The sequence below is a fragment of the Polyodon spathula genome, chromosome 3 (assembly GCF_017654505.1).
Source record: "Polyodon spathula isolate WHYD16114869_AA chromosome 3, ASM1765450v1, whole genome shotgun sequence".
In the NCBI taxonomy this organism is placed as follows: domain Eukaryota; kingdom Metazoa; phylum Chordata; class Actinopteri; order Acipenseriformes; family Polyodontidae; genus Polyodon; species Polyodon spathula.
Genome location: NC_054536.1, coordinates 460,874 through 517,500, shown reverse-complemented (window position 1 = coordinate 517,500; position 56,627 = coordinate 460,874). Strand labels below are relative to the sequence as shown.

The following is a 56,627-nucleotide window of genomic DNA, read 5'->3' as shown; positions in this document are numbered from 1 at the left end:
CTTTTAAGCCCGGAATAATTCTGGTCGCTCTTCTTTGCACTCTTTCTACAGCAGCAATATCTTTTTTGTAGCGAGGTGTCCAGAACTGAACACAATATTCTAGATGAGGTCTTACTAATGCATTGTACAGTTTTAACATTACTTCCCTTGATTTAAATTCAACACTTTTCACAATACATCCGAGCATCTTGTTGGCCTTTTTTATAGCTTTTATAGCTTGGTAAACTTGTCCATGGTTAAAGCTGAGTGCAATATTTCAATGGTGACATGGTGCACTGCAGAACAGCTCTGATTGACTCTTGTTAGTGGAGATTCAGTTATTATCTCTGCTGCTGCTGTTTCCTCCCTGTCTGTTTCACTAGCTCTGCAGTGCTTTAAGGGAGATTTGTATTTTAAATGGCAGCTTTAAAAGGCTGATTCAGTGCTACTCCAGCAATTGATGTAGCTGATAACTTTATTGACCATTGACAACAAATTATTACCTTGTTTTCATTTCATGACACATGTTCGCCTGCTATCTGACCACGACTGCACTCAGGGACTACAAATGCACAATCAAATTACTTTGGGACTTTGGATCAAAGATATTTGAAAAGCTTCTTGAAGAAGGACATCTGTCATAGATGATTCATCTTATTATGCTGAAATCTGACAATCTCCTGACTGTTTCCATCTGCTGTGCCTTTCCAATACTGCAGCATTGCTGTAAACAAAACAAGCAGACTCGAACTCAGCTCCTTCTGGGCTCTGACACACAAGCTGGCACTCCACTGGGTGAGCAGAAGGAGCGGCACGAAGCCCAGAGGTAAATATAAACCAGCCTGTCCTGTAGCAGGCAGAGATACTGCCATGCAGTTTACTTTTGCAGACAGATCATTAAACAATGCTTGTAGAGTCTAACGAACCTGCTTGACTTTTTTGAGGATGCAACATTGACAGTGGATAACTGCAAAGCATATGACATGGTTTATTTAGATTTCCAGAAAGCTTTTGACAAAGTCCCACGATTAATTGTCAAACTGAACTCAGTAGGGATTCAAGGAAATGCATGCACATGAATTAGGGAGTGGTGATTAGAGGAGACACCTCAGAATGGAGTGAGGTAACCAGTGGAGTACCACAGGGATCAGTATTAGTTCCTCTGCTATTCCTAATCTACATTAACGACTTAGATTCTGGTATAGTAAGAAAACTTGTTAAATTTGCAGACGACACAAAAATAGGAGGCGTGGCAAACACTGTTGCAGCAGCAAAGGTCATTCAAAATGATCTAGACAAGATTCAGAACTGGGCAGACACATGGCAAATGACATTTAATAGAGAAAAGTGTAAGGTACTGCACGCAGGAAATAAAAATGTGGATTATATGTAGAGTCACTTACAATAGAACATTGATTTAAGATCTCATCCACAGGATGGAGCGCAAGGAGGTTAAGTGAGTCAGTGTCAGAGGTGGGACACAGAACTGGAACCTCAAAGAGTGTATGCACTTCTGTTCTGTATTATGAGAGTGTATACACTTCTGTTCTGTATTATGAGAGTGTATGCACTTCTGTATTATGAGAGTGTATGCACTTCTGTTCTGTATTATGAGTGTATGCACTTCTGTATTATGAGAGTGTATGCACTTCTGTTCTGTATTATGAGAGTGTATGCACTTCTGTTCTGTATTATGAGAGTGTATGCACTTCTGTTCTGTATTATGAGAGTGTATGCACTTCTGTTCTGTATTATGAGAGTGTATGCACTTCTGTTCTGTATTATGAGAGTGTATGCACTTCTGTATTATGAGAGTGTATGCACTTCTGTTCTGTATTATGAGAGTGTATGCACTTCTGTTCTGTATTATGAGAGTGTATGCACTTCTGTTCTGTATTATGAGAGTGTATGCACTTCTGTTCTGTATTATGAGAGTGTATGCACTTCTGTACTTATGAGAGTGTATGCACTTCTGTTCTGTATTATGAGAGTGTATGCACTTCTGTTCTGTATTATGAGAGTGTATGCACTTCTGTTCTGTATTATGAGAGTGTATGCACTTCTGTATTATGAGAGTGTATGCACTTCTGTATTATGAGAGTGTATGCACTTCTGTTCTGTATTATGAGAGTGTATGCACTTCTGTATTATGAGAGTGTATGCACTTCTGTTCTGTATTATGAGAGTGTATGCACTTCTGTTCTGTATTATGAGAGTGTATACACTTCTGTTCTGTATTATGAGAGTGTATGCACTTCTGTTCTGTATTATGAGAGTGTATGCACTTCTGTTCTGTATTATGAGAGTGTATGCACTTCTGTTCTGTATTATGAGAGTGTATACACTTCTGTTCTGTATTATGAGAGTGTATGCACTTCTGTTCTGTATTATGAGAGTGTATGCACTTCTGTTCTGTATTATGAGAGTGTATGCACTTCTGTTCTGTATTATGAGAGTGTATGCACTTCTGTTCTGTATTATGAGAGTGTATGCACTTCTGTTCTGTATTATGAGAGTGTATGCACTTCTGTTCTGTATTATGAGAGTGTATGCACTTCTGTTCTGTATTATGAGAGTGTATGCACTTCTGTTCTGTATTATGAGAGTGTATGCACTTCTGTTCTGTATTATGAGAGTGTATGCACTTCTGTTCTGTATTATGAGAGTGTATGCACTTCTGTTCTGTATTATGAGAGTGTATGCACTTCTGTTCTGTATTATGAGAGTGTATGCACTTCTGTTCTGTATTATGAGAGTGTATGCACTTCTGTTCTGTATTATGAGAGTGTATGCACTTCTGTTCTGTATTATGAGAGTGTATGCACTTCTGTTCTGTATTATGAGAGTGTATGCACTTCTGTTCTGTATTATGAGAGTGTATGCACTTCTGTTCTGTATTATGAGAGTGTATGCACTTCTGTTCTGTATTATGAGAGTGTATGCACTTCTGTATTATGAGAGTGTATGCACTTCTGTTCTGTATTATGAGAGTGTATGCACTTCTGTTCTGTATTATGAGAGTGTATGCACTTCTGTTCTGTATTATGAGAGTGTATGCACTTCTGTTCTGTATTATGAGAGTGTATGCACTTCTGTTCTGTATTATGAGAGTGTATGCACTTCTGTTCTGTATTATGAGAGTGTATGCACTTCTGTTCTGTATTATGAGAGTGTATGCACTTCTGTTCTGTATTATGAGAGTGTATGCACTTCTGTTCTGTATTATGAGAGTGTATGCACTTCTGTTCTGTATTATGAGAGTGTATGCACTTCTGTTCTGTATTATGAGAGTGTATGCACTTCTGTTCTGTATTATGAGAGTGTATGCACTTCTGTTCTGTATTATGAGAGTGTATGCACTTCTGTTCTGTATTATGAGAGTGTATGCACTTCTGTTCTGTATTATGAGAGTGTATGCACTTCTGTTCTGTATTATGAGAGTGTATGCACTTCTGTTCTGTATTATGAGAGTGTATGCACTTCTGTTCTGTATTATGAGAGTGTATGCACTTCTGTTCTGTATTATGAGAGTGTATGCACTTCTGTTCTGTATTATGAGAGTGTATGCACTTCTGTTCTGTATTATGAGAGTGTATGCACTTCTGTTCTGTATTATGAGAGTGTATGCACTTCTGTTCTGTATTATGAGAGTGTATGCATGCACTTCTGTTCTGTATGCACTTCTGTTCTGTATTATGAGAGTGTATGCACTTCTGTATTATGAGAGTGTATGCACTTCTGTTCTGTATTATGAGAGTGTATGCACTTCTTCTGTATTATGAGAGTGTATGCACTTCTGTTCTGTATTATGAGAGTGTATGCACTTCTGTTCTGTATTATGAGAGTGTATGCACTTCTGTTCTGTATTATGAGAGTGTATGCACTTCTGTTCTGTATTATGAGAGTGTATGCACTTCTGTTCTGTATTATGAGAGTGTATGCACTTCTGTTCTGTATTATGAGAGTGTATGCACTTCTGTTCTGTATTATGAGAGTGTATGCACTTCTGTTCTGTATTATGAGAGTGTATGCACTTCTGTTCTGTATTATGAGAGTGTATGCACTTCTGTTCTGTATTATGAGAGTGTATGCACTTCTGTTCTGTATTATGAGAGTGTATGCACTTCTGTTCTGTATTATGAGAGTGTATGCACTTCTGTTCTGTATTATGAGAGTGTATGCACTTCTGTTCTGTATTATGAGAGTGTATGCACTTCTGTTCTGTATTATGAGAGTGTATGCACTTCTGTTCTGTATTATGAGAGTGTATGCACTTCTGTTCTGTATTATGAGAGTGTATGCACTTCTGTTCTGTATTATGAGAGTGTATGCACTTCTGTTCTGTATTATGAGAGTGTATGCACTTCTGTTCTGTATTATGAGAGTGTATGCACTTCTGTTCTGTATTATGAGAGTGTATGCACTTCTGTTCTGTATTATGAGAGTGTATGCACTTCTGTTCTGTATTATGAGAGTGTATGCACTTCTGTACTATGAGAGTGTATGCACTTCTGTTCTGTATTATGAGAGTGTATGCACTTCTGTATTATGAGAGTGTATGCACTTCTGTTCTGTATTATGAGAGTGTATGCACTTCTGTTCTGTATTATGAGAGTGTATGCACTTCTGTTCTGTATTATGAGTGTATGCACTTCTGTTCTGTATTATGAGAGTGTATGCACTTCTGTTCTGTATTATGAGAGTGTATGCACTTCTGTTCTGTATTATGAGAGTGTATGCACTTCTGTTCTGTATTATGAGAGTGTATGCACTTCTGTTCTGTATTATGAGAGTGTATGCACTTCTGTATTATGAGAGTGTATGCACTTCTGTTCTGTATTATGAGAGTGTATGCACTTCTTTGTTTTTTTCTGTACAATGCTGTACAGTCGTGTTCTGTTGTTTACATGTGCAGAGCACAGTTTAACTGAAGCATTAGCTTCACACTCATGCAATTCAAAGCCACGCACTAATGAACCCGTCAGGGGGGAGGGGGCGCCGTGAAACTGTCTCGCGGTGCGTGGCTGTCTGCAGCCTTTGGAATGCAGCTGAGTGGCACAAAAGGAGGGATCCGTTTTATTTGATGGATAAGTAGGGAAACCAATCGCTGATACAATCGTCTCACCATCAGCAAATCATAACGTCTGGTGGACGGTCGGAGCTGGTCAGTGTGCAGAACAGCAGTTCAGTTCGGGCTGTGTTTTAATATGAAGACATACAGAGGCGGGAGTTTGTAATTACAAGAGCAGTACTCGCTTCAAGCTTCAGAACTGACGTATTTGCGTTTGTTTGGTTTTTGATTGCAAGGCAGCTGTCTACAGAGATAGCAACACGCACTCAGTGTTACAATTTGAATAGCTAAAGATTTATTATTATTATTATTATTATTATTATTATTATTATTATTATTATTAATAATAATAATAATAATAATAGCAGCGTATGAGATGGATTTAGAAAATGGAACCGGTTTGTTTCAATAAATAGTAAAATAAAAAATAAAATACAAAGTAAGAGCGGATGCTTCAGCTGTTCTCACGGCAGTGTATGCTGCGCTATCCCTGTCCACATGGGATCTAGCGGCTTGCATTATAAATACACCGTCGATAAAATAGTGACACACGCTTCTCTCTGAATGGGAGAGTGACCCACTAGATATCTAATGAAAACAGAACGCATAATGTTGTCATACCTGTGTCAGGAACAGAGAGGGAATGTATACCCGTGTACACGGCTTAATTAACTGAGGGACAGGGAATGTATACCCGTGTACACGGCTTAATTAACTGAGGGATAGGGAATGTATACCCGTGTACACGGCTTAATTAACTGAGGGATAGGGAATGTATACCCGTGTACACGGCTTAATTAACTGAGGGATAGGGAATGTATACCCGTGTACACGGCTTAATTAACTGAGGGATAGGGAATGTATACCCGTGTACACGGCTTAATTAACTGAGGGATAGGGAATGTATACCCGTGTGGCGACGGCGGCGGACCCTCGGCAACCCTAGAAAACAAAAAGGAGACACCAGCAGTCCCAGGCGATGTGAAGCAGCAGGCAACCCCAGGCGATCCAAATGTGTCATCCCTGGGCGGAGCGGGCGTGGCATCCCTGGGCGGTGCAAGGCATGCATCCTTGGGCCATAGCTCCTCCCCTCTGGGCTCTGAGAGCGGCGGCTCCTCCATCTCGGGCTCTGGGAGCGACGGCAGCTCCTCACCCCTCTCTGGCTCTGGGGATGACGGCAGCTCCTCACCCCTCTCTGTCTCTGGGGACTGCAGATCGTCCTCCCTCTCTGGCTCTGGGAGCGACGGCAGCTCCTCACCCCTCTCTGGCTCTCGGGAAGGCGGCTCACCCCTCTCTGGCTCTCGGGAAGGCGGCTCACCCCTCTTTATTGGAGTGACCGGGGCATCTCCCATGTCTACCGCCAGGTAATTAACCACCATGAGGGCAACCTCTGGGAAGGAGGCCGGGTGGTGTTGTTCCTCCCACTGTTCCCACCTCTCCCCAACTCGACGCCACAGCGTGTTGATAACTATGGGGAGATCGTGGACGAGGTCTGCCTCAGGGTGCATCAACCAGTCCCAGATCTCCTGGGACGGTGGTGAAGGTGGTGGTGCTGGAGGTAGTGGGGTGGCCCCTGATGCCCGGGGTGAACACGGCACCTCTTCCTGGGCCTGGTTGTAGGGGCATCCTGCCCAGTTGTGGCCGTCCTCCTCACACAGGCCACACCAGTTTGCCGGTGGCACGTCTGGGCAGGACCGCCAACGATGGTCCTCCTTCCCGCACCAGGAACACCAGGGGAAGAGGCTGGCCGGGTCCTCCAGCGGTGGCTGCATCAGCTTACATTTCTTCAGCTGCTGCTGCTTTTCCTGCCTTTGCCGCTGTCTGCTCTTCTTTCCCATTTTTTTTTTTTTTTTTCAAAAAAAAAAAAAAAAAAAATGTATCCCAAAAATTCCACAAAACAAAACAAAAAATACTGCTGTGAGCCTTTTGGTGGCACTATCCCACTTTCTGACACCAAATGTGGCAGGCTGGCGAGTGGATAGAGGCCCAGAGACAGTCTGTAGTTCAAAAAATAACTATTTTATTATAAATAAACACAAAAATGAAAGGGCACAAGGGCCAGAACAAAGCGATTTAAACACAAAAAGAAAGACAAAAAGCAAAACTTACAAAAATAACAATTTCCAGGCTGGGCAATGCCTTCACTGGATGCAAACTTTCCAAACAATCAAAAAAAACCAACCTGCTTCCTCAGCTCCCTCCTCCAAATGAGAAGCAGAGGCCTCCTTTTATGTCAGGTGGCTGGGCGCTAATTGATTGTTAATTAACCTAATCAACTAATCAACCCCAGCCACCTGAACATAATAAACCCAGGCAGGTAGGGGAAGTTAACCCCATCCCTGCCAATTTAAAAAGGGCAGAGCTTTGCTTAATTAACTGAGGGATAGGGAATGTATACCCGTGTACACGGCTTAATTAACTGAGGGATAGGGAATGTATACCCGTGTACACGGCTTAATTAACTGAGGGATAGGGAATGTATACCCATGTACACGGCTTAATTAACTGAGGGACAGGGAATGAATACCCGTGTACACGGCTTAATTAACTGAGGGATAGGGAATGTATACCCGTGTACACGGCTTAATTAACTGAGGGATAGGGAATGTATACCCGTGTACACGGCTTAATTAACTGAGGGATAGGGAATGTATACCCGTGTACACGGCTTAATTAACTGAGGGGATAGGGAATGTATACCGTGTACACGGCTTAATTAACTGAGGGATAGGGAATGTATACCCGTGTACACGGCTTAATTAACTGAGGGATAGGGAATGTATACCCGTGTACACGGCTTAATTAACTGAGGGATAGGGAATGTATACCCGTGTACACGGCTTAATTAATGAGGGATAGGGAATGTATACCCGTGTACACGGCTTAATTAAATGAATAATAGGGAATAATAATAATAACAATATAATTACATAATAATACCTAATAGGAATGTATATAGTAGACGTTCACGAGCGCAGTGCAATAATTCATAAGGATGGAGTTTGGTTACGCGTACTCAGCGGGAGCACTGAATTCAAAAATCTTTTTAGATTTAAAAAACGTGCTCTGAAAATTAACGAATAATATAAATATATATATATAATATATATATAATAATATATATAATAATAATATATAATATATAATAACGTATAGCACCTGCTCGCGCAATGTTATCTCAATAAGTATTTCCAAACCAATAAGACTCGCCCTCGTGACTTAAGTGGATTAGAAAACATCTAAATTTTTTTACGAATTCCTATAAAACACTTTATTTTGATATTCTGATTATAAATATTGCAAGATTATATAATTATATATATATATATATATATATAGCGCGTGAGTTATATATATATATATGATATATAATATATATATATATATATATATATTATATATAATATATATTTATATTATGTGTGTCCTTTCTCTGTGCAGTGTTTGATGTTATCAGTCTAACCAAAAAAAAACAACATTTGGAAATGTAGGGTTGCCACTCCTGTCTGTGTTTCCCTGGATCGTGAGATAATCAGGAGTCAAGATTATTTTTAACAGCCGTCACAGACTCTTCTGGCACGTCCCTATTATGCTATATATATAAGTCATTAGATCCTTTTGCATGGAAGGCCTCGGTTGCAAGGGTGTGCGGTTCTTTGATGGACCCAGATTCAGTTCAAATGCTCACTGACGATGGGAATGAGAATGTAGAGATGGGAGCCCAGCTAACAAGATTGAAGTTTTTGCAGGAGTCAGGCTTTTAAAGACTGTCACCCACACCTGTGAGCAGAAACTGACTCACTGAGAGTCAAGACTGTCACATCTATTGAAAACAGGCTGATCTTTGGGATACAAATTGAACATTTGTGAAACTGCAACAAATATTGTCATGACTGTAATGTGTTTTAAATAATATAAAACCAGTATAAGATATTATTAGCAGAGCCGTGTAAGGCCTGTGAGAAGGAGTTCATTGCACTGAAGGTCAGACTGTCCTGCTGAAAGTTCCAAACCTCCCTGATTAGGCAAAAGCATCTTTTTTAATTGGGCTCAGAGTCTCAAAACATTCTGATCCAGCGAGAGCAGAATGGTAGGATCTATGGAGCACAGTTAATATGCCAGAAGCAATCAAACTAGGTTTGAGTAATTAAAAACAAAAGTGTTTAAATAAATAATAAACCTAATATAATAGCATTAAGTAAATGTATGAGCAGTCCTAAGATTAAATATTCAATTAATATTATTATTACTAATAACTAAAAAATAGCCTCTTGCCTTCTGTGAAATAAAATATAATTGCAGTTTATAAGAGATGGCTGTATTGACACACCTGAATTAGAACTACATGTTATAAAATCATTTCAAGTATAAACTATATCTTTACATATACAGTGCACCGATTTGTAACCTCGTTCTCACCTGCTTGTAGTACAGGCAGTGCTGAAGATGACTCATTGGTTTTGGCTGATGAAGCAGGATTTTTGATGGTCAGCGATTTAACAGCCAAGATCCTCTCTATAATGAGCAACCTCGTTAATATTAACGAACAGAAATACCTTTCGGATAACAAAAGATAGGAGTTTATATTACAATAATTATTTTTCTATATATAACAGAAATGAATTAGAACCTGGCAGGAGGAGATGGGAATGGAAAGTGTAGGACGTGTTAATATGATAAGTTAGATATCGGTTTGAAATAATGAGTATTACAGTGGAGTTTCATATTAATTAAAACACTAACCTTGGCAAGTAAACAGGGTGTCTGAAACCTGCTTGTGCAGGCAACTTTCAGAAACAGAGAGAGGTCAGGCTTGGTCCAAGCATGGTACAAGTTAATATAAAGCTATTATATTTAACATGTTTATTGTAGCCTGAATTTAAATGGAAATAACTGGACTTGCCACTGTATGCTTAGTGATCTTATTCAAAGGCTTATGATTAACCCCTACATGCTTTGTCAAATACTTTAACACACATTTGTATGTGAAGTTAAACTGACCCATTGACAACACACTGAACAGGTAACATAATATGTGGCTAAGAGGTTAATGGAATTAAATAGATCTGGTGTTACATATTAGAAACATCTCTCATCTATACACATATACTTTTATTTGGTAGCAAGGACCCTGTGAACTCCAGTTCACCTCATTTTTGGGGAAAGGAGGGGTGGAAGATAGTGAACCATGAGCTCACATTCAATTCATTTTGAAAAGTTGACCAGGTCCTTCTAAAAAATATAATTAACTCAAAGATAGGAACTGTCAAGGCAGATTAATGATCAGATTTAACTGGGACTCCTGATGTATTCAATGGAGGGAAAATCCTATAAAAACCAAGTTAAAACCCCAGTCAAGCATCGCTCGACTTGCTAACTGCAAGCTGATGTGATCCATGCTCTGAGGATCTTTGAAAAACTGATTGCTGTCTGGTCGAAGTCAAGTCTCTGCCTTTTGAAGACAGTTCTTATTTTTCAATATATCCTACACTGCAATTCCATATACCGAAAGGTAAGCATATATTTGAATTTAATATCTCTTTTATATTGATGCATTGCTATAAGGTATATAAATTGTTTTAGTCTTAAGAGAGTGATATATGTATATAATAAATATATTGAATGTTCTAGAATTTAGCAGTGGGCGTTTTTAGCTTTTTGCATTTTATAGCCTAAGAGCTTCATATATGATAAGCATATTCATGTTACTGTATTGAAGCAGTGATGCTGTTAAACCTGTAAAGGCACTGGAAACGCCCAGGCTGCCTACTAGTAGGGATCCAAAGTAGATTGAAACTACTTGATCCATTTAAACCATTTAATAAACCGAAAAGAGCATTCATGCTCTGATTCATTAAAACTTCAAATCGAATGAGTCTGTCTGAGCTTCTTGATTATTAAAAAGTGATCTGGATACGTTGCAAGCCCAGTGCACGGACAATCCACTTACAGGAGTCTGAAACATCTTTATGTCCTCCTTTACGTCTCCCTTGAGTTTAAGAGTGCCATCAGAGCATATATATTAATGAAGAGTATGTGTGAAAATTCTGATACCCCTCTTCCATTCAGAGGCACAGAATGTGAGCAGAGCGTAGCGGTGACAGAATTCCGCTCACCGCTAATATCCTCAACTCCGCTCCGCTCTTTCTTCTGCTGCTTGTGATTCCCACTCCTCTCCCCTTCCATATATATATATTTATTGCATTTATACAGTGCTTTTTATACAAAAGTATAGAAAACCACTGTACATTACATAGCACAAAAAAGAACAAACCACAATACATTTGTATAGCATGTCACACATATAACTGCCACAATCAGACCATTTAAATAACAGTATACACATAATAATACAAAATCAGCCATTTTAAAGTTACATTAAAACCCAATAAGATAAGAAAGCCATTTTATAAAAGTGCATTTTTAGTCTTGATTTGAAAGCTGTAATGGTCCCAGCTTCCCTGACAAACGAAGGCAGAGCATCCCATAATTTAGGAGCTCTACAAGAAAAAGCCCTGCCTGCCATGTGCTCTTGTTGATCCTAGGAATAACCAGCAGCCCCGCATTCTGTGATCTCAGAATGCAGTTTAGAAGATACAAGGTCATTAACTCTTGCAAATAACTGGGTGCTAATCCATTCAGGGCCTAAGAACTTAAGAAAATTTACAAACGAGAGGAGGCCATTCTGCCCATCTTGTTCGTTTGGTTGTTAGTAGCTTATTGATCCCAGAATCTCATTAAGCAGCTTCTTTAATGATCCCAGGGTGTCAGCTTCAACAACATTACTGGGGGTAGGTTCCAGACCCTCACAAGCCTTTCATGAGCCTGCTGCACTGCATCCTGTTTTCACAAGCCTTTCATGAGCCTTCAACACACTGTGATTTCACAAGCCTTTCATGGGCCTGCTGCACTGCGTTGATTTCACAAGCCTTTCAGGAGCCTGCTTCACCACACTAATTTTACATAAGAAAGTTTCGCAAGCCTTGCATGAGCCTGCTGCACCGCACTGTGATTTCACAAGCCTTTCATGAGCCTGCTGCACCGCACTGTGATTTCACAAGCCTTTCATGAGCCTGCTGCACCGCACTGTGATTTCACAAGCCTTTCATGAGCCTGCTGCACCGCACTGTGATTTCACAAGCCTTTCATGAGCCTGCTGCACCGCACTGTGATTTCACAAGCCTTTCATGAGCCTGCTGCACCGCACTGTGATTTCACAAGCCTTTCATGAGCCTGCTGCACCGCACTGTGATTTCACAAGCCTTTCATGAGCCTGCTGCACCGCACTGTGATTTCACAAGCCTTTCATGAGCCTGCTGCACCGCACTGTGATTTCACAAGCCTTTCATGAGCCTGCTGCACCGCACTGTGATTTCACAAGCCTTTCATGAGCCTGCTGCACCGCACTGTGATTTCACAAGCCTTTCATGAGCCTGCTGCACCGCACTGTGATTTCACAAGCCTTTCATGAGCCTGCTGCACCGCACTGTGATTTCACAAGCCTTTCATGAGCCTGCTGCACCGCACTGTGATTTCACAAGCCTTTCATGAGCCTGCTGCACCGCACTGTGATTTCACAAGCCTTTCATGAGCCTGCTGCACCGCACTGTGATTTCACAAGCCTTTCATGAGCCTGCTGCACCGCACTGTGATTTCACAAGCCTTTCATGAGCCTGCTGCACCGCACTGTGATTTCACAAGCCTTTCATGAGCCTGCTGCACCGCACTGTGATTTCACAAGCCTTTCATGAGCCTGCTGCACCGCACTGTGATTTCACAAGCCTTTCATGAGCCTGCTGCACCGCACTGTGATTTCACAAGCCTTTCATGAGCCTGCTGCACCGCACTGTGATTTCACAAGCCTTTCATGAGCCTGCTGCACCGCACTGTGATTTCACAAGCCTTTCATGAGCCTGCTGCACCGCACTGTGATTTCACAAGCCTTTCATGAGCCTGCTGCACCGCACTGTGATTTCACAAGCCTTTCATGAGCCTGCTGCACTGCACTGTGATTTCACAAGCCTTTCATGAGCCTGCTGCACCGCACTGTGATTTCACAAGCCTTTCATGAGCCTGCCGCACAGTTTTATCCCTGACCTCAATTCTGATACTCATGTGTTAGTGTTCAGGCAGACCATGTAAACAAGCTCCTACTGTAGCTGTGCTGGGGTCAGTCTGTCTACAGCAGTGGTTCAATGGCTTTAGCACTGGGCTCAGGATCAAAACCTGCCTATAGGAAAGATCCCTCTCTTAACACGACAGCATGCAATGCACTGTGACAGAGCGTCCTGCAGAGTCACACACAACAGGGGTTTTTAACCTCATTGCTGGATGAATATCTCCACTGGTGAGGATGCATCTGCATGTGTCACATTTACATCTAGTCAAATCTCGAGAAGCGTTCAGATAATTGTGATAAAACCCTCCCTTATAAAGGTTTACAATAGTAAAGGCACAGCAAAGTGTAATACAGTATTTTGAAAGCATTGTGAAGCACAGAGAGGTATGGTAAAGTATATTAACAAACATGGCAAACCAGGGTAAACTATGGTAAATGCACAGTATAACCATGTGGAAACCACAGTGAGGAACTGCACAAACACCACAAATACTGCAGGAAACCGTTATGAGGGTGCCTTAGCTTCCCAGGAATCCAGAAAGGGAAATAAGACTCCCTTTGCAAAGCAGTTTCACCCCTTCCAGGTCTAACTACAAGTTTAATTAGCCACATGCGTGCATAGGTAACAAGCTCAGATGTGTCTTATTAAACTCACAGTCAAACCAAGAATGGGTCAAACTGCTATGCAATGGGAGTCTTATTTCCAGCCATGGACTAGGGCCCAGGTATCTTATGTTATATTGTAAGCATGCAGGCTCATGTAAGTCTAATTGTGACGTGTTCTTCAATCAATGACTGTGAATACATATCAGCACTGGCTGTACAAGGTCTTCTCTTCAGTCATGTGCATCAGTAAGACTAACAGGGCAAACTCAACTCAATTCAAATGAACAGGGGTGTTTTCAAAGCTTTTTGCTCCAGAGCAAAATTTGCTCCCAATGTTCTGAAAGCAATTGCAAAAGTTCAAAGATGCAAACCTACCAAGAGACAACGCAGAAATGGAAAAGAGAAATTATATTTTGTTTTCACTTCAACTTAGTTTTGGAAAATTAGCTGGCGTTTATTTGGAGTTAACAAAGGGGAACAGAATGTTGCACTGGAGCAGCAGCCTTGGCCATCATGGCCGTGGGCAGTTTAAATAAGTTAAAACGAGTCCATCACTTCCAGTCTTACTGACCATCACTCTGTTGAAACAGGCCGGAACTAATTCAAAACAGCCAAAGTTCTTTTGCGACGGAGTGAAATAGAGCTGTGTTAATTAACGCTTACAAAAGTAATGTAACAGTGAATTAACAGAGCTGCGGCAGCAGAATAATCCTCTGTATGTGTGGAGTCACTGACAACGAAATGAAAACCAAGATGATTAATGCACCCAAGTTCAGCGAGACAGGAGTACGCTTTATTTATTTACACATTTTCCCTGAATTCATTCAGGTATGATTACGCTCATGTAAGGAGCTGTCAGGCAGGGCTGCAGTTCTCTGAATTCAGTCAGGTATGATTACGCTCATGTAAGGAGCTGTCAGGCAGGGCTGCAGTTCTCTGAATTCAGTCAGATATGATTACGCTCATGTTAGGAGCTGTCAGGCAGGGCTGCAGTTCTCTGAATTCAGTCAGGTATGATTACGCTCATGTAAGGAGCTGTCAGGCAGGGCTGCAGTTCTCTGAATTCAGTCAGGTATGATTACGCTCATGTAAGGAGCTGTCAGGCAGGGCTGCAGTTCTCTGAATTCAGTCAGGTATGATTACGCTCATGTAAGGAGCTGTCAGGCAGGGCTGCAGTTCTCTGAATTCAGTCAGGTATGATTACGCTCATGTAAGGAGCTGTCAAGCAGGGCTGCAGTTCTCTGAATTCAGTCAGGATATGATTACGCTCATGTAAGGAGCTGTCAGGCAGGGCTGCAGTTCTCTGAATTCAGTCAGGTATGATTACGCTCATGTAAGGAGCTGTCAGGCAGGGCTGCAGTTCTCTGAATTCAGTCAGGTATGATTACGCTCATGTAAGGAGCTGTCAGGCAGGGCTGCAGTTCTCTGAATTCAGTCAGGTATGATTACGCTCATGTAAGGAGCTGTCAGGCAGGGCTGGCTGAATTCAGTCAGTATGATTACGCTCATGTAAGGAGCTGTCAAGCAGGGCTGGTGTTAACAGGGCTGGTGTTAAATATAGCTTACAGGAGTGCTCTTGTTATTGTTAAATTTATTGAGCACTTAATAAGATTGTTCATTTTTTGTAAATCGGATGCATTCTCTATGCACAGTGTGTAGCTTTTACAATAAATGATGGTGTCCCAAGATGAAGTTGCCTGTCATTTCTTGAATTTATACACTCAATAGAAATAAAACTCCTAACCCTGGTTTTTGAAGTTACCTGTGTCCTTCGCATTGGAACTTCACCCATCTGTGCAAGTTGGAGGGGTTGAGTTCTGCCAGCAGCCCACATGACAGCTCCAATTGAAAGCCATCTGATCTTAATCTGCCACTGATGGAAATGAACAAGTCTGACTTCAAATCACTTTCAAGTCAGTCCTGGTGGCAGAGGGAATCGTTGCTTTAGGGGGCAATACTGTGCAGACACCACATAACAGAAAATGGCATTTAAAAAAAAAAAAAAGAATCTTTATTTTCCTCCAAAAATTACACTACAGAAACCCCTTGCACTGCAAGCGAGCATCTCAACCACAATGCAAAAGAGCCGGGTTCATCTGCACCCAACCACAATGCAAAAGAGCCGGGTTCATCTGCACCTAACCACAATGCCAAAGGGTTAGTCTGCATTCGTGGTTTTAGAGCTCATAGCCTCACCTCGCCTCACCAATGGAACAGGGCAGAATCCGTAACACCAGTGTATCACACAACCCTGCCCGCTCCACTCACATCAATGAGTCTCTCGTCTGTTTAGAGCTTGCTGCATTGAGTCTGCCCTGTACTGTGTGTAGTCGGTGGTACACAGAGAGTTAATCAATAAACCGTGGAAGCCCTTTAGTCAGGATTTCATTGAGAGCAGGACGCAGCAGTGAATCACAAACGTCAGGAATAATAAGTTTCCTCTGCTCTGCGGGATTCCCGGTTAATAATGAATGCAGTATATAAAACAAGGTGCTGGAGACACAGCAAGCAATGGGGGCTCATCAGGGTACAAGCATAGCAGTGACAGCAGTAGAGATCTGATGAGGAATCCAAGCTGACAAATGCACACAAAGGGTTCTCGTTATATAACAGCACATCAGCACAGACGCATGAACAATGCCATACAAAGATGGCAGGGGTCACTCGGACCTTCCACGCTGGATGAGGCATTGTTCTAATGTGCTGTTTGTTTGGGTGCAACAGTGCCATCTTGGAAAGCCCAGTTATAGCTGTCCCTTTAAGACGCATGCCTCTTTGATAGGTTGCAAGAGCATTCTGAAATGAAATAATAATGATACCCCAACCCAGCTGCCTCACACGTAGCTTCCCGCTTTATACACAGGTCTCTAATGAATGAACAAGTCAGTGAAACCCATGACTACAATACAATACACTGCAAATGCATTTTTATATAGCGCGCCGCCCTCCCTTCACACCATGGCATCCCAGAGCACTGCACAAAGTTGAAAACAAAACAAGAGTGCTCGCACTCCAGATACAACCAATCATAGAAAAGCACATAAACAATACACTCCAGATACAACCAATCATAAAAAAGCACACAAACAGTACAATCCAGATACAACCAATCGTAGAAAAGCACATAAACATTATGAAGCCTATTCACACTACCTACATAATGTCATTTAATCCACATGAGCCCTGTGCAGAGTGCACCGTATTCAGTGACTGGCATGCTGGGTGTGCTCAGTCCAGGACTCCACAGCCCTGTGCAGAGTGCACCGTATTCAGTGACTGGCATGCTGGGTGTGCTCAGTCCAGGACTCCACAGCCCTGTGCATGCTGGGTGTGCACCGTATTCAGTGACTGGCATGCTGGTGTGCTCAGTCCAGGACTCCACAGCCCTGTGCAGTGTGCACCGTATTCAGTGACTGGCATGCTGGGTGTGCTCAGTCCAGGACTCCACAGCCCTGTGCAGTGTGCACCGTATTCAGTGACTGGCATGCTGGTGTGCTCAGTCCAGGACTCCACAGCCCTGTGCGGTGTGCACCGTATTCAGTGACTGGCATGCTGGTGTGCTCAGTCCAGGACTCCACAGCCCTGTGCGGTGTGCACCGTATTCAGTGACTGGCATGCTGGTGTGCTCAGTCCAGGACTCCACAGCCCTGTGCAGTGTGCACCGTATTCAGTGACTGGCATGCTGGTGTGCTCAGTCCAGGACTCCACAGCCCTGTGCAGTGTGCACCGTATTCAGTGACTGGCATGCTGGTGTGCTCAGTCCAGGACTCCACAGCCCTGTGCAGTGTGCACCGTATTCAGTGACTGGCATGCTGGGTGTGCTCAGTCCAGGACTCCACAGCCCTGTGCAGTGTGCACCGTATTCAGTGACTGGCATGCTGGTGTGCTCAGTCCAGGACTCCACAGCCCTGTGCAGTGTGCACCGTATTCAGTGACTGGCATGCTGGGTGTGCTCAGTCCAGGACTCCACAGCCCTGTGCAGTGTGCACCGTATTCAGTGACTGGCATGCTGGGTGTGCTCAGTCCAGGACTCCACAGCCCTGTGCAGTGTGCACCGTATTCAGTGACTGACATGCTGGGTGTGCTCAGTCCAGGACTCCACAGCCCTGTGCAGTGTGCACCGTATTCAGTGACTGACATGCTGGTGTGCTCAGTCCAGGACTCCACAGCCCTGTGCAGTGTGCACCGTATTCAGTGACTGGCATGCTGGTGTGCTCAGTCCAGGACTCCACAGCCCTGTGCAGTGTGCACCGTATTCAGTGACTGGCATGCTGGTGTGCTCAGTCCAGGACTCCACAGCCCTGTGCAGTGTGCACCGTATTCAGTGACTGGCATGCTGGGTGTGCTCAGTCCAGGACTCCACAGCCCTGTGCAGTGTGCACCGTATTCAGTGACTGGCATGCTGGTGTGCTCAGTCCAGGACTCCACAGCCCTGTGCAGTGTGCACCGTATTCAGTGACTGGCATGCTGGGTGTGCTCAGTCCAGGACTCCACAGCCCTGTGCAGTGTGCACCGTATTCAGTGACTGGCATGCTGGTGTGCTCAGTCCAGGACTCCACAGCCCTGTGCGGTGTGCACCGTATTCAGTGACTGGCATGCTGGTGTGCTCAGTCCAGGACTCCACAGCCCTGTGCGGTGTGCACCGTATTCAGTGACTGGCATGCTGGGTGTGCTCAGTCCAGGACTCCACAGCCCTGTGCAGTGTGCACCGTATTCAGTGACTGGCATGCTGGTGTGCTCAGTCCAGGACTCCACAGCCCTGTGCAGTGTGCACCGTATTCAGTGACTGGCATGCTGGTGTGCTCAGTCCAGGACTCCACAGCCCTGTGCAGTGTGCACCGTATTCAGTGACTGGCATGCTGGTGTGCTCAGTCCAGGACTCCACAGCCCTGTGCAGTGTGCACCGTATTCAGTGACTGACATGCTGGTGTGCTCAGTCCAGGACTCCACAGCCCTGTGCAGTGTGCACCGTATTCAGTGACTGGCATGCTGGGTGTGCTCAGTCCAGGACTCCACAGCCCTGTGCAGTGTGCACCGTATTCAGTGACTGGCATGCTGGGTGTGCTCAGTCCAGGACTCCACAGCCCTGTGCAGTGTGCACCGTATTCAGTGACTGGCATGCTGGGTGTGCTCAGTCCAGGACTCCACAGCCCTGTGCAGTGTGCACCGTATTCAGTGACTGGCATGCTGGGTGTGCTCAGTCCAGGACTCCACAGCTCCGTGCTGTGAGAATTATAAACGCGTCTCTCTTGCAGATCTTCTTTCCTTTCCTGGCCCGGATTGTAATGCCCTGTCAGAAGCACGCCAGGCTGGGCTTGTTGGCTCGTGTCCAGTACTGGATTCTGAGAAAGCGGGGCGTCCACGAGGCCAGATTAAAGGTTGTGCAAAGTGTGCGCTTGCTTAGGTACAGTACTTACCTTGACAGCGAGCTGAAATGTTCTGTTTTAATGAAACACTCCCACCTGCTGGTCAGCATTGAAAACGATTCCAAGTGGCAACATGAAAAGTATTTATGAAATCAATAGGATGTTGGGCACAGTACATTTCACTCTGATGAGAAGCAGAGCATTGCGAAACCTTCTTGAATAACACAATGGTCCATTAGTTTTGAAGGCTACACAACTGTCCCATTTCTCCAACATTTCTACATAGTACATAGTCCTATGTCCATTGCACATTGCATTACCATACACAAACAGCTCGTGTACTATGTGACCATGGTTTCAATGCAATTAATAACAGAATGTCATAAAGCAATGGTTTCTGATCAACTGACATAGAAAACAGCCTGTATGTCTCTGTGCTGTCGTACAGTATAAATCAGAAGGCTTTGCGATGGGGACCTCTAGTGGTGTTCTGTGTTATAACACGGTTTTTTGTCATAACAAACACACCGAAACTACGATTTTGATTTCATGAAGCAAAATGTTTACAAAATACATTCACAGGGACCTTTTCTTCTGGTGCATTTCATGTATTTATTTATTTCGTTATTATTGTATTTCGTGTGTGTGTGTGTGTGCGCGCGCGTTGTAGTTTTTGGTGAATCTGCTTTTGCAAACCTTCCCATTGCATGTTTCCTCAACGCTGCTCCGCTGTGAATGTGCTGGTTTCGTTTAGACGCCGCTTTACCCATTTCGAGAGATTTCATCAGTCAGTCCCTGACGTGTGCAGCTTGCCTTGTAGCTGCCTTTCCAGTCCATGCGCCTCAGAGCTGCACCCGCCCTGCTCAGAATCTGCGTGCAGACTGCAAGCTCCAAACCGCTTGCTTTCCACCCATCGGCCGGTGTTGGGTCACGTCGAGCCCCTCTCAAAGGCAGGCTCTTCTCCGTGTCAGCGCGTTCCCTGAAAGGCAACAAGAGACAGAGTCTTTGGCAGCAGTTTGCAGAAGGGAGGAACATGGATGGTAATGTTGAAGAGGCGCTGGCTCCTCTGAGGAAGGCAGTGAAGGAGCAGGTATGATAAATACATGAATGGATAATTACATACATATATAAATACATCTTGTGATCGCGCATCATATGAATTCGCCGACTCCGATCAAATGTGGGCTATCCCAAACCTTAATTTGCAGGCACTGTACATTCTGTCAGTCATCCTGAAATGTGGACAGTATTTCAAACAAGCGATTGATTTTTGATCGGCATTCTGCAGATAAAAATATCAAATAAGTACATAAAAACGGGTTTAAAATCCACCGAGGGTATGTTTAAATCCGAGAGAGAGAGAGAACAGACATATTTAATGATATCTTGTATATTGATCAAACCCTTCTGTTCTACCCTAACTTCCTATGTAGAGATTGCGAGCGGTGTGCCTTCGTTGTCAATACGCCGTACTGTATAATTTATGTGACGTTTTTTAACTTCTCGCTAGTAGTCTGATAACAACGCTTATACTGTGCACATACATAATTTATTTTTGATTATGCTTATTTTTTGTCATTCGGACTAGGGTCTACACTATGCATCACAACAGCTGCTGCAGAGTCACTTACAATAGGACTTCGTTTGGGTTTTTTACGTCTCGTCCGAAAGACGGAGCACAACGAGGTTAAGTGACTTGCTCAGGATCACACACAGTGAGTCGGTGTGGCTGAGCTGTGATTGAACCCGGAGCCTCCTGGTAACAACCCTCCATCACTGGACCACCAAGCCCCCTCTATGCCTACAGAATATAAAACGAGCCAACTTAATAGAATAGCATCTGCATAAATAAAACAAGTTAATGTTGCAATAACAACGCGGCCCTGTGGAATGCAGTGACAGTGTGAAATAAGCATCGAGACCCGACGCGGGATGACCCATATTGTTTAAATGTAGACTGAGCGGCGAGTGAATTCTGCTTTTCTGTATCTTAAGCGAATCGCATTTGTTTATTATTCTCTTTTAAAACAGCGGTGCTATTACAGGGTTCTTCGGGCAGCACAGCCCGGTTCGAGTCCTGTATGGAGCGCAGGCAGCAGAATAGCTGCAGCCGGTCTGGGCGTGAGACTGCTTCGCTTTTCTGGTACAGTCCTGGGAGTTTTGGTTTTGTTAAACACTGATTTTCGGTTCCTCCCCTATGTTACAAGTGCCACGTTTGACTTGCTGTGCAGCACAGCAATGGAAAGCGAGACACGGACAATGAATCTAGCTAGACACGTCTTGGCAAGGTGCTGTTACGCGTGAAAAATCACGCTTCATCAGGTAGCAATGTAAATACTTACTGTGAAAAATCAAAGCTAGTGTATTACATGTAAAAATAAATAAATACAAATATATATCTCTAAATAATCTCCACAACGCCCTTTCTCCCAGAAGCAATACCCCGGGTTGTCCTAGGTAACGCTGTTGCCACAATGCGTGCCAGTCGGTATAAACAAAGGCGTTTGTTGAAGGGCAGCGGCTGGTTCAATCCGGTGTTGTAACCCAGTCAAAGCGAGCTGTTTCATACGCGTCTCGGGTAGCAGACACCGGCAGAGAACATGCAGTCGTGCTATTAACATACTAGCATTACATACTGTGTAGGGTTAGTATTGACGGCGTGTGCATTGACGATCCTCTGCTACTTCTGTCGTTCTGGCGTGTTATTCACGAAAATGCAGTCAGCGCTTGATTAATATAGGTTTGTGAACCTCAAAATATAAAAGTGTAATTTAATTTTTGAAAAGCACTAGTGATATGTAGTTTCTATACAAAAACGACGTTTTGTTAATACTGTGTAGCCTGACAGCTTGCATTCAGTGCGTGTGTTTTCAGATTTATTATTATTATTATATTTATTATTATTTATTATTATTATTATTATTTTTATTATTGTAAACCCGTTTTTATTCGGTAGGTAAATCACATGATATTAAATGCAAGTCATTTCCTAATAGCGTTCCTTTTATTGTATTGAATTGTTGCGGTATGTAGCCTATTAACAAATGCACAGTAAAAACCAACAAAAACGCACTGTATTGAAAATGACCCCGTGACCTGGGGTAATAGCCGGGCAGGCACCAAGCTGCCAAGGTGGCTTCAGCTGATGAGATTGAAAAGGTTCTTTTTCCTTGCAGTAGCATATTCATCAATTCAGTTTGTGCATGTCTGATGATTTTACCCAGACAGAACCCCCTACACATCCACACTACTTTTACTAATTTTTCTCCACCCCCTGTAGAAGTGCTTGGCAAAGTCTATTCAGCAGAGCAGGGGATCTTTGACAGTCCAGTCTGTTTGTGTAGCATGAACATGTTATTACAAACAACTACAACTACAGCAGCAACAGCAGCTGTGATTTGTATGTGTGATTTGTATGTCTTTGCCTTCCTGTGCTTCCATGAATAATGTTGCACTCGTTGTGTTTGTGTTTCTCGTCACTGAATTGCACTGCCTGTGTGTTTCAGGGGAGCGGTGTGTTTCTCGTCGCTGTATTGCACTGCCTGTGTGTTTCAGGGGAGCGGTGTGTTTCTCGTTGCTGTGTTGCACTGCCTGTGCGTTTCAGGGGAGCGGTGCGTTTCTCGTCGCTGTGTTGCACCGCCTGTGCGTTTCAGGGGAGAGGTGCGTTTCTCGGCGCTGTGTTGCACCGCCTGTGCGTTTCAGGGGAGCGGTGTGTTTCTCGTCGCTGTATTGCACTGCCTGTGTGTTTCAGGGGAGCGGTGTGTTTCTCGTTGCTGTGTTGCACCGCCTGTGTGTTTCAGGGGAGCGGTGTGTTTCTCGTTGCTGTGTTGCACTGCCTGTGCGTTTCAGGGGAGCGGTGCGTTTCTCGTCGCTGTGTTGCACCGCCTGTGTTTCAGGGGAGCGGTGCGTTTCTCGCGCTGTGTTGCCTGCGTTTCAGGGGAGCGGTGCGTTTCTCGTCGCTGTGTTGCACCGCCTGTGCTTTTCAGGGGAGCGGTGTGTTTCTCGTCGCTGTGTTGCACTGCCTGTGTGTTTCAGGGGAGCGGTGTGTTTCTTGTTGCTGTGTTGCACTGCCTGTGTGTTTCTCATTAATGTATTTGCCTGTGTGTTTCAGGGCGACTTGGTGAGGCAGCTGAAAGAAGAGGAAGCCCCAGCTGTAGATGTCAGTAAAGCTGTGGCAGAGCTGAAGGCTCGCAAGCGGGTTCTGGAGGCGAAGGTCTGTGCTGCTTTATTTTAATAGGGAAGTACACAAGGATTTAGTGAGAAGTGGTACATAGAGAGCTCAAAACCAGGGTCGGGACCATTCCTGTTTCACTTTCATTTCCAGTTCCTTTTTAAAATCAATTTCCAATTCCTTCCCTAGAGACATCCTACTTTTTGTGATCAGTCATGCCTTCATTGAAAGCCAGTTTAATTGACTAACAGTGAGCTCAATTTCAGTAAGCTGTTGCCACTGTGAGAAGCTCATTGTAACAGAATGCTGCTCATTGCAATGTTGATCAGTGTTGTGTTGGGATTGACTAAAAGAGAATGGGAATTGGAATTGGGTTTATAAAGGTTTGGTTTGGTTGTCTGAGAGTGATGGGGACGAATATAATATTTGTGGGTATACACTGTATAGGAAAGACAGGCAGGACAGAAGAGGAGGAGGGGTAGCGCTATACATAAGAAACAGTCTTGAAGCCCAGGTGTTAAACCTGGACAAAGAAAACAAAACCGAATCAATATGGGTCAGAATAATGGACAAAAATTCAAAGGGCATAATAATAGGAGCATGCTATAGACCACCAGATTCAGACGGTGAGCAAAATAATCTGTTATACAATGACATTAGAAATGCATGTAGCAAAGGAGAAGCCATACTAATGGGGGATTTCAACTTCCCCCAAATAAAATGGGAAAACCCGGTGGGTAGCACGAAGGATGAAATTGAAATGGTGGAAATGACAAATGACTGCTTCCTAACACAATTTGTGAAGGCACCCACTAGAGGGGAGGCATGCCTTGATTTAGTCTTTTCAAATAACGAAGACAGAATAACTAAAACAGAGGTCAGAGAACCACTAGCAAACCCAGACCACAACATGGTCTAATTTGAAGTGCTTTTTAAAACCCCGAAAGTAATGACTAAAGCTAAGGTTTACAATTTTAGAAAAGCAAACTATGAAGGTGTGAAACAGAGACTAACAGAAGTAGATTTGAGCAAAATAGAGAAAACATCGACAGAAAAAGCATGGCTGTTCTTCAAAAATGTAGTACTAGAGGCGCAAAACAATTACATCCCTAAAGTAGACAAATCTAAATGTAAAACTAAATTGCCAAAATGGTTTAATAGATCAATTAAAAAAAATATTCAGCGAAAAAAGGCACTTTACAGAGCATTAAAAAAGGACCAAAAAGAAAGTACGCAGAAAGAGTACACAGAACTGCAAACGCAGGTCAAAAAGGAAGTTAGAAAGGCCAAGAGAGAAATAGAAATGAACATTGCTAAGTGGGCTAAAACCAATTCCAAAATGTTTTTCCAATATTACAACAGCAAGCGAACATTCAAAGAGGATGTTAAATGTCTAAGAGATACAAATGGCAAAATCGTAGATGAAGAAAAAAAACAGCAAATATATTAAATGATTACTTTTCACAAGTTTTTACAAAGGAGGATACGGACAACATGCCCCACATGTCATCCAGTTCCTATCCAGTTTTAAATAACTTTAGCATAACCGAGGCAGAAGTGTTAAAGGGACTAGGAGCTCTTAAAATAAACAAATCCCCTGGGCCACAGGGGTTGTACCGACAGACTGGAAAATTGCAAAGGTAATACCGATCCACAAAAAGGGAAACAGAACTGAACCAGGTAACTACAGACCAATAAGCCTGACTTCTATTATATGCAAACTTATGGAAACTATAAAAAGATCCAAAATGGAAAATTACCTATATGGTAACAGGGTCCTGGGAGACAGTCAACATGGTTTTAGGAAAGGGAGATCGTGTCTAACTAACCTGCTTGATTTTTTTGAGGATGCAACATCGATAATGGATAATTGCAAAGCATATGACATGGTTTATTTAGATTTCCAGAAAGCTTAAAAGTCCAGCATAAAAGATTAATTCTCAAACTGAATGCAGTAGGGATTCAAGGAAATGCATGCACATGGATTAGGGATTGGTTAACATGTAGAAAACAGAAAGCACTGATTAGAGGAGAAACCTCAGAATGGAGTGTGGTAACCAGCGGTGTACCACAGGGATCAGTATTAGGTCCTCTGCTATTCCTAATCTACATTAATGACTTAGATTCTGGTATAGTAAGCAAACTTGTTAAATTTGCAGACAACACAAAAGTAGGAGGAGTGGCAAACACTGTTGCAGCAGCAAAGGCCATTCAAAATGATCTAGACAAGATTCAGAACTGGGCAGACACATGGCAAATGACATTTAATAGAAAAAAGTGTAAGGTACTGCATGCAGGAAATAAAAATGATATGGGAGATACTGAAATTAAAGAAGGACTCTATAAAAAAAGACCTAGGGGTTTTTGTTGACTCAGAAATGTCTTCATCTAGACAATGTGGGGAAGCTATAAAAAGGGCCAACAAGATGCTTGGATACTATTGAAAAGTGTTGAATAATTACATCAAGGGAAGTAATGTTAAAACTGTACAATGCATTAGTAAGACCTCATCTTGAATATTGTGTTCAGTTCTGGTCACCTCGCTACAAAAAGGATATTGCTGCTCTAGAAAGAGTGCAAAGAAGAGCAACCAGAATTATTACGGGCTTAAAAGGCATGTCATATGCAGACAGGCTAAAAGAATTGAATCTGTTCAGTCTTGAACAAAGAAGACTACGCGGCGACTTAATTCAAGCATTCAAAATTCTAAAAGGTATTGACAGTGTCGACCCAAGGGACTTTTTCAGCCTGAAAAAAGAAACAAGGACCAGGGGTCACAAATGGAGGTTAGACAAAGGGGCATTCAGAACAGAAAATAGGAGGCACTTTTTTACACAGAGAATTGTGAGGGTCTGGAATCAACTCCCCAGTAATGTTGTTGAAGCTGACACCCTGGGATCCTTCAAGAAGCTGCTTGATGAGATTTTGGGATCAATAAGCTACTAACAACCAAACGAGCAAGATGGGCCGAATGGCCTCCTCTCGTTTGTAAACTTTCTTATGTTCTTATGAACTGAAGAACAGGAGTCGAGCCGACCCTGCTCCACCTCGACTGAGTTCATTCAAACTAATACAGTAGAAGTGAAGTTCAACCAATGTGAAATGAAAGAATATTATTAGTACAGGTAAGTTTCTTGTTCCACCTTTTAATAGCAGCATAGAAATTGTGTAACTTGCTGTAATCCGTTAAAAAAAATAAAATAAAAACAACAAAACCATGGTTTTGAAATTGCCCCGCCCGGCCCTTCCTGCCCCGTCCCGCACAGGTCTGGTTTACTGAGCTCCTTCACATGTGTGTCAAGTAATGTTTTAACAGCCAATAGCACTGAGACTACCAGCAGTGGGACACATGGTTGACACATGATCACGTCATTAAAAAGAACTCTGATTTCTCCTTGTTGTGATTTATTCTGTTGTATTCAGGTTTGTTTCAATCTCTTTGCACTACAGGAGCTGGCTCTGCAGCCGCAGGATGACATCGTCGACAGACCTAAACTGGAGGACACCCTGAAGAGGAGGTTCTTCTACGATCAGGCCTTTGCCATCTATGGGGGTGAGTGTGAGAGTATGTGGCTTCCACTGCCCATCCACACCCTGAGACCGGATTGGAACCTTCCTATCCCTTCAGTCTCTGTGTGCACAATTAACACCCTGAGACTGGATTGGAACCTCCCTGTCCCTTCAGTCTCTGTGTGCACAACTAACAGCCTGAGACTGGATTGGAACCTCCCTGTCCCTTCAGTCTCTGTGTGCACAATTAACACCCTGAGACTGGACTGGAACCTCCCTGTCCCTTCAGTCTCTGTGTGCACAATTAACACCCTGAGACTGGATTGGAACCTCCCTGTCCCTTCAGTCTCTGTGTGCACAACTAACACCCTGAGACTGGATTGGAACCTCCCTGTCCCTTCAGTCACTGTGTGCACAATTAACACCCTGAGACTGGATTGAACCTTCCTGTCCCTTCAGTCTCTGTGTGCACAACTAAACTGAGACTGGATTGGAACCTCCCTGTCCCTTCAGTCTCTGTGTGCACAACTAACACCCTGAGACTGGATTGGAACCTCCCTGTCCCTTCAGTCACTGTGTGCACAATTAACACCCTGAGACTGGATTGGAACCTCCCTGTCCCTTCAGTCACTGTGTGCACAATTAACACCCTGAGACTGGATTGGAACCTCCCTGTCCCTGCAGTCACTGTGTGCACAATTCTGCTATGTTAGGTTTCATATCTATGTATTTCTTTATAATGCACATATGTTTTTTTCCTTCTCAAACTCCAGAGAGTTCACAACGCAAACTGTTCTCAAATTTCAAAAAATTAAATATTAAACCTCTTGTCTGAATGAGATATATTTGACATTGGGAAAATAGACATTCAATAGATATTGGTGGTAATGTACCCTGGGCAGTAAAGGGTTAAGGTTGTAATTTCAGATAAATACAGACAGTCCTCGCACTTACGACACAATTGGTTCCTGAAAGCCATGTTGTAAGTCGAAGCACATTTTCCCATAGGAACAATGTTATAAACTGGGGTTACGTTCCTGACTCTTCAGCCAGATAATATCGTTTTATAAAAATAACCCGTTATATTGTATTCATAAAAATATTTATTTAAATCTTTACACTCAGCCCGGTGATTACGCACATATCACTGTCACAAAGACGGCTGGAGTGGGGGACGTCAGACCAGAAACAGTAGGAAATAAACAAAGAGAGATGGAGTTGGGTGGAGCTGAGCAATTGGTTTCGCTCAGCATTTAATGAGTGAACAGAACAGTAAATAAAAAGGTTGTAACAAACAAAAACACAGGACACGGCACTTTCGCCAAAACAAAAAGACAAACAAAACAGACTATACAGACAAAACACGGTGAGCTTCTATTTTAACTATTATTACTATTATTATTATTATTACAATTACCTCCGTCTCCAATCCCGTTCTCCACTCACCGAACACACAACCCCGAGTGAGTGAAAACATGCAGCTTTTATGCAGCTGTACCGAGACTCGACTGCTAATCACTCATTCAATTGGAGTCTCGGTACAACTGCACGTGAATTAATAAAGTGCAATTCCCCGTGCTCACATATTATTACTTTTTACTTGCACGTGAAGTGCTGTGCAATCCTCGTGCCTAAATACACATATACATTTTAAACACTTGTGTTACACAGACCCGTTTATAACCTGTGTACCAATGACTATACACCAACATTAACACAGCACATAACACAAAATACACACAGGGGTGGGCACTTTGCCATAATCACCCAGACACCTGCCTGGCTTGTTTAAAAGTACAGACTCTGGGCTTTTCAAAGGCGTACTCAGTGTGTGTATGTGGTACACCCAGCAGGAAATACGATCGCATGAAGTTAAGCCCCTCATGTGACAGAGTTCACAGTTTAGGTTTTGTTTTGAGTCAGTTGCTCTTATCAGACATTGTTAACGACAAATAAATTTAAAAAAAAAAAAAAAAAAAAAAAAAAAAAAACAGTTGCATGCATAAAAAACCCCAAAAAAACGCTAGACTGAGTCAGGGCAAGCACATGTACTGCTGTGTCGTAAATGCCGTATTGATGTCTTCAAGTCGAAGCAGGGTAATAATGCAAAAGAGTCGGAAGTGCCGTGCATCGTAAGTTGAGAATCGCCTGTAGATAGGAAACCTTATTGTGGTACAATGATGCACGCAGTGACTGAAGGAGATAGTGGACACGAGGCAGCAAACGGTTAATCAGTGCTAGTGTGCATTTTGTTAGACCAGGATTTCAAATTATTCTACAGCGGTGCTCCGTACCTGGCATAGACTTGAACCCCTCAAACAACAGCAGCACTGGCAGGCTGTAGTGTGCTGTAAGTCTGGCTGTAACAGGGACACTAAACTTGGATTCAATGCTGAGGTCTGGCACAGGCTTTCATATTATTTTGGATTTTGCAAGCCATGCATTGCATATTTCTTCTTTGACAGACTGACTGCAGTATATATTCTCATTGCTCTAGGTGTCAGTGCTGTGTGATTTTGGCTCTGTTACAGTGTATATTCTCATTGCTCTAGGTGTCAGTGCTGTGTGATTTTTGGCTCTGTTACAGTGTATATTCTCATTGCTCTAGGTGTCAGTGCTGTGTGATTTTGGCTCTGTTACAGTGTATATTCTCATTGCTCTAGGTGTCAGTGCTGTGTGATTTTGGCTCTGTTACAGTGTATATTCTCATTGCTCTAGGTGTCAGTGCTGTGTGATTTTGGCTCTGTTACAGTGTATATTCTCATTGCTCTAGGTGTCAGTGCTGTGTGATTTTGGCTCTGTTACAGTCTATATTCTCATTGCTCTAGGTGTCAGTGCTGTGTGATTTTTGGCTCTGTTACAGTGTATATTCTCATCTCTCTAGGTGTCAGTGCTGTGTGATTTTGGCTCTGTTACAGTATATATTCTCATTGCTCTAGGTGTCAGTGCTGTGTGATTTTGGCTCTGTTACAGTGTATATTCTCATTGCTCTAGGTGTCAGTGCTGTGTGATTTTGGCTCTGTTACAGTCTGTATTCTCATTGCTCTAGGTGTCAGTGCTGTGTGATTTTGGCTCTGTTACAGTCTGTATTCTCATTGCTCTAGGTGTCAGTGCTGTGTGATTTTGGCTCTGTTATAGCGTATATTCTCATTGCTCTAGGTGTCAGTGGACTGTATGATTTCGGCCCTGTTGGCTGTGCCCTGAAGAACAACATCATTCAGATCTGGCGGCAACACTTCATTCAGGAGGAGCAGATCCTTGAAATCGACTGCACCATGTTAACCCCAGAGGCAGTCCTCAAGTAAGAGCCTTCATTGTCAATACTGAACAAGCAGCCCAGTGTCAGGCTGTGCTTCAATACTGAATAACCAGCCCAGTGTCAGGCTGTGCTTCAATACTGAACAACCAGCCCAGTTAGTTTTCAGATCCTGCCCCTTGGTTCTGGAGCCTGTGGTCCTGTGCAGTACTGCAGGTTAGAGATGAACTCTGTGGTTCTGGAGCCTGTGGTCCTGTGCAGTACTGCAGGTTAGAGATGAACTCTGTGCTTCTGGAGCCTGTGGTCCTGTGCAGTACTGCAGGTTAGAGATGAACTCTGTGCTTCTGGAGCCTGTGGTCCTGTGCAGTACTGCAGGTTAGAGATGAACTCTGTGCTTCTGGAGCCTGTGGTCCTGTGCAGTACTGCAGGTTAGAGATGAACTCTGTGCTTCTGGAGCCTGTGGTCCTGTGCAGTACTGCAGGTTAGAGATGAACTCTGTGCTTCTGGAGCCTGTGGTCCTGTGCAGTACTGCAGGTTAGAGATGAACTCTGTGCTTCTGGAGCCTGTGGTCCTGTGCAGTACTGCAGGTTAGAGATGAACTCTGTGCTTCTGGAGCCTGTGGTCCTGTGCAGTACTGCAGGTTAGAGATGAACTCTGTGCTTCTGGAGCCTGTGGTCCTGTGCAGTACTGCAGGTTAGAGATGAACTCTTTTAAAATTAATTTTAGATTAAAAGATAACTTTTGTGGTTTTGTTTCTTTGTTGTTTCTGTATTTTGTGGTTTTATTTCTTCTGTTTTCTAGGACCTCTGGTCATGTGGACAAGTTTGCTGATTTCATGGTGAAGGATGTAAAGAATGGAGAATGTTTCCGTGCAGACCACCTCTTAAAAGGTACCAAGACCTGCCTTTCATTAACAGATCAATATACACACAAGACCTGCCTTTCATTAACAGATCAATATACACACAAGACCTGCCTTTCATTAACAGATCAATATACACACAAGAAGTGTGTATTAAATTTATTGAATACATGAGCTGTTTTAAACCACTAATGCCTCACCCTGGTAAATATGATGTGTCTTAAATGTGATCCCTCAATAGAAATGCTCCTCTCATTTCCACCAGGTGTCAGTGTTGTGCTTCTACATTACACTGATGTTGGAGTAGCACTTTTTATTAATGATAGCTTGAAAATAACACACAAACTGCTAACTGTGTGGCGTTGTTTAATCATAACGTTGTCTAAAAGCTCCAGTAAGACTGCACTTGTTTGTGTTTTTACTGCAGCTCATCTTCAGAAGTTAATGTCAGATAAGAAGTGTACAGCAGAGAAGAGGGCAGAGATGGACAGTGTTGTCACTCAGGTAGGTGTGTCTGCGTCTCGTTCTGCCACATTTACCATTAGAAAGCAAGCTTTCAGAATCCAGTTCCATTCGCTTCCCTCATTGTGCACGTCGTTCCAGCAGTGTTTCGAAACTTCAGATCTATACACCGAATCCCTGGGCTTATATGAAATGTATAGAAAGTATACCTGGGCATATTTAGTCTCAAATTCAGATGAATTCTTCCTGGACCAACATGCTGGAGAATGCTGCTGTACACTGCAGTGTATCTTTGTTACAATGAAGTCTGTATAGTAGGACCCCTCCCTCTCTCATTCTGGGGATCAGTGCAATGGCAGTGAAGCTGGTATAGTAGGACCCCTCCCTCTCTCATTCTGGGGATCAGTGCGATGGCAGTGAAGCTGGTATAGTAGGACCCCTCCCTCTCTCATTCTGGGGATCAGTGCGATGGCAGTGAAGCTGGTATAGTAGGACCCCTCCCTGTCTCATTCTGGGGATCAGTGTGATGGCAGTGAAGCTGGTATAGTAGGACCCCTCCCTGTCTCATTTTGGGGATCATGATGGCTGTGAAGCTGGTATAGTAGGACCCCTCCCTGTCTCATTCTGGGGATCAGTGTGATGGCAGTGAAGCTGGTATAGTAGGACCCCTCCCTGTCTCATTCTGGGGATCAGTGTGATGGCAGTGAAGCTGGTATAGTAGGACCCCTCCCTGTCTCATTCTGGGGATCAGTGTGATGGCAGTGAAGCTGGTATAGTAGGACCCCTCCCTGTCTCATTCTGGGGATCAGTGGATGGAGTGAAGCTGGTATAGTAGGACCCCTCCCTCTCTCATTCTGGGGATCAGTGCGATGGCAGTGAAGCTGGTATAGTAGGACCCCTCCCTGTCTCATTCTGGGGATCAGTGCGATGGCAGTGAAGCTGGTATAGTAGGACCCCTCCCTCTCTCATTCTGGGGATCAGTACGATGGCAGTGAAGCTGGTATAGTAGGACCCCTCCCTCTCTCATTCTGGGGATCAGTGCGATGGCAGTGAAGCTGGTATAGTAGGACCCCTCCCTGTCTCATTCTGGGGATCAGTGCGATGGCAGTGAAGCTGGTATAGTAGGACCCCTCCCTCTCTCATTCTGGGGATCAGTGCGATGGCAGTGAAGCTGGTATAGTAGGACCCCTCCCTCTCTCATTCTGGGGATCAGTGCGATGGCAGTGAAGCTGGTATAGTAGGACCCCTCCCTCTCTCATTCTGGGGATCAGTGTGATGGCAGTGAAGCTGGTATAGTAGGACCCCTCCCTCTCTCATTCTGGGGATCAGTGCGATGGCAGTGAAGCTGGTATAGTAGGACCCCTCCCTCTCTCATTCTGGGGATCAGTACGATGGCAGTGAAGCTGGTATAGTAGGACCCCTCCCCTCTCATTCTGGGGATCAGTCGATGGCAGTGAAGCTGGTATAGTAGGACCCCTCCCTCTCTCATTCTGGGGATCAGTGCGATGGCAGTGAAGCTGGTATAGTAGGACCCCTCCCTCTCTCATTCTGGGGATCAGTGCGATGGCAGTGAAGCTGGTATAGTAGGACCCCTCCCTCTCTCATTCTGGGGATCAGTGCGATGGCAGTGAAGCTGGTATAGTAGGACCACTTAGGACCCCTCTCTCATTCTGGGGATCAGTGCGATGGCAGTGAAGCTGGTATAGTAGGACCCCTCCCTCTCTCATTCTGGGGGGGATGGCAGTGAAGCTGGTATAGTAGGACCCCTCCCTCTCTCATGGGGATCAGTGTGATGGCAGTGAAGCTGGTATAGTAGGACCCCTCTCATTCTGGGGATCTCATTCTGGGGGATCAGTCAGTGCGATGGCAGTGAAGCTGGTATAGTAGGACCCCTCCCTCTCTCATTCTGGGGATCAGTGCGATGGCTGTGAAGCTGGTATAGTAGGACCCCTCCCTCTCTCATTCTGGGGATCAGTCATTGAAGCTGGTATAGTAGGATCATTCTGGGGATCAGTGCGATGGCAGTGAAGCTGGTATAGTAGGACCCCTCCCCTCCCTGTGTGAGCCAGGTTTGTTTTCATTGACTCTCGGGGATCCAGTTGATGATAAAGCGCATCATTTTTGCATCTAGGGTTGAAGAGGTTAATGGGTTAATCGTTTCTTTTTATTGGCAGTTGGACAACTACAGCCAGCAGGAGTTAGCTGAGCTGTTTGTGAAGTACAATGTGAGATCTCCTGTCACTGGAAACGATGTGAGCCCTCCCATCTCATTCAACCTCATGTTCCAGACGTGCATCGGGCCAGGAGGAAACATGCCAGGGTAAGCACTGCTGTCATCTTCAGAGGCTCTGGAGGGGCACTTTCAGCAGCTGTTCTTTCCACCACTGGAGTGCAGGTCTGGCCAGAGGGGTTGCTTCTAATTGCTCAACTCAATGCTGTTGATGTATTTATTTATTCTGCTTGCGTGTTCTTGGATTGTTTTTCTAATGCTCCCAGCTATCTGAGACCTGAGACTGCTCAGGGAATCTTTCTGAATTTCAAGCGCTTGCTGGAGTTCAACCAGGGCAAGTTGCCCTTCGCTGCTGCGCAGATTGGGAACTCCTTCAGGAACGAGATCTCTCCACGCTCCGGCCTCATCAGAGTCAGGTAAGCCGCTCGCACTGGAATCCAAGATACAAGACAGTCCAGATTCCTCTGTGCTTTAGATTTGCTCAGTTTATACACGTGTCCAGAGTTCTGATCAGCTGTAACTTCATTGCCCGCCACTTTTACTGGGTATTGCTGTGTGCTTGTGTCGTTGCTGTGTGCTTGTAAATTTAATATTGCTGTGTGCTTGCATCAATCCATATTGCTGTGTGCTTGTACTGTTCTATATTGCTGTATGCTTGTACCATTCCATATTAGTGATCGGTATCCCGCTGTATCAGTTACCACTCCTGCCATGGTTCTGTGGAGATGTTCTGTGGGACCTGCTATAGTTCTTCGATCAGTTACCACTCCTGCCGTGGTGCTGTGGAGATGTTCTGTGGAGACGTGTTCCTCGCTTGTTTAGACATTACCACAATGTGTGCTTCTTTTATAGAAAACTGGCATTGATAGTACAATATCAGACTAATTGTCCTGTAATGTTCTGTTTAGCTCTACAGCATGCACTGTAAATGGTTTTATTTGTGTGTGGTAACTAAAGTGGATTTTTCCTTTCTGAAAAAATAGAATAAACAATGTTTGATTTCCCAGAGAGTTCACCATGGCAGAAATCGAGCACTTTGTGGATCCCAATGATAAAAGTCACCCCAAGTTCCAGAGCCTGACGGACCTGGAGCTCACACTGTACTCCTCCAAGGCTCAGACCAGCGGCCAGTCTGCACACAAGATGAAGCTGGGAGATGCAGTTGAGCAGGTAAAGGACGCCTCTTCATTCAGCTGTGGGAAGGAGAGATCCCAAGAACATGCTGCTCCGATTCCTAGTAGATGCTTTATTATTACAATCGGCTGTGGGACAGAGATCCCAAGAACATGCTGCTCCGATTCCTAATATATTATTGTTTTCAGACCTATTGTTTTCAGACCTTGATCTATAATTGCATGTAAGGGCAACGTATTAAACATTAAGCTGAGGGATCACAAAGCCACTTTGTTTTTTCAGCAACAGAGGCTTGGAACCTGGTTCCAGGAGACCGGGAGACCTATTGAGGGAGCTTTACTGTATTAAACCTAGTGTCCCCTGGAGTGGCATGCAGGTGCCTGAAACCTTGTCTCCTGAAACCAAGTTCCAAGCCACAAAGCGGCTTCCTGTTCCCTCAGCTTTAGGCTTGTCTTGTGTTCTTTTGAAACCCTCCATTGCCCTTTACCTTTTGAAACACTGGCTCCTGTTGTGCTGACAGATTGAAAAGTGGATGCCTTGTGTACCTGCAGGGTGTGATCAACAACTCAGTCCTGGGATATTTCATTGGGAGGATCTACCTATACTTGGTGAAAGTAGGGGTCTCTCCAGACAAGCTGCGATTCCGTCAGCACATGGACAATGAGATGGCCCACTACGCCTGTGACTGCTGGGATGCCGAGACCAAGACGTCTTACGTAGGTTTCCTAGCACAGCAGTTTAGTGCCAATATAGTGTGATGCAGGGCCACCCTTGTGTGAAAACGGGTCAGGTTGCAATTAAGGTCAACATGCAATTAACTACTTTTTAGGCTTTTAGGGTGAGACCAGACCATGTTTCAAATCTTAACAATGTTTACCATTTATTAGTTGCAGATATCCACATTACATTCTTCACTGAACGTTATTGTTTAGATACAGTAAGTGCCACTATTAATAACAGAGACAGATAACTGATGACATCACCTGAACCCCTGGAGAGAGCCCTCAGACTGACACCCCGATGGTCCTGATGATCTGGAGGTATTGGGGGCTTCTCTGTCTGTCTCCACTATGCCTGGTGTTTATACTCTAGTAGCTCAGAGCCTACGTGACTACAGCTTGTTTCTGTTATCTTACTAATTATAATAGAAACGAGATATTCAGCTGTTACTCCACTTGGGTGCAACCAACCCTCAACTAATTGTTACTAAGATTACCGTGGTTAATCTCCTTCCCACACGTTCCTGCACATGCCTTATTCAACCTTCTAATCCTAAAGCCAAGTGGAGTTTCCTTTGCAAAGTCACCTCCAGCAAACTGAGATTCTGATATTTGCACTAATCATCGTTAACATTTCCCTACAAAAGGTTTTTATTGGAGATTTTGGTGAGGATTTTAATGGGACAGATCCGCTAAGCATTTACTCCTGTGTAAAGTTTACAGTACAGCTGCACTCCACGGATCCTGTTAATGTAATTACAACAAAGGTCAAAAACCTGCTGTGGGATCTTTTAACATCCCCTAAAGGACGAGATTAAAACAACCCAGATTGAATTACTGTACATAAACCCCTTTAGCCGTGCTATTCATTTTGTGGGGTTCAGAAGAGAGTGTGGGCTGTGCTGACCGCTCCTCCTCTCTCTCTCTTTCTTGTTCCAGGGCTGGATTGAGATCATGGGCTGTGCTGACCGCTCCTCCTCTCTTTCTTGTAGCAGGGTTGGATTGAGATCGTGGGCTGTGCTGACCGCTCCTCCTCTCTCTCTTGTAGCAGGGTTGGATTGAGATCGTGGGCTGTGCTGACCTCTCCTCCTCTCTCTCTCTCTCTCTTGTTCCAGGGCTGGATTGAGATCGTGGGCTGTGCTGACCGCTCCTCCTCTCTCTCTCACTCTTGTTCCAGGGCTGGATTGAGATCATGGGCTGTGCTGACCGCTCCTCCTCTCTCTCTTGTAGCAGGGTTGGATTGAGATCGTGGGCTGTGCTGACCTCTCCTCCTCTCTCTCTCTCTTGTTCCAGGGCTGGATTGAGATCGTGGGCTGTGCTGACCGCTCCCCTCTCTCTCTCTCTCTTGTTGCAGGGCTGGATTGAGATCGTGGGCTGTGCTGACCGCTCCTCCTCTCTCTCTCACTCTTGTTCCAGGGCTGGCTTGAGATCGTGGGCTGTGCTGACCGCTCCTCCTCTCTCTCTCTTGTTGCAGGGTTGGATTGAGATCGTGGGCTGTGCTGACCGCTCCTCCTCTCTCTCTCTTTCTTGTTCCAGGGCTGGATTGAGATCGTGGGCTGTGCTGACCCCTCCTCCTCTCTCTCTCTTGTTCCAGGGCTGGATTGAGATCGTGGGCTGTGCTGACCCCTCCTCCTCTCTCTCTCTTGTTCCAGGGCTGGATTGAGATCGTGGGCTGTGCTGACCCCTCCTTCTCTCTCTCTTGTTGCAGGGCTGGATTGAGATCGTGGGCTGTGCTGACCCCTCCTCTCTCTCTCTCTCTTGTTCCAGGGCTGGATTGAGATCGTGGGCTGTGCTGACCGCTCCTCCTCTCTCTCTCTCTCTTGTTCCAGGGCTGGATTGAGATCGTGGGCTGTGCTGACCGCTCATCTCTCTCTCTCTCTCTTGTTGCAGGGCTGGATTGAGATCGTGGGCTGTGCTGACCGCTCCTGCTATGACCTGACCTGCCATGCTCGAGCCACCAAGGTGCCGCTAGTGGCTGAGAAACCCCTAAAGGAAGCCATATCCTTATGCTATGTAAATACACAGTAATTAGTTACTTAGTAAATACGTGTTCTTACACATAATTACAATGTTGTGCATAGTTACACTGTACTTAATGTGTAAATCTTTTGCACAATGTATGTAAGCACAATTGTATCAGAAAAGGAGAAGGTGTGTTTTAGGATTAAGTTTAGCGTTGGGTTTAGGTTTAGAGTTGGGGTTGGGTAGGGTTGGGGTTAGGATTAGGGTTGGGGTTGGGGTTAGGATTAAGTTTAGCGTTGGGGTTGGGTAGGGTTGGGGTTAGGATTAGGGTTGGGGTTGGGGTTAGGATTAAGTTTAGCGTTGGGTTTAGGTTTAGAGTTGGGGTTGGGTAGGGTTGGGGTTAGGATTAGGTTTAGCGTTGGGTTTAGGTTTAGAGTTGGGGTTGGGTAGGGTTGGGGTTAGGATTAGGTTTAGGGTTGGGTTTAGGTTTAGAGTTGGGGTTGGGTAGGGTTGGGGTTAGGATTAAGTTTAGCGTTGGGTTTAGGTTTAGAGTTGGGGTTGGGTAGGGTTGGGGTTAGGATTAGGTTTAGAGTTGGGGTTGGGATTAAGTTTATAGTTGGGGTTAAGGGACGTTGGGGTTAGCATTAGGTTTATAGTTCTTTTGGGGAATTGGGGTTAGGATTAGGTTTAGAGGTGGGTGTTAGGGTAATATGCAAAAAAATTACACATTAAGTACGGTGTAACTACATAATAACATAGTAAATACATGGGCACTTACACATAATTTCAAAGTAAATACACAGTAATTGGAGACACTGAATGGAAAGTGTTTCCAATTTTTTCTGGAAGATGCATACATTGGTCCACATCACATTTTCATATTAAGACTCTTAGCTTGCTGGTGTAAGTAGTGAAGCATGAAGTGTGTTAAACTATGAGTATTGGGGGAGGGGTCTTTTTGTCCTGATAGAGCCGATGTTCTGCCTTAACCTGTCTGCACAAGACAGTTAATGTTGTTCAGTTCGACACCAACAAGGGAGCAATCGGAAAAGCTTACAAGAAGGACGCCAAGCTGGTGATGGAATATCTAGCCATCTGTGATGAGTGTTACATCACAGAGCAGGAGAGACTCCTGAATGAGAATGGGTAGGAGGATTGAACTGGCAGTGTGTCTGCATTGCTGTACACAGCAGCACAGACTATCTGCTAAGGTACACTTTTGATTTTAAAATAAAGAACACATGGGTGATGTAATCAGTCTGTAGTAGCATCTCCACCAGAGCAGGTCTATGGTAGTAAGCAGGGAATCCCTGCCCCATGAATTGGAAGGCATTGACAGTCCAGAGGGTGTTGTGTGTCTGTGTTGTGTAGAGGGTGTTTCTCTGTGCAAAATGTGTTGTGTGTCTGTGCTGTGTAGAGGGTGTTTCTCTGTGCAGAATGTGTTGTGTGTCTGTGTTGTGTAGAGGGTGTTTCTCTGTGCAGAATGTGTTGTGTGTCTGTGCTGTGTAGAGGGTGTTTCTCTGTGCAGCGGGTGTTGTGTGACTGTGTTGTGTAGAGAGGGTTCAGCAGGGAGTCGCTGTGGTGAAGGACTGTTCTACAAGCTGCTTGCTTCTCATAGAACAAACGAAAGTGTAGACAGTGCAATGGTGATTGATTCATTTGTGTTGCACGACATGTTAAACATGCCTCTAATCTTTGCAGAGAGTTCACCATCGAGACCGAAGGGAAGACCTTTATATTGACCCAGGACATGGTCAGTGTGAAGAGATTTCAGAAGATCCTGCACGGTCAGTCCATTACTTGGAATTCATGCCCATTGCTGTTTGAAATGGATACTGTGGATCATCTACATGCTCTTTAATATTTAACAGGGATGGAAGTAAGACTCCCGTTGCATAGCGATGAGATCCCTTTCCGGTTTTAAGCCCTGTTTTGCCTCTGCATTTCTCTATGATCATTATTACTCATCTATTTGTAATCCTTTTTCAACAACTGAGACAGAGTTTCTTAAATGAAGATCATTTAAATAATGTGATTGCTGCCCTCTACAAGTAAATGGAGAATCATTCTTGAGAATCACTTTCAAGGGACAGGAATTACATGAAGCTTCACGCCCCCTAGTGTACACTTTGGTTAGTAAGCCTGGTAAATAATGTAAACAGTGAACACAAAGTATACCGAGTACTAGAGAACCCCATGCAATAGGATATTAAACAAGTGTCCAGTTCACAAATGAGAGCATGTCGATGGTATAAATCTCTTTTGAACTATTCCTTTCTCCTTCTATGTTGCGGTTTAGTGGAGGAAATTGTCCCCAACGTGATTGAGCCGTCCTTCGGTATTGGAAGAATCATGTACTCCATCTTCGAACACACATTCCATGTCCGTGAAGGAGATGAGCAGAGAACAGTGAGTGTGTTCTGCTGGTGCTGTTAGCATGTGAGAGTGAACACATCCAGGGAACAGCACCCCCTGCACTGAGAGTGAACACACCCAAGGAAAAAAAACCCTGCACTGAGAGTGAACACACCCAGGGAACAGCACTCCTTGCACTGAGAGCGAACACACCCAGGGAACAGCACCCCCTGCACTGAGAGTGAACACACCCAGGGAACAGAACCCCCTGCACTGAGAGTGAACACACCCAGGGAACAGAACCCCCTGCACTGAGAGTGAACACACCCAGGGAACAAACCCCCTGCACTGAGAGTGAACACACCCAGGGAACAAACCCCCTGCACTGAGAGTGAACACACCCAGGGAACAAACCCCCTGCACTGAGAGTGAACACACCCAGGGAACAACACCCCCTGCACTGAGTGTGAACACACCCAGGGAACAAACCCCCTGCACTGAGAGTGAACACACCCAGGGAACAAACCCCCTGCACTGAGAGTGAACACACCCAGGGAACAAACCCCCTGCACTGAGAGTGAACACACCCAGGGAACAGCACCCCCTGCACTGAGAGTGAACACACCCAGGGAACAAACCCCCTGCACTGAGAGTGAACACACCCAGGGAACAGCACCCCCTGCACTGAGAGTGAACACACCCAGGGAACAGAACCCCCTGCACTGAGAGTGAACACACCCAGGGAACAGCACCCCCTGCACTGAGAGTGAACACACCCAGGGAACAAACCCCCTGCACTGAGAGTGAACACACCCAGGGAACAAACCCCCTGCACTGAGAGTGAACACACCCAGGGAACAGCACCCCCTGCACTGAGAGTGAACACACCCAGGGAACAAACCCCCTGCACTGAGAGTGAACACACCCAGGGAACAAACCCCCTGCACTGAGAGTGAACACACCCAGGGAACAAACCCCCTGCACTGAGAGTGAACACACCCAGGGAACAGCACCCCCTGCACTGAGAGTGAACACACCCAGGGAACAAACCCCCTGCACTGAGAGTGAACACACCCAGGGAACAAACCCCCTGCACTGAGAGTGAACACACCCAGGGAACAGCACTCCCTGCACTGAGCGGTAGTGTGTCAAGCAGGGTTGAGGTAAATTCCAATTCCTGAGAATTGAAATTGATATTTTATAGACATACTCATTGTTCAGCTGTTTTCATTGGAAGCCAGTTTAATTGACTAACAACAGTGACTTCAGAATAAGTACTGTGTATCCACTATGAGAAGCTCATTGTAACAGAATACAGCTAATTGCAATGTTGATCAGTGATGTGTTGGAATTGATTAAAAAGGAATTGGAATTGAAAAACAGGAAATGACCCGGACCCTGGTGCCAGGTTTGTAAGATGGCCTGTGATTGGACAGCCCTTTCATTCCCTGCTTGTTTTGTTTTTATTTCCAGTACTTCAGCTTTCCTGCCACTGTAGCCCCATACAAGTGCTCCGTCCTGCCTCTGAGTCAGAATCACGAATTCGTGCCTTTTGTCCGTGAGCTGTGTAAGTATTTGTGTGAACATCGTCGCTGTTTCAAAGGCTCAAGTGTGTGTAGGCATGTGATGTGGACCAATGTATGCATCTTCTAGACATGATCACCTCTGCTTCAGCTTCATTTTCTGTATATTTTGTATTGCAGCTTCTAGACATGATCACCCCAAACTGCACGAGATGACCTGCTCTTGCACAATGAGAGACGCTCCACTCACAACGTATTAACATGAGCACCCCAAACTGCACGAGATTTCATCTCTTGCACAATGAGTTTTTATCCACTCACAACGTATTAACATGAGCACCCCAAACTGCACGAGATGACCTCTCTTACACAATGAGAGACGCTCCACTCACAACGTATTAACATGAGCACCCCAAACTGCACGAGATGACCTCTCTTACACAATGAGAGACGCTCCACACACAACGCATTAATGTGAGCACCCCAAACTGCACGAGATGACCTCTCTTACACAATGAGAGACGCTCCACACACAACGTATTAACATGAGCACCCCAAACTGCACGAGATGACCTCTCTTACACAATGAGAGACGCTCCACACACAACGTATTAACATGAGCACCCCAAACTGCACGAGATGACCTCTCTTACACAATGAGAGACGCTCCACACACAACGTATTAACATGAGCACCCCAAACTGCACGAGATGACCTCTCTTACACAATGAGAGACGCTCCACACACAACGTATTAACATGAGCACCCCAAACTGCACGAGATGACCTCTCTTACACAATGAGAGACGCTCCACACACAACGTATTAACATGAGCACCCCAAACTGCACGAGATGACCTCTCTTACACAATGAGAGACGCTCCACACACAACGTATTAACATGAGCACCCCAAACTGCACGAGATGACCTCTCTTACACAATGAGAGACGCTCCACACACAACGTATTAACATGAGCACCCCAAACTGCACGAGATGACCTCTCTTACACAATGAGAGACGCTCCACACACAACGTATTAACATGAGCACCCCACACTGCACGAGATGACCTCTCTTACACAATGAGAGACGCTCCACACACAACGTATTAACATGAGCACCCCACACTGCACGAGATGACCTCTCTTGCACAATGAGAGACGCTCCACACACAACGTATTAACATGAGCACCCCAAACTGCACGAGATGACCTCTCTTACACAATGAGAGACGCTCCACACACAACGTATTAACATGAGCACCCCAAACTGCACGAGATGACCTCTCTTACACAATGAGAGACACTCCACTCACACGTATTAACTTGTATTAACAGCTGACTGAGTTTTTCATCATCCCAGTAGTTAATTATGTATTCATATAGTAGATGAACACAATTTACCAGTTAAATGTTTCATGTTACAACCTTTTGTGTTTAAAAAAGCAATGAAACAGCTGTTCACCAGTACAAACGGTTTTAACCTCTGAGGGTACACAAGGAACAGAATGCTTGCTGTTCAAACAGTTTCTTCTTGAAGGTTTAAAAAATAATTAATCTCAGAAGCAAAAAATGTGTCTGTAGCTGAAACAGGAAGGATAGGAAGTCAGTTAATTGAATACATTGGAATTAATTTGCCTCGTTTCTTGTCTAGAACAGCACAGCGGGTACTTGAATACATTGGAATTCATTCGCCTCGTTTCTTTGGTGTTGTCTTACAGCTGAAGCCCTGACCAGAAACGGAGTCTCTCACAAGGTGGACGATTCTTCCGGCTCCATTGGGAGGCGTTACGCCAGGACTGACGAGATCGGCGTGGCGTTCGGCATCACCATCGATTTCGACACGGTTAACAAGACCCCTCACACAGCCACTCTGAGAGACCGGGACTGCATGCGGCAGATCAGGGCGGAGGTGAGTGGACCCAGCTCAGAACTGAGAGACGAGGAGTCTGCGAGTTGACCCGGCTCAGAACTGAGAGACGAGGAGCCTGCGAGTGGACCCGGCTCAGAACTGAGAGACGGGGAGCCTGCGAGGGGAGCCTGCGAGTGGACCCGGCTCAGAACTGAGAGACGGGGAGCCTGCGAGACGGGAGCCTGCGAGTGGACCCGGCTCAGAACTGAGAGACGGGGAGCCTGCGAGTGGACCCGGCTCAGAACTGAGAGACGGGGAGCCTGCGAGTGGACCCGGCTCAGAACTGAGAGACGGGGAGCCTGCGAGTGGACCCGGCTCAGAACTGAGAGACGGGGAATCTGTGCTTCATAGAGCCTCAATTAATCAATGAGCTGGCTCTCCTTTGATTAATTGAAGCTGTATGAAGCCAAGCCTCATGCTATAAATCACCAGACACATTCTGCACAAGGATTTGGCTGAGATGAGATTTTAATCCCATTCCTGCCAAATTTAAATTCAAAATACAAAATCTTTATTTACACACAGTTTTAAGTGTAGGTTTTTTGTTTGTTTGTTTGTTTTTTAAAGGTGTCTCTGTCGTAGTGTGTGTTATTTCAGTAAGATTCACAGAATATATTTGATTATCAGTTTTGACTTCCATACAGGCTTCTCATAAACTCAGAGCTACACAAGGTGGTAAAGTAAGACTCTGCTAGATTTACACACTCGCCTGCTTCAAGGCTCCTCCTGAACCCTCCTCCTTCAGACAATTCCAATAATTTCTTAAATCATTACAATTTCTTCCAAGGAATTGATATTTTGTTCCACAGCTTTTGTTTGAAGCCTATTTAAATGGACTCTGTAATTTCAGTGTAAGTAATTGTTGTCACTGCAGAAGCTCATTGGAACAGAATAGTGCTGATTGGAATTGGATTTGACTCCGGCCCTGTTTTCAGGAATTCCTGTGGATCTGCGTTATGTATGGATTCTCCCAAGCTCATGATAACACGGACGAAACTTGCAGAAAACATAAACCTTCCATTCATTTCTGTGTGTTTTGTGTCTAGACTGTAAGTTCTCAGATAAAATGGACTTAGAATGGCCGTTGCTTTACTGATGAGGCCGTCGCTGTTCTTGCGGAGTTGACCCTGTCCTGTTTGCACTGGACTGCCACGCCTTGCCAAGTGTTTAAGATCCAGTCTCTATTTGTGCCTCTCTAGGTATCTGATCTTCCCTCCATTGTGCGTGACCTAGCGAACGGAGTCACTACCTGGGCTGAAGTGGAAACCAAGTACCCGATCTTTGAGGGGCAGGAGACTGGGAGAAAAGAGACGACTGAGGAATAAACACAACTGCACTCATGACTGATCAATAATACAGAGAGACAAAACCTTTGTACTGTTAAACAAAACTGCTGCTTCTATGACTGCAGTTTGATTTGACACTAGCCTGCAAAGAGTGCTGCTTCTCAACTGATCACTGAGAGGTACACAGCCTGCAAAGAGAAACTGCTGCTTCTCATGACTGATCAATATCCACTGAGAGACGTACACTAGCCTTGCTGCTTCTCATGATTTGAGAGAATACACTAGCCTGCAAAGAGAAACTGCTGCTTCTCATGACTGATCAATATATACTGAGAGACGTACACTAGCCTGCAAAGAGAAACTTCTGCTTCTCGTGACTGATCAATATCCACTGAGAGACGTACACTAGCCTGCAAAGAGAAACTGCTGCTTCTCATGACTGATCAATTTATACTGAGAGACGTACACTAGCCTGCAAAGAGAAACTGCTGCTTCTCATGACTGATCAATATCCACTGAGAGACGTACACTAGCCTGCAAAGAGAAACTGCTGCTTCTCATGACTGATCAATATATACTGAGAGACGTACACTAGCCTGCAAAGAGAAACTGCAATAGAGAAATCTCATGACTGAGAGACGTACACTAGCCTGCAAAGAGAAACTGCTGCTTCTCATGACTGATCAATATATACTGAGAGACATACACTAGCCTGCAAAGAGAAACTGCTGCTTCTCATGACTGATCAATATATACTGAGAGACGTACACTAGCCTGCAAAGAGAAACTGCTGCTTCTCATGACTGATCAATATATACTGAGAGACGTACACTAGCCTGCAAAGAGAAACTGCTGCTTCTCATGACTGATCAATATATACTGAGAGACGTACACTAGCCTGCAAAGAGAAACTGCTGCTTCTCATGACTGATCAATATACACTAGCCTGCAAAGAGAAACTGCTGCTTCTCATGACTGATCAATATATACTGAGAGACATACACTAGCCTGCAAAGAGAAACTGCTGCTTCTCATGACTGATCAATATATACTGAGAGACGTACACTAGCCTGCAAAGAGAAACTGCTGCTTCTCATGACTGATCAATATATACTGAGAGACGTACACTAGCCTGCAAAGAGAAACTGCTGCTTCTCATGACTGATCAATATATACTGAGAGACGTACACTAGCCTGCAAAGAGAAACTGCTGCTTCTCATGACTGATCAATATATACTGAGAGACATACACTAGCCTGCAAAGAGAAACTGCTGCTTCTCATGACTGATCAATATGACTGAGAGACGTACACTAGCCTGCAAAGAGAAACTGCTGCTTCTCATGACTGATCAATATATACTGAGAGACGTACACTAGCCTGCAAAGAGAAACTGCTGCTTCTCATGACTGATCAATATCCACTGAGAGACGTACACTAGCCTGCAAAGAGAAACTGCTGCTTCTCATGACTGATCAATATATACTGAGAGACGTACACTAGCCTGCAAAGAGAAACTGCTGCTTCTCATGACTGATCAATATATACTGAGAGACGTACACTAGCCTGCAAAGAGAAACTGCTGCTTCTCATGACTGATCAATATATACTGAGAGACGTACACTAGCCTGCAAAGAGAAACTGCTGCTTCTCATGACTGATCAATAATATACACTAGCCTGCAAAGAGAAACTGCTGCTTCTCATGACTGATCAATATCCACTGAGAGACGTACACTAGCCTGCAAAGAGAAACTGCTGCTTCTCATGACTGATCAATATATACTGAGAGACGTACACTAGCCTGCAAAGAGAAACTGCTGCTTCTCATGACTGATCAATATATACTGAGAGACGTACACTAGCCTGCAAAGAGAAACTGCTGCTTCTCATGACTGATCAATATATACTGAGAGACGTACACTAGCCTGCAAAGAGAAACTGCTGCTTCTCATGACTGCAATATATACTGAGAGAGTACACTAGCCTGCAAAGAGAAACTGCTGCTTCTCATGACTGATCAATATATACTGAGAGACGTGCACTAGCCTGCAAAGAGAAACTGCTGCTTCTCATGACTGATCAATATATACTGAGAGACGTACACTAGCCTGCAAAGAGAAACTGCTGCTTCTCATGACTGATCAATATATACTGAGAGACGTACACTAGCCTGCAAAGAGAAACTGCTGCTTCTCATGACTGATCAATATATACTGAGAGACGTACACTAGCCTGCAAAGAGAAACTGCTGCTTCTCATGACTGATCAATATATACTGAGAGACGTACACTAGCCTGCAAAGAGAAACTGCTGCTTCTCATGACTGATCAATATATACTGAGAGACGTACACTAGCCTGCAAAGAGAAACTGCTGCTTCTCATGACTGATCAATATATACTGAGAGACGTACACTAGCCTGCAAAGAGAAACTGCTGCTTCTCATGACTGATCAATATATACTGAGAGACGTACACTAGCCTGCAAAGAGAAACTGCTGCTTCTCATGACTGATCAATATCCACTGAGAGGCATGCACTAGCCTGCAAAGAGAAACTTCTGCTTCTCATGACTGATCAATATATACTGAGAGATGTACACTAGCCTGCAAAGAGAAACTGCTGCTTCTCATGACTGATCAATATATACTGAGAGACATACACTAGCCTGCAAAGAGAAACTGCTGCTTCTCATGACTGATCAATATATACTGAGAGACGTACACTAGCCTGCAAAGAGAAACTGCTGCTTCTCATGACTGATCAATATATATTGAGAGACGTGCACTAGCCTGCAAAGAGAAACTGCTGCTTCTCATGACTGATCAATATATACTGAGAGACGTACACTAGCCTGCAAAGAGAAACTGCTGCTTCTCATGACTGATCAATATATACTGAGAGACGTACACTAGCCTGCAAAGAGAAACTGCTGCTTCTCATGACTGATCAATATATACTGAGAGACGTACACTAGCCTGCAAAGAGAAACTGCTGCTTCTCATGACTGATCTGAGAGAATATGCAAAGAGAAATGACTGAGAGACGTACACTAGCCTGCAAAGAGAAACTGCTGCTTCTCATGACTGATCAATATACACTGAGAGACGTACACTAGCCTGCAAAGAGAAACTGCTGCTTCTCATGACTGATCAATATATACTGAGAGACGTACACTAGCCTGCAAAGAGAAACTGCTGCTTCTCATGACTGATCAATATATACTGAGAGACGTACACTAGCCTGCAAAGAGAAACTGCTGCTTCTCATGACTGATCAATATATACTGAGAGACGTACACTAGCCTGCAAAGAGAAACTGCTGCTTCTCATGACTGATCAATATATACTGAGAGACGTACACTAGCCTGCAAAGAGAAACTGCTGCTTCTCATGACTGATCAATATATACTGAGAGACGTACACTAGCCTGCAAAGAGAAACTGCTGCTTCTCATGACTGATCAATATATACTGAGAGACGTACACTAGCCTGCAAAGAGAAACTGCTGCTTCTCATGACTGATCAATATATACTGAGAGACGTACACTAGCCTGCAAAGAGAAACTGCTGCTTCTCATGACTGATCAATATATACTGAGAGACGTACACTAGCCTGCAAAGAGAAACTGCTGCTTCTCATGACTGATCAATATATACTGAGAGACGTGCACTAGCCTGCAAAGAGAAACTGCTGCTTCTCATGACTGATCAATATATACTGAGAGACATACACTAGCCTGCAAAGAGAAACTGCTGCTTCTCATGACTGATCAATATATACTGAGAGACGTACACTAGCCTGCAAAGAGAAACTGCTGCTTCTCATGACTGATCAATATATACTGAGAGACGTACACTAGCCTGCAAAGAGAAACTGCTGCTTCTCATGACTGATCAATATATACTGAGAGACATACACTAGCCTGCAAAGAGAAACTGCTGCTTCTCATGACTGATCAATATATACTGAGAGACGTACACTAGCCTGCAAAGAGAAACTGCTGCTTCTCATGACTGATCAATATATACTGAGAGACATACACTAGCCTGCAAAGAGAAACTGCTGCTTCTCATGACTGATCAATATATACTGAGAGACGTACACTAGCCTGCAAAGAGAAACTGCTGCTTCTCATGACTGATCAATATATACTGAGAGACGTACACTAGCCTGCAAAGAGAAACTGCTGCTTCTCATGACTGATCAATATATACTGAGAGACGTACACTAGCCTGCAAAGAGAAACTGCTGCTTCTCATGACTGATCAATATATACTGAGAGACGTACACTAGCCTGCAAAGAGAAACTGCTGCTTCTCATGACTGATCAATATATACTGAGAGACGTACACTAGCCTGCAAAGAGAAACTGCTGCTTCTCATGACTGATCAATATATACTGAGAGACGTACACTAGCCTGCAAAGAGAAACTGCTGCTTCTCATGACTGATCAATATATACTGAGAGACGTACACTAGCCTGCAAAGAGAAACTGCTGCTTCTCATGACTGATCAATATATACTGAGAGACGTACACTAGCCTGCAAAGAGAAACTGCTGCTTCTCATGACTGATCAATATATACTGAGAGACGTACACTAGCCTGCAAAGAGAAACTGCTGCTTCTCATGACTGATCAATATATACTGAGAGACGTACACTAGCCTGCAAAGAGAAACTGCTGCTTCTCATGACTGATCAATATATACTGAGAGACGTACACTAGCCTGCAAAGAGAAACTGCTGCTTCTCATGACTGATCAATATATACTGAGAGACGTACACTAGCCTGCAAAGAGAAACTGCTGCTTCTCATGACTGATCAATATATACTGAGAGACGTACACTAGCCTGCAAAGAGAAACTGCTGCTTCTCATGACTGATCAATATATACTGAGAGACGTACACTAGCCTGCAAAGAGAAACTGCTGCTTCTCATGACTGATCAATATATACTGAGAGACGTACACTAGCCTGCAAAGAGAAACTGCTGCTTCTCATGACTGATCAATATATACTGAGAGACGTACACTAGCCTGCAAAGAGAAACTGCTGCTTCTCATGACTGATCAATATCCACTGAGAGACGTACACTAGCCTGCAAAGAGAAACTGCTGCTTCTCATGACTGATCAATATATACTGAGAGACGTACACTAGCCTGCAAAGAGAAACTGCTGCTTCTCATGACTGATCAATATATACTGAGAGACGTACACTAGCCTGCAAAGAGAAACTGCTGCTTCTCATGACTGATCAATATCCACTGAGAGACGTACACTAGCCTGCAAAGAGAAACTGCTGCTTCTCATGACTGATCAATATATACTGAGAGACGTACACTAGCCTGCAAAGAGAAACTGCTGCTTCTCATGACTGATCAATATATACTGAGAGACGTACACTAGCCTGCAAAGAGAAACTGCTGCTTCTCATGACTGATCAATATATACTGAGAGACGTACACTAGCCTGCAAAGAGAAACTGCTGCTTCTCATGACTGATCAATATATACTGAGAGACGTACACTAGCCTGCAAAGAGAAACTGCTGCTTCTCATGACTGATCAATATATACTGAGAGACGTACACTAGCCTGCAAAGAGAAACTGCTGCTTCTCATGACTGATCAATATCCACTGCAAAGAGATGCTGCTTCTCAGACTGAGAGACGTACACTAGCCTGCAAAGAGAAACTGCTGCTTCTCATGACTGATCAATATATACTGAGAGACATACATTAGCCTGCAAAGAGAAACTGCTGCTTCTCATGACTGATCAATATATACTGAGAGACGTACACTAGCCTGCAGAGAAACTGCTGCTTCTCATGACTGATCAATATATACTGAGAGACGTACACTAGCCTGCAAAGAGAAACTGCTGCTTCTCATGACTGATCAATATCCACTGAGAGACATACACTAGCCTGCAAAGAGAAACTGCTGCTTCTCATGACTGATCAATATATACTGAGAGACGTACACTAGCCTGCAAAGAGAAACTGCTGCTTCTCATGACTGATCAATATATACTGAGAGACGTACACTAGCCTGCAAAGAGAAACTGCTGCTTCTCATGACTGATCAATATATACTGAGAGACGTACACTAGCCTGCAAAGAGAAACTGCTGCTTCTCATGACTGATCAATATATACTGAGAGACGTACACTAGCCTGCAAAGAGAAACTGCTGCTTCTCATGACTGATCAATATATACTGAGAGATGTATACTAGCCTGCAAAGAGAAACTGCTGCTTCTCATGACTGATCAATATATACTGAGAGACATACACTAGCCTGCAAAGAGAAACTGCTGCTTCTCATGACTGATCAATATATACTGAGAGACGTACACTAGCCTGCAAAGAGAAACTGCTGCTTCTCATGACTGATCAATATATACTGAGAGACGTACACTAGCCTGCAAAGAGAAACTGCTGCTTCTCATGACTGATCAATATATACTGAGAGACGTACACTAGAAACTGCTGCTTCTCATGACTGATCAATATCCACTGAGAGACCCTGTGATCGGGATGTTTCTCTTTACACCGGCAGTAGTACTGACTAGCTTAAATATGACTCTTATGTGATCGGGTCGTTTCTCCTTACGACGAACTCCTGCAAAGAGAAACTGCTGCTTCTCATGACTGATCAATATATACTGAGAGACGTACACTAGCCTGCAAAGAGAAACTGCTGCTTCTCATGACTGATCAATATATACTGAGAGACGTACACTAGCCTGCAAAGAGAAACTGCTGCTTCTCATGACTGATCAATATATACTGAGAGACGTACACTAGCCTGCAAAGAGAAACTGCTGCTTCTCATGACTGATCAATATATACTGAGAGACGTACACTAGCCTGCAAAGAGAAACTGCTGCTTCTCATGACTGATCAATATATACTGAGAGACGTACACTAGCCTGCAAAGAGAAACTGCTGCTTCTCATGACTGATCAATATATACTGAGAGACGTACACTAGCCTGCAAAGAGAAACTGCTGCTTCTCATGACTGATCAATATATACTGAGAGACGTACACTAGCCTGCAAAGAGAAACTGCTGCTTCTCATGACTGATCAATACACTACTGAGAGACTGTACACTAGCCTGCAACTGCTGCTTCTCATGACAATATCCACTGAGAGACGTACACTAGCCTGCAAAGAGAAACTGCTGCTTCTCATGACTGATCAATATATCACTGAGAGAACTGCTGCTTCTCATGACTGATCAATATATACTGAGAGACGTGCACTAGCCTGCAAAGAGAAACTGCTGCTTCTCATGACTGATCAATATCCACTGAGAGACGTACACTAGCCTGCAAAGAGAAACTGCTGCTTCTCATGACTGATCAATATATACTGAGAGACGTACACTAGCCTGCAAAGAGAAACTGCTGCTTCTCATGACTGATCAATATATACTGAGAGACGTACACTAGCCTGCAAAGAGAAACTGCTGCTTCTCATGACTGATCAATATATACTGAGAGACGTACACTAGCCTGCAAAGAGAAACTGCTGCTTCTCATGACTGATCAATATATACTGAGAGACATACACTAGCCTGCAAAGAGAAACTGCTGCTTCTCATGACTGATCAATATATACTGAGAGACGTGCACTAGCCTGCAGAGAAACTGCTGCTTCTCATGACTGATCAATATATACTGAGAGACGTACACTAGCCTGCAAAGAGAAACTGCTGCTTCTCATGACTGATCAATATATACTGAGAGACGTGCACTAGCCTGCAAAGAGAAACTGCTGCTTCTCATGACTGATCAATATATACTGAGAGACGTACACTAGCCTGCAAAGAGAAACTGCTGCTTCTCATGACTGATCAATATATACTGAGAGACGTACACTAGCCTGCAAAGAGAAACTGCTGCTTCTCATGACTGATCAATATATACTGAGAGACGTACACTAGCCTGCAAAGAGAAACTGCTGCTTCTCATGACTGATCAATATATACTGAGAGACGTACACTAGCCTGCAAAGAGAAACTGCTGCTTCTCATGACTGATCAATATATACTGAGAGACGTACACTAGCCTGCAAAGAGAAACTGCTGCTTCTCATGACTGATCAATATCCACTGAGAGAGACGTACTGCAAAGAGAAACTGCTGCTTCTCATGACTGATCAATATATACTGAGAGACATACACTAGCCTGCAAAGAGAAACTGCTGCTTCTCATGACTGATCAATATATACTGAGAGACGTACACTAGCCTGCAAAGAGAAACTGCTGCTTCTCATGACTGATCAATATATACTGAGAGACGTACACTAGCCTGCAAAGAGAAACTGCTGCTTCTCATGACTGATCAATATATGATCACTGAGAGACGTACACTAGCCTGCAAAGAGACGGTGGAAAGGTAAATACTCACACCCTGAGGTTTTCATGCAGGTAGGTATATAAAGGATAGAAATGACAAATCATGACGCGTTCTAATACATTTGCATTGATGCATGGAATGGATATTTCTTGACACACATTCTTGAGGGTATCAGAATCTTCGCTCTTATTGGGTTATCAAGGCTGGATCTTGGGAACAGCTTTGATGAAATGTTTTGTCCTGTGAAACCCAGTAACCAACAGGTGACAACCACTAACATCACTGGAATTAAAGGCAATCTTCCCCCATGCAATCTGCTTTCCACTGCTGTGTGAAGACGAGGGTCACAGTAGCTGTTTTGTGGTTCAGCAGCAAGACCACACTGATTTGTTCTTTGCCAAAAGTCATTGTTTCAGTGCTTGACATGTGAAAGCACTACACTTACAGTATGTGGATATAAAGATATATAGAGTGTGCATTGCAGCCTAGCTCCTGTGAAATCTATCTCACCAATCAGAACACGGGTATGTGATATATAGAGTGTGCATTGCAGCCTAGCTCCTGTGAAATCTATCTCACCAATCAGAACACAGGCATGTGATATATAGAGTGTGCATTGCAGCCTAGCTCCTGTGAAATCTATCTCACCAATCAGAACACGGGTATGTGATATATAGAGTGTGCATTGCAGCCTAGCTCCTGTGAAATCTATCTCACCAATCAGAACACAGGCATGTGATATATAGAGTGTGCATTGCAGCCTAGCTCCTGTGAAATCTATCTCACCAATCAGAACACAGGCATGTGATATATAGAGTGTGCATTGCAGCCTAGCTCCTGTGGAATCTATCTCACCAATCAGAACATGGGTATGTGATATATAGAGTGTGCATTGCAGCCTAGCTCCTGTGAAATCTATCTCACCAATCAGAACACGGGTATGTGATATATAGAGTGTGCATTGCAGCCTAGCTCCTGTGAAATCTATCTCACCAATCAGAACACGGGTATGTGATATATAGAGTGTGCATTGCAGCCTAGCTCCTGTGAAATCTATCTCACCAATCAGAACACGGGTATGTGATATATAGAGTGTGCATTGCAGCCTAGCTCCTGTGGAATCTGTATCTCACCACTGGAAGGGCTAGAGTCTCACACTCTCCTGAGAACAGAATCTTTGTTTATATTGAACGAGTCAGGCGGGAGGATTTGGGAATAGAACATTTTTACAAGTTTGATTCCCCCCCCCCCCCCAATCTGAGCTTGATGCCATTATGGCAGCATTAATCAAATAAGAGATTGATCTGTCATCTCAAATAGAAAAGTAAATCATACTGTATCTTGTAATTAGAAAAAGCTGAAAATGTTTCTATAGGCTATAAAAAGGTAAATCTGTATTTTAATTATTAAATATTTTGTACAGTATCTGCTCAGGGTAATGTCTGCAATGTTAAAAGCCACCACCAGAGGGTCTCATTTTAGCGAAGTGCTGTAAACAGTGTTTACATGCTGTATCTGTCATTGAAGAGTGAAGAATCAGACACCTGTGTCATTACAGAGTGAAGAATCAGACACCTGTGTCATTACAGAGTGAAGACTCAGGCACCTGTGTCATTACAGAGTGAAGAATCAGACACCTGTGTCATTACAGAGTGAAGAATCAGACACCTGTGTCATTACAGAGTGAAGAATCAGACACCTGTGTCATTGCAGAGTGAAGAATCAGACACCTGTGTCATTACAGAGTGAAGAATCAGACACCTGTGTCATTGCAGAGTGAAGAATCAGACACCTGCGTCATTGCAGAGTGAAGAATCAGACACCTGTGTCATTACAGAGTGAAGAATCAGACACCTGTGTCATTGCAGAGTGAAGAATCAGACACCTGTGTCATTACAGAGTGAAGAATCAGACACCTGTGTCATTGCAGTGAAGAATCAGACACCTGTGTCATTGCATTGTGAAGATTGATTGATTGATTGATTGATTGAAAAGAGTGAAGATGTATGGTATACATACCATATACTTACATACTCTGACTGTGCCGATTTATTTTAAGACCAGACCATCAACATCATCAGCTTGCCCGCCAGTTTCTGGACATGTGCGATTTATTTTAATAAATGAACAATAAATGTAATTACACTTGGGACTATATTACACTGCAGATGTATACATAATAAAAGTTTCTGGTTTTGTCTTAATTTAAAATATGTTTTAATTATTTGAATAGTTTTTCTTCCCCCAAAGGACAGTTAGCCATGTTATAAGCAGTATAAATCACTTTGAGCCGTGTCGTTCCAATGATATATACCACTCCTGGGTGGTTAAAGGCCCTTGGTACATGTATGCAATAAGGCCTGACAGGTGTTGAATATACAGATGCATCGGGACGTTGAGAAGTCTGTATATTCAATGCATACAGACACCCTGAAGGGCTTTATCGCATTTGTAATCCAGGTCAAACAGTGGATTTGTAAAAAAAAAAAAAAAAAAAAAAAAAAAAACAGAAGTAATTTTTATGGCAAAATCTTTTGTTTTTTATTAAATATCCTTACGCCAATAAAGGAACCTCAAAATGAGTCCCATGTATATCTTTGAACTGCACACAACCTTAAGCTGAATAAATGGATTTAATTGAAACATGCAAAAGTAAGTAACTATTTATTTTTAATGTGTTGAATTTTACATTGCCATCCACCAGGAGGCAGAGTTGAGACAGCACTGAATTCTTCTTTTTTCTTTGCGTGCAAGACGCTGTTGTTTCAGCGGAACGGGAATCTCAGATTTCAGTAATTTTTCAAGGTCTGTGTCAGAGAGGGTGGATAGTGTGTAGAAGTGTCTTTTAAGCACGGAGAATCCACAGTGAATGAATGATTTATTGATTGCATTTGCAGATGATTTAATGAGCTGTGATGGGCGCTTAGGGCCCGAGTGAATGATAAATTTGGCCGGAGGCCTCGTCCGTGGGTGCTTGAGGGCTACCTGTGTGAGGCCGGCTGGAGAAACATGAACAGCTACATGCATCCCAGTGCTGCCAAAAGACGAGGCCTCACAGCTGAATTAACTCTACTTGATGGATGTAAGACCATATTTGAAGTGTTTGTAGAGCACAGAAGCATTTCACCAGCGCTGTTCATTGTGAACACAGTTCATTACAAACGTTCTTCACACACACTGACCTCTATACCTGTGTTTTCACAGGTCGCAGGTGGTTTGTGTAAATAACACCACAAATACCAAACTGACACAGGAAGGGAAGGGATATACTCGCCACTTCCAACATTCAAATTATGAAAGGTATCTGTGGTACTGGTAGCTGTCAATTAAACAGGTGGTACAGCTGGAACTTCTGCTCAGTACAGAAACGATGATGTGGAACAGCACTGGTTACAATCTAGGATATCTATCGAAGTCAGCACAAAAACATGAGTGTTCCCAAAGTCACTTGTGAGCCACTGTTACACTCAAAACAACCGGACAAACCTGTGTAACAGAAATGTTATAGAAAATAGGATTGGCTGGGCATGGAAAAGTACTGGCATCTTGCACTCCTATAATCTTGCTCGCATAACCTTGTATGCTTTACTTAAGATAAAGTTTATTATGCAGAACGAGGTATTGCAAGACGTCTACACTGCAGCTGTGAGACAATTGATAACAAGACGAGCCAGAACTGTCTCTGCACATACACCCAAAGCAGCCATTCTCTTATCTGCTTGCTTAGCTATAT

At 43.9% G+C, this 56,627-nt stretch overlaps 1 protein-coding gene across 1 annotated transcript; it reads left to right on the top strand.

The window, feature by feature from the left end:
• The first annotated feature begins 19,899 nt into the window (after window positions 1-19,899).
• Window positions 19,900-44,567, top strand: LOC121309791 (glycine--tRNA ligase-like). Its single transcript, XM_041242967.1, has 17 exons — window positions 19,900-20,231; window positions 23,253-23,354; window positions 26,763-26,865; window positions 29,982-30,123; window positions 30,880-30,968; window positions 31,368-31,444; window positions 33,577-33,722; window positions 33,899-34,048; window positions 34,640-34,802; window positions 35,318-35,482; window positions 37,376-37,483; window positions 38,448-38,593; window positions 39,149-39,234; window positions 39,747-39,856; window positions 41,276-41,369; window positions 43,046-43,236; window positions 44,436-44,567. The coding sequence occupies exons 1-17, from the start codon at window positions 19,977-19,979 to the stop codon at window positions 44,559-44,561; spliced, it is 2,253 nt and encodes a 750-aa protein (XP_041098901.1). The 5' UTR covers window positions 19,900-19,976; the 3' UTR covers window positions 44,562-44,567.
• Window positions 44,568-56,627: the final 12,060 nt, after the last annotated feature.

Bases quoted from the DNA above. Each gene is read 5' to 3' on its own strand.
- LOC121309791 (XM_041242967.1), top strand. From the start codon at position 19,977: ATGCGCCTCAGAGCTGCACCCGCCCTGCTCAGAATCTGCGTGCAGACT. The intron at 38,594-39,148 runs GTAGGAGGATTG...TAATCTTTGCAG, and splicing joins AGACTCCTGAATGAGAATGG to AGAGTTCACCATCGAGACCG. The intron at 41,370-43,045 runs GTAAGTATTTGT...GTTGTCTTACAG, and splicing joins GCCTTTTGTCCGTGAGCTGT to CTGAAGCCCTGACCAGAAAC.